Genomic DNA, 63,955 nt, shown 5'->3' with positions numbered 1-63,955 from the left:
CGATTAAAGAAAAACTGATTATACTGAAACTAATCCTAAACCACCTCGCAAGATACACATATAAGCTTAACCTTGATTGTGTGTGTGTGTGTTTGTGTGTGTGTGTGTGTGTGTGTGTGTGTGTGTGTGTGTGAGGTCGGTTATCCCTTTTTAGTGCATAACTGATGATCTTGGGTTATACATCCCGATTAGACCTCAGTGGCATTCTCGATTATCTTTGCTACTATATTGTTGGCCAATCTCAAAAGGACAGTGTCACAGTGCATGGTTCTAGCGGTCACACAACGTAACATGTTCAACACACAGGCCCATATTTTACTCCCTGTAGCTAACAGAGTCAACTTCTAACATGTAGCTTTCATAACAACATGCTATGATAGAGTTAAAGGGACAGTTCACCCCAACATTTTAAAATACAAATGTTTCCTCTTACCTATAGTGGCATTTATCAGTCTAGATTGTTTTGGTGTGAGTTGCCCAGTGTTGGAGATGTCTGCCTTCTCTCGATTATAATGGAACTAGATGGCACTTGGCTTGTGGTGCCCCAAAAAACACTTTGAAGTTGAAAACTCAACAGCAATGTCTCTTTCCAGAAATCATGACCCAGTCACTCAATATAAGACTGGCTAGTTTCATGTAGAATAAAATAGTTCCTACATGAAGCTGTTCACAACCAGGTCTGTGGATTAACTTGAGTAACCACGTCATGATTTCTGGACAGAGACATTGCTGTTAAATGTTTCAATTGTATTGTTTTGGTGCTTTGAGCACCACAAGCCATCTAGTTCCATTATATTTGAGAGAAGGCAGACATCTCTACGGCCAATATCTCTAAAACTGGAAAACTAGATTGATAAACAGCACTACAGGTACAGTAGGAGGAAAAATATGTGTATTTGAATTTGGTTTGAACTGTCCATTTGAGGTTGATTTTTCATGATATAATACCATTTCATGTATGTAGGAAGCAGATGGGGGGAAGGTGGGACTGTATATGGGAAGGGGGGAGTGGATCACTGGGAATGATTCAGTAAACATCCATAATCTATCTTCCTATGACAGAGCACACGGAGCACAAACCAATTAGCTGCGTGTCCCATCGGAAATGGAGAAGCAGATACGATAAAAGATGAGCCCACAGCAGCAAGCTACAGGGCAAGTTACAATTAACCTCCCCCTAACACACACACACACACACACACACACACACACACACACACACACACACACACACACACACATATGAGTGTATTCACATAACTATCCTACACACCTGCTGTGGTTTCAATGATAAACCTCTGGCAGGTTGTGGAAGACTGTAATAACCCAAAGCAACACTTGGGATGCCAGGTAGAGTTAGGTCATTGGCTATTACCATTATTTCACTCCAGTGTCTCTCTCTTTCTCTTGGTCTTTCTCCGTCTCTCATTTATCTTCCTCTGTGAGTGAAGTCTAAGCCCTATTAATTTTCTCCTATAAATCTCAATTCTTACCCTCTACTTTCTTTCTGTCTTGTCTGTTTTTTTCCATCCTCAGCTCCCTCCTCCCTACCTGGCTGCGTGGCGTAGGTGTGGCCAGCAACATTACAACAAGGACTGGAACAAGGTCACACAGAGATACACACTACACACACACCATGTATAATACATAAACACACACATATAGGACTGCAGGGGCAATGTCACAGTGCTGCAGGAGTCGAGCTGGAGAAGAGAGAAAGAGGAATTAAGGAGAGAATCGAGAAGACGGAGAGGTTTGATGATGGAAAATGATTTCCTTGCATCAAGTCAGATATAACGACCTGCTACACTATTCTCTCCCATCTCTCTCACTCTCTGATGCTATCTGCTCCTGCCGAGAGGGAGGGATGAAAAGAGAATGAGCAATAGATAGAGAGAGAAAAACAAAGTGTGTGTGTGTGTGTGTGCGTGTGTGTGTGTGTGTGTGTGCGCGTGTGTGTCTGTGTATGAATGAATAATGGATGTTAGGTGCAGATTTATACCCTGGTTTGAACTGTTAGTCACAAACTCAGTCATCGTTCTCGCAATACACCCCCATGAGCTAAAACTTTGAATATACTATGTGTCCCATTACATTCGCCCCCAATGTGTGTGACAGTGTGTATTCATAGTACTGTGTGTGTGTTTGTGTGAATGGGAGCACGCTAACTACCTGCCCATGCCACCACCCCGCCCCTCAGATTCCCCTCCCTCCTCCCAGACGTTGCCCCCGGTAACAGGAGGGAGAGGTGTGTGTGTGTGTGTGTGTGTGTGTGTGTGTGTGTGTGTGGGGGGTGGATAGTGACCATCTGTCAGTGGCCCGGAGATCAATGGAACTGGAGGGGAGGTGGGAGGGAGGGATTGAAGGGGGGTGAGGGAGTGGTGCAGGGCTAAATATGTGGCCCACTGTGACCGGAGCCTGACTCAATATGCAGCCGTTTTATTTACCGACTGAAAACACACACCCCACTAGTCCCACTCACACGGCCTTTATTAACGAATGGCTGATTTTGGCATGAGCCAGGAAATGCTGAGGCTGCGGTTCTCAACATTATAACATGCATACTGCTTTACATTTTAAAAATATGCTCCCCTGCCAAAAGGGTTGCAGAGACAGAACATGTGAGATAAAATATAATGAGAGAAGGAGTAGGGAGGCATTTGATAGGTTAATATATATCTAGCTCACTGTGGCAGTGGGTCAGATGAGACGAGGACAAAACACTTGAGTGCTAGCTAATGAATCAACAACAAAACAATGTCAGCCCTCTGGAACTGCTTACTTCAGCTGCTTCATGGGAGCACACAGAGCTAGTATACATCCATACACACATTCACACCGATACATACAACATAAATCAAATTTACACATAAAAACAAAGCATTTAGACTGCTGCCTACAGTGATGTAAACATGGGGATTTTCACCACCTACGTGTACAGAGCGAGGGCTCTCACCATTGTAAAGTGAAATCACTTAGAAAAACACACTGACATTATGCTCTGCTGCAATAGTCACTGAACTCATTTAAAATTCACTGTTGATGCTGGAGCTACAGTCAGAGCTGGAGGAAACAGTTTGGGTATAAAGAGGAGAGGAGAGGAGAGGAGAGGAGAGGAGAGGATAGTATTCGATGTCCACTGAATCAAATCAACTGTTAACTTGTTGATATAATTGTACCCTGTCCTAAGGGGTGTCATGGAAAATTGGGATAAAAAAGCAGACTCACCAAGCATTTGGCTGAAGAGCAGCTGCTCCAGGTCTCCCAGAACTGTCACCACTAACTCTGGGTCCACCTTCAGAAAGCTCTTATCATCTTCTCCCTCTATTCCCTTCCTCTCTCTCTTCTCCTCTGCTGCCAGAGCTGCAGATCTCCCCTTCTCGCCTGGTTTCTTGCCATTAGTCCCAGTATTCACAGCTCCATTGGAGTTAGCCTTGGTTGGGTGGTCTGCAGGGTCCGTGTCTACACTGTGGCCCACCTCGGAGGCCTTGCTGATGGGCTTGACCTCAGCATAAGGTCCCCGTGGTTTACCAGGAGCAGGGATTCGACTCGGCTTGCTCCCGTTAGAAGTCACAGGCGGGGAGCAGAAAGGTTTGGGCTTCCCCTGGAAAAGAGACTGTTCTGACTTTGAAAGGGTCCGAGAAAGTGGTTGTCTCCCGCCCCCAGCCTGACCTGTCTTAGTCAGGCCTGGCTTGTTGGTGCCAGTGCCAGGCCGACTCGTATCAGATTGGTACAGGTGCAGCTTCTTCTCAGCATCAGTGAGCACACACAAGTTGTTAAGTGATCGCTGCTTGCGGAGACCAGAAGGATTTGGGATTGGGATGGATCCAGAGGAGGGCCGGTAGACCTTGAGCTCTGACCCGGAGGGACGTGAAGGTCCCTGGGGCAGAGCAGAGGGCTTGGCTGGGGGCTTCCTAGAGGCCATGGCCTGGGCTGAAGTTTCCTGGCAGGAGACAGCAGCAGACCTCAAGTCCAGCTCTCTGGGCTTGGCAGTCATGCTAATGTTAGCCACATTAGCCTCCAGCATCCCTCCTGCAGAGAGCCAAGCAACAGCATCAGTGGCACACTCTGAGATACACGCATGCAGGCTGAAAGAAATGGAGGGAGAAAATGGCAGAAAGAAAGGGGTAAAAACTCCCAAGAGGTTTGTCTGGTTTGCCTTCCCTCTCTGTCTCCAGTGGGTCGAGACTCCCCGCCGTGTGAGACTGTGGGTTTACCCCTCTGTTGAAAATGACGAGTGGGTTAGTAGAGTGGCAGTAGCAGTCACCCTTACTCACTACTGGTAATCCATAGATCTGCAGACCTGTATCCAGTGCCTAAATCCACTTCCCTGTGACACAATAGCGCTGCTAGAATAAAACACAGCACTGACCAGCTTCTTTCTCTCTCTCTCTCTCTCTGCTTCTCTCGCTCTGTATTCTGTCCCGCTTGCCAGGCAAGCAGCAGCCGACTGACAGGAGAAACAGTCGCAGCAGCAGCAACATCCCCCCTCCTCTTTCTCTCCTCCCTCTACCTCTCCTTCGCTCGCTGGTTTGCTCACTCTACCCCCGCTGGCTCATTCACCCTCCCTCTCTTTCTCCTCTATTCTTCCCTCCTTCTTTCTTGTTGTCTCTCTCTCTCTCTCTCTCTCTCTCCTTCCACTGGCTAATTCACCCGCCAATCCTCTATCTCTCTCTCGCAAACACGCACCGCAGATGCTGTGTTATGCTTAACACCACTGAAGGAAGAAAGGAAGAAAGGAAGAAAGGAAGAAAGAAAGAAAGGAAGGAAGGAAGGAGAGAAGAAATGAAGGGAAGAAAGAAAGAAAATAAATAAATACAGAAAGGAGGAGGAAGGAAGGAAGAACAAAACATATTAATTATATTAGCTCAGTTGTGTGTGACTCAAATAATCCTAGATGCCAAATATTGCAGCCAGATTAAAGACCCCCTACACACACAGATGCACATTCAATCATTCATAATCACATTAGCTGCTGTATTCCTCCATTCATATTCAGATTTTCTTATGTGCTCTAATCACGAGAGGCCCACCCATGATTAAGCTGATACAAATTATCTGTAAAACAGCCATGACTGTAGGATCAGCTTAGAAGAGAACAGGAACCACAATTACCAGTCCATAATACACAACCAGATAGGTCAGTCATTAATTATGTTTCAATTAATAGCCAACAGACCTCAAATGATCATCACACCCCTCCCCACCTGCATCATATTACATCTCCCCTCATCTCCATTGCTTTTTTCTCATTTCCTCCCTTCCTTTCCTTCCTTCCTCCGGACCTACAGTATGTCGCCCATCCCCCCTTCCAGTTAATATAGAAGCACAGGCCATTAAGTTTTGCAGGGTAAAGATTCAGCACAACCATCACGATACCTCAGTTGTTTAAAACAAGCACACGTGTGGGTGTGTGAATGAGTGTTGGTGTCACTATATTTTTGTCTTTCCTCCCCTGCATGTGTCTGAGTATGTGTGTGTGCGTGGGTCTGTCTCTACGAGTGTGTCACATTGATGAGACAGGCTCAGAGAAGCCAAAGCTCCCGTCCAGGGACTCGGATAGCTCTGGCACGGTCACTACGTCATCTCATCGCTCTGGATATCCCATCTCAGTCAATACAGGACACACAAGTAACTCTTCTTCATCCTCTTTATCGTTCCCTTTTTTCACTCATCTCGGGTCCTTTGCTTCAAATACCTACAAGTTCTATTCCTGTAATTCCTTGTAACAAACAGAGCTGGGTGGAGATCCGATAAGAAAGGGACATTACAGTAACAGAGAAATATAATGATGTCATCATTTCTGATCTATCTTTATTTCCATTACAGGTAATCATGATGACAGCGCATGAAATGAACTTAAAGCCCATTGTTACTTTAATGCATCATGTCTGCATACAGGTCTTGTAGTTGGTTGAGTGTTTGTGCTCTATGTAATACCATTAGTGCACTTTCTTATGTACAGTATGCAAACAGCAATGCCTGCAGCTGTGATGTTATCAGGTCTCAAACTGTTAGGAGTAGCATTTAAACAAGCAGGCTGTTGAGCTATTGCCCATTTTCTGTTACATTTGCATAAATCAGTTGACACTAAACCAGAGCAAAAACAAGTGATGTTCTGTTTGCTCACATTCCACACTCAATACTAGATAGGTACTTTAAAAACAGCTCATTTTCATTTGAGCCCAAAAATGACAACGACCCACATTAATGTACGTTCACAACGACAACCTAACATCCATCTGGCATTGAATGAGTGTGTGTAATACAGGAGCTCAGTAGCAGACTTACATTGGCTGTTTTATTGTGTAAAGGCCAAAGCCATTAATTAGAAGCAGCTAGCTTTAATAAAGGGCCAATGTTGAGGTGGTTATGCCACATCGAGGCCAGAGCTGGGGTGGTGACAGTTATGGGGGCTCTGGGGGCTGGTAGCAGGCCAGTAGGGGGGTAAGGGATGTAATTTAAGGCTAATAGGTGCTGTACATTAGCTCCAATACCTCCCTGCTGAGGGATTAAGGTGACTCAAACGAGAGTAGCGGCATACAAGGCAGGTCTGTGTGGCGCACAAATGGACGTGGGGCAAAGACACGCGTCAGTGCTCCTGAAAGCACGTATACACACAGGTAAAGTGTGTCTTGGCAGCACACAGCTACTTGTTTGTTCCAGTACTCGTCTCTCTGGCTCCACAGTCTAATCACTTTAATATATGGCTGATGTAAACATATATTCTCTCACTCTCTTTCTGCTAAGTCTCTCTCTCTCTCTCTCTCTCTCTCCACAAACACAGAGTATGCTGTCTGTGGAGGGTGTCTGACTGACCTGAGCAATCTGGCCTGACATCAGAGAAGCTGGCAAAGTGTGATGAGTGCCAGTGCTCGATATTAGCCTACACATTCATCTCATAGCAAACTTACACATTCTGTAAGTAACAGTGTGTGTGTGTGTGTGTGTGTGTGTGTGTGTGTGTGTGTGTGTGTGTGTGTGTGTGTGTGTGTGTGTGTGTGTGTGTGACAAGCTTGTGGGCTGCCACAGTGGCCAGAGCCATGGGAAATTTGCTACGATGACGGGCAAACACGGTTTCATACACTTTTAGATAGACAGACAGACAGACAGAGGCAGTGTGTCTCTGTACTTTGCATGAGTAAATTTGCCTTAGCATCTCTAAACAGTTAAGAACAGATTCGGCACTATATTTCTACAGAGCAGTAATGCAAAGTAGCCAGTGGGACACACAAACACAGACACTGTGTGGCGCATTATATGCATGTTTACAAAGTTACAGAAGGTCTCCATCTTTGAAAGGAAAAGTACTGTGAGAGAAGAGGAAAGCACTGGTGCTTTGGATGTAACTAATTGTACCAGAGCAACTTAAACTTAAAGAGGAATGATTCCCATTCGACTAAGCAGATGGCATGTATTTTCACCCACTCCCTGTTTTCACCAACTCCCTCTCGGTTTGTCTTGTTTTGCCTTTTTGTGCCCAAGTACAAGGGAAAAAAGTTGTTCTAAAGATGAGACAAGCGTGAACGGGCCAAGAAGTGAGAAGAAAATAACAAGAGTGAGTGTGACTGAGAATAGAAGGGGAGTGCGTCAAAACAGGATAGAGCAGACACCATGAAAGAAGCCTACTGGATGCTACTTGTGAGGAAAAGGAGAAAAACATGTAAGAATGTGAAATTATAATGCAAAAAACAAAGCAATGAGGAAAGTGAGAGGAGGAGGAGAAAGAGGATGGGGTGAGGAAGGATCTCTGTATGTGTGCCAGAGGAGCAGAGGAAATTTGTAAGACAGAGAGGGGATATCCTGCCTCACCGCCTCGCCACTCCTGCTACGTTTGCTTATGTCCGCTAACATGCTAACGCATAGGGTCCACAGGACACACAGATGAATACCAGACCATGACACACAGGGGAAAGGCTCACAGTGACACTCACTCTGGTGCTGCACCAACACAATACCATGACTTTGAATGTCCTGTTTACACCCAAAATACTGACCGACAATCTGATACAAACAATGTGTGGCTTCCTAGTCTGTGTCAAAAATGTAAGTATGAATGAGAGAGGGAGTTATTTCACAATGACAGCTCTTTGGTGGTCTTACTCAGTGCTGATGATGCACAGCATGAGTCACTGGCTTAGGCATTTGGACAATTCAGCCACTTAAAGGCTATCAATGGTAATAGAGTGATTGTATCACTCATACATTTCCTGATTTCAGCGGCACACATCTTAATCCAACAAAAACACCATTCTCCCACAGAACAAATGTCACACACTCCTCATGAATCACACACAGCCGAGAGCTGAAAAACATCCACTGCAATCCGGGGAATGCTAGAGGAGAAGAAGAATGAATTTGTGTGTTTTAAAAGGTATCGTTCTATTGTAGACTCTCCCTCAATGTTGACATTCTCAGTACACTTCCCAGGGGTATCCTACAATGCTGTGCTGCAGAGGCCGGTTGCCTAATTACAGCGTTGTGTGCATACAGTAGCCATGGATATCATCAGCTTGTGTGAGTGTGTTGTTCACTTGTGTAAATGTGCTTCGGTCAGCAGAATAAAACTGCTGTTGCTAAAGTCGGATATACAGTAGTATGTGAATAAAAACGTAGAATATGTTATGAGGAAAACATGAGTGAATGATTCAATTAACATCAGGAATGTTGAGCCTAAAAGAAGTATGTGTATGAGTGTGTGCTTTATTCTCCATGGGTTATTAATTTGACAGATAGGTGTGTGTGTGTGTGTGTGTGTGTGTGTGTGTGTGTGGTCCCACAGAGAGGTTACACACACGACTGACTCCATAACTTGACTCCCTGGGATAGGAGTCACCACATAGGTCAAAAAGGATCTTGAGTGTGTGCACTCATTCACCCGTTTCTCAATTCACCCTTCTCCCTCCTTTCTCTCCTCCTTCATCTCTCGCTCTATCTAATGCAGACATACGAAGGAAGGAAATGTCCCTGGGGGGGGAGGAGCTTCTATGTGCGTCTCCGTGAAGTTTTACTCACTTTTCTTCACACATGTATATCCATGAGTGCATGTCTGCTCACGTATGGCTTATATGCATTCATGTACATGTACACATATATACTGTACATATACATGTACTCACTTTCCCACACTCGAGATGTCTTCCCCATCAAACTCACCACCTAACCCAAACATTAAAAAAACTGGGCCATCACTTCAGCTGTCCCCGCATTGGATTACAGAACTCCTGATGGTTCAAAGTTAGGGTCAAATATAGAGTAAAGCATGATATTAAACCCTAAATAGTGATTACTGCCTCACTCCTGGTGATGAGCGACGACATAATCCAGTCCATGCTTATGTCTGATCATCTTTCCAAAGCTACTAAACCACTCATCACTGTCCAACACCAACTTGGCATATGTCTCTCTGATTAGATTGGCCAAAGAGGATTACGCTCTGTCTAAGAGTAGATGCAGCCAGGGTTATCAAAATGTTATCCGCTACACTGTCCAGGGGCATTAAAGGCATGGTGACCATGAAATTTATAAACTTTAAGCGGATTTCAGGCCTTCATTACTAAAGATTTTCTGACTTCTACTATTCTGAAAGTAAATGGCACAAGGGGTTTTCAAAATGTACTACTCCACGTGAGGGCTCTGCAAAGTGGGGTCTGCATGACAACGTTGGCGTGCAAGATGAACATATACTGAATATCTACTTGTGCTATTTTACACTGTATAAGCTGTAGACTTATCTTTTAAGTCTATTCCGATAACCATAGACATGCTGAATCGTCAATCCCTAATAAAGAGTGTCAAATTCGTCATGTGTGCCACTTCGACTCGTGCTTATGATTGAAAGTCTTACAACCAAAACTACAAATCAAATGCATTACAATAAACTTACATGCAATTCAACAGCACCACTGCAGCCTCCAAAATGACCATAAAGTTGAATCAACACCTGTCTTAAACAGTTTCAACAGAAACTGAACATTATAACCTTCATGAAAAAAGGATTTACTGCTGGACTGTTTATTAGACTGCAGTCCAGTTTTAGCCAAGTGTACTTAATAAACTGGCAAGTGTATATTATATAAGGGGGCCATTATCCATTTCAGGATAACAGTGCATGTTGGCTCATGGCCACTGAATGTAATTTTTGGCTCGCCTTGAGAAACACATCATGAAATCTCTGTTTCAGATTGTGTGACTGTTTCAAAGGAGCACATGCCCATTTTCATTTTCATTTCAAAAATAATAACCTGGAAAGTACAGTTCTTATTGTTTTCTACCCGTAAATGTCAATGTCAGATGAAGAGTGGGTGTGGGATACCTTCAAGGAAAGTCTTAGTGAGCACATTCCCAATCTAAAGATAATAGAGACACACTCCCTAATTTGTCTAATGAAATTGGTGGCGTTGTGACATTTTCTACCTTTTATCGACACACTCCAGTGGATATCTAAAAATAGACTTCCTTGAGGTAAAGAGTCTTACTGCGAAGGTTAGTTTAACATCACAATGGTTTTCACTGTTCATCTAAATGTTTGTGTACAAACTAAATGACTGTAGATTTGTCTCTGTTGTTCCATTCTGCTGATCTCAGTCTCATACGGTCCCATTACTTCAACAGGAACTAAAATGCACTTGTACAGCGATCTCCTATGAACTAATCACTACTTTTCTATGCAACCAATGTAACGGTTATGACACTGTTTTACAGTATAAAGGATCTAATTTGATAATTATGAGAAAACCTTTTTAATGTCTTACCTTTGTATATTTGTGTAAAATGTTTGTGTTACCTGTCTGGATGAATACAGATTGAGATGTTCAGTGGGAAGCTGTGCAGTGTTTCACATTGATATCCAGATGCAACCATGACCTCCTATATGTTTTTAAGTGTCTGTACAGTGTGTGTGTGTGTGTGTGTGTGTGTGTGTGTGTGTGTGTGTGTGTGTGTGTGTGTGTGTGTGTGTGTGTGTGTGTGTGTGTGTGTGTGTGTGTGAGAGAGAGAGAGAGAGAGATAGGGAGAGAGAGACAGAGAGAGACAGAGAGGGACACAGCTGACGTACTTTGAGAGCGTCCGTAGGGATTCAGGCCATACCCTCACTGGGAGATGAAAAATGATACCTAGTCCACATGACATTTATTCTTCAACCACCATCTGTGTACTGTCACATCAGCACACATACACACCCATGCTGCAGACATGAACGCATGCTTAAATACACCTCTCCAGAGAGCCATAAGGTCAGGAGGTCTGGGGTCTAATTGAAAGACCACATGGTGCTTCAGTCACATTAAATGTTCAGGTCTTCATTAGGGGCTCAAATGGAAGATGTAAGAGCTGATTATGTTACAAACATCTGATTCAATCTAAGTGAATGTTAGCATATAAAAAAACACACTAAATTTGTGGAAAACTACTCTTTTACTGTAGTAACTAAAGACAACCATAACCAAATCACGCCATTATGTGGCCTTGTGTTGTGTGTTCTCAGAGCCCTCAGCTTTCAGATATTCAACCATCATTCAATCTATTCTTTTGTGTGCACACATTTGCTGTTTGGACTCTTTCCTTCTTACACAAAAGGAAATCCATCAAGCCACTGACCTTATCAAGTCTCCTCTTTTTATCTCTCACCCCTTTCACTTTCTCTTTTCCTTGCCTCCAATCTTTTCCTTCCTCCCTGTTCCTGTCCTTTCCTCTGCTCCCTAAATGACTGTCATTACGGTGTCAGCCCACCCTCCATGTAAATGCAGCTTCAGAGGAGTCTGTTGGGGATTAGGGTCTAAGACAATTTTAGTTCTGTTTCTAACGCCTTCTAGGGACCAATTACACGGCCACAACCATAGTCCCAAGACAGCCGGAGGCCTTTAAAGACAGGGGCTGGTCCACCATGCTTTTATTTGCAAACAGCTCTATTCTGGGGGCCACACTTACAGACAGGCATGATCAAAAGAATAGAGAACTTAAAAGGTAAGGTTTAAAACGGTTTGTGAGGTAATATAATATAATATGATGTCTGACTATGATATTTGCAGTAAAGTTGTGAAGTTTAAGAAGAGGGACACATTTTCCTTGTACTGGCCAGGGTAGAAGCCAGGGCAAATTTGATACCCGAGGTCCACTACCAGCCATGGAGGGTGTGGAGAGAAAGTGCCACAATTTTCTCCATTTCAAAGCAGTAGATTCCATCTTTTCCTAAATACACATTTTATCAGTCTGATTCTCTGTTTTCTTTCTTTCTAAAATTGGGGACCATGTATAAAAAGAGTTATGATTCCTACAGTGTTCACACAGTATGGATGGGGGTACCCTGGACAACTGGAAATCACCACTGTTAACCCATTGCCATTGTTTTATTTTAAATTCCATTGCTGACAAACAATAAAAAACATCCTGATACTTTCTGACTACACTGTACATATTCTGTTTGATGTATAAACTCAAGATTTTGGCCATTTAAAGTGTTCATATTATGCTTTTTGGCTTTTCCCCTTTCCTTTATTGTGTTATATATCTTTTTGTGCATGTTATAGGTTTACAAAGTGAAAAAGTCCAAAGTCCACCCCAATGGGACTTACCATCTCCAACAGAAAACACTGTTCACAAACTGCTCCAAACAGCTCTATTGTAGTCCAGCCTTTACTTCCGTGACGAAAATGTTTCACTTTGTAACGTGTAGCGTGGCACGCCCTCATACTATGCAACCGACTAGCTAGTAATACTTACTGAGCATGTGTGACTCCCAATAAAGATAGTACAGAAGTGTGATGCTTCACTCTGTAGCTAAAACAGAGAACTCAACACACAGGGTGAAAAGAGGAGCTGCAGCAATGTGCAGTACAACAAATATATGGTGTTTTCTGATAATTAAATCACATAAACCTATTCTGGTACAACCTCTAAATACAATTATGAACCTGAAAATGAGCATAATATGAGCACTTAAGAGTGTGTATTAACAAACTCTTGACTGCACATTTCAAAGCCAGGCAGTTGATCCCCTCCTATCCAACTGACACCACATTAAAAAGAATGATTCACTGAGCCACTGTTAAAGTCATATCTCTGAAGCACGTCCACATCCCTCGACTCACACTGACCACGACCAAGCATGACTATAGCTGTGGGTACAGAGCAAATCTTTACTCTAAAGGATGGGGAGGGGGTCATGCTGGGACTGTGGTTTTTTAGGTCAATGAAGCTGGAAAGGAGGAACGGCATGAGAGAGGGAAAGAGAGCAAGTGTAATGGGAGGAAGGGCTTCAAACTGGTCTTGGATGTAGCTGAAATGAATGTGCATTTAACAATACTTCCTGGCAGCGAGTTGAGAAGTGCCCCATTTCATGTCATTACTGACCCACATCAACCCTGTCATCTTCCTTCATCCTAACATCCTGAGCCCATCTTTCTTTTCCATCTCTTTCTCTAGGAACCACTGTAGTCAGCAGAGCCCCAGGCTGAGACACACAAAATTACACCACCTCTCTTCAGACATGGTTCCTGAGGCCTGAAGAGTAGGAGCCTGTTAGACATAGATTTAGACAGAGAATGGTTGTCCCTTAGTCTTCACTAAGTCTTTTCAGATTCCACAATGAGACCCAAAAGTCGGCCGCTGGCTTGTCCAGTCTGACGCCATTTATGACTGTTGGAGTAAATGTGTCTGGCTGCCAGAAAGTAGGCATCCATACCTGCCAAAAAGGGCCCTCGGCGCCCTGATGCTAACTGGGCAGACAGAACTAGACTGTAAATTTTGTTCAGCAAAAGGAAAAGTGATGTGTGTATCTTCTGAAAACAAATTGTGAATATAATCAATGTTTGATGGCATTTGATGTGTGTGTGTGTGTGTGTGTGTGTGTGTGTGTGTGTGTCGAACCTAGTGTTAGGTCATCACAGCAGACTTCTATGGATCCAGAAGAGCAGTCACTCAGTTCGTCCACTGAAAAATCGCTCTCCTGCACATGCAGCCTGTAAACACATCATTTATACAACCGTCACATGTTACTGCACGTAAATCACTTGTGTAAATATCACTCATTACAATCAAACACACAAGCTCCTGTGTATGACAGCAGAAGAACATTGATGACCTTCCCCCAGTGTGTCCACATTCATTTCCTTAAATGAAAATCATAGAAACAGATATTCACCAAGCACTGTGATTGATTCATCCTTATAAAAGTAAGAAAAAAGCTCAAGGATTTTTCTAGTCCTTAATCTTATGAAGTATTGTACATTCAGTGAATATACTTTTCTGCTTTGATTCATTCTTCGTGGATGTATTCATTTAAAGGAACACACCGACTTACTGGGTTATTTAGCTTATTCACCGTAACCCCCAGAGTAAGACAGGTCGATACATACCCTTCTCATCTCTGTGCGTGCTGTAATGCTGTCTGACGGCTCCAGCGGCATCAGGCCAGCACAGAACATGCAGGTGAATGGTTCCAGCAATCCTACTGCTCCGAATAAGTGACAAAATAACGCCAACATGTTCTTATTTACATGTTGTGATTTATAGAGTCACAGCGTGTACAAAAAAACAACGTAACATGAGACACAGCCGTCTTCTAACTGTAAACAAACCAGGAACTATATTCTCAGGTGGAAGAATATAGTACTTGGGCAGAGTGATATGCTCGCAGCAAGCCTGTCTGAGAATATAGTTCCCGGTTTGTTTACTGTTAGAAGATGGCTGTGTCTCATGTTACGTTGTTTTTTGTACACGCCAGACTATACAAATCACAACATGTAAATAGGAACATGTTGGCGTTATTTTGTCACTTTTGTCACAATTTGGAGCAGTAGGCTAGTTGGAACCAGTTACCTGCAGGATCTGTGCTAGGCTAAGCTAATGCTGGAACCGTCAGACAGCGTTACAGCACGCACGGAGATGAGAAGGGTATGTATCGACTTGTCTTACTCTGGGGGTTACGGTGAATAAGCTAAATTCCCAATAAGTCGGTGTGTTCCTTTAACTAAAACCCCACATACCCCTCAACAACATACATCAGACACTAACGTTACTTTTTTTTTACCTACCAACTTAGATTCACCCTTTTCTTGTTTCCATCCCATTTAGTGAGACACTATGTGTGTGTGAGTAAGAGAGAACAACAAATTGAGTCAGGCCAGAGGCTATCAAGAGGACACTTTAACAATCAGCTCTGCTCCAGAAAACACCAAGATTGTGTGTATCCTTGCACATACAGTACAGGCCAAAAGATTGGACACACCTTCTCATTCAATGCGTTTCCTTTTTATTTTCATGACTATTTACATTGTAGATTCTCACTGAAGGCATCAAAACTATGAATGAACACATATAGAATTATGTACTTAACAAGTACAGTGTTGTTAAGTGTGAAATAACTGAAAACATGTCTTATATTTTAGATTCTTCAAAGTAGCCACCCTTTGCTTTTTTATTAATAAGGGAACAAATTCCACTAATTAACCCTGACAAAGCACACCTGTGAAGTGAAAACCATTTCAGGTGACTACCTCATGAAGCTCATTGAGAGAACACCAAGGGTTTGCAGAGTTATCAAAAAAAGCAAATGGTGGCTACTTTGAGGAATCTAAAATATAAGACATGTTTTCAGTTATTTCACACTTTTTTGTTAATTGCATAATTCCATATGTGTTCATTCATAGTTTTGATGCCTTCAGTGAGAATCTACAATGTAAATAGTCATGAAAATAAAGAAAGACATTGAATGAGAAGGTGTGTCCAAACTTTTCGCCTGTACTGTACATGTACATTATAGCTGGAAAGGATACAAAGGAATTAGACTGAAATGGCCACAACAGTGCTCTAGGGCTGGTCTTTAGTATCCAGAGTGGGAGGCAAAGTGTGTATATCAGTAGAGAGGGATCATAAATTGCTACGAGAGAGAGTAATCATATGATAATGACAAGAGAATGGTTTTACAATGGGTGTCAGTAATTGGGGGCTCGTAATGGAAGTCTTCATAAACTGTTGTATCAGTTGTGTTTGTGTGTGAGTGTGCACCACTTACCTGTAGCTGAAGGGAGCCACAGTAGCCATGTTGACTCGAGGTGTGTGTCTCTCTGTGGATTCCTTATCTAGGCTTTGATCCAGCATATTGACAGCCACCTTGGACATAACTGGCATGGAGAATGGGATCGGTGGCAGCGGCAGGGGACAAGGAGAGCAGGCCGGACTGCTGTCGTCAGGAGTACCCATCTCCTCGTCTGATTGGCTGGTGGAGTCACTGCGGCCTCTGATGGCGTGCTCGTAGCTCGTTTGAGCAAAAGAGGGGCGGAGGTTGACGTTGTTCGACATGGTGGACTGGGCTGGGTGGTTTTCTGGAGGCTCCTCCTCTCGTTGTGGCATGACCTCACTCGTTGCCTGGGATACAGTGTTGGAGTGTTCTCCTTTTGAGAAGTGGAGCGGTGGACGCAGGTTGCTGGTTCCCCATGTTTGGTTCTTATTGGCGAGGGAGTTTCTGTTGCGATTGTCATCATGTGGAAACTGTGAGTGGATGTGAGGCGGTGCAGGTTTTCCCAGATCCAGTGTGTCTTTGGAGTGTGGTGTTGGTACCCTGCGCTGGGTTATTGGGCTGCTGTAGGCGGAGCGTGACACCTGGGGAGCAGGTAGAGCTCCAATCCGCTGGAAGAGCTGACTCTTCAGGCCGGCATCTCTCTTAGGTTCCCTGGAGGATGGCCCAGGGATGCTGGAAGTCCGTGGGCAAAGTAAAGGAGAGTGCCTGGGTGTGTGTGTGGGAGTGTGTGTGGGTGTGTGTTTAGGTGTCTGTATTGAGGGCTTGGGTAGATCACTAGCCCGGTGGCGGATGTCTGCTTTGGGGGAGGAGGGCAACAGGCTGTGTGGGAGGGGAATTCCGGATGATGGAGGAGCCCGGGGGGGCGACTTAACATTGACTCCCCCACTCATACTGACCTAAATGGAGAAACACAGGAACAGAGAGAGACACCTATAATGAGTAAAAGCATTGAACTCTGATGTTAGTACTCTACTTTTAAACTAAATCCACAGCAAAAGTTAGTTTTATTCATTCTGAGGTTACCTAAACTGTGTTAAAATTGAATCTAAAGTTTAATCCAATTAGGTAAACAGAGATAGGTCATCCATGGTATGTGGGCATGTGAATCAAGTACATATGACAAACTGAGTCATGGTAAACCACGAGTTGAGCTTATTTTCGGCAAGGCATGGCGCGTCTGCACAATCAAACATGCCTGCTGGGAGTTCAAAAAACAAAAACAGATTCACACACAGTCACATGCTCACAGCAACGTCTAGCTGCTTTTTAGAGCGTTATGTTCTCAAATAACTGATTTTCTCCACATAATGAATTCAAATACACACTTGCAAAGACTCCCACAGACATACATCATTGCCCAAACACACTGCTCTCTCACAATTACAGCTTCAGAGGAGGTATCAGATCGTTCTTACCTGATTTGCTTTGATTCCAGATATTCACTGTTTCTGTTACCCTTTCAGAAGCACATAGCCCTCCCAAGAACTCTTTGTGCCCTTCTGTTCTACGCAAACTGCAGTGAATGTTGGTCAAGTGAAACTTTTCATGTAATGTCATATTCTCTAACTACCTTGTGCTGCTCTGCTGGATGGAAAAGAGGACGGGAGGCTGTGAGGTAGGAAGAAAGGCAGGGAGGGAAAAGGGATGAAATAGCACGTGTGGAACGGGAAGGATCATAGCACAGCATAGCATCTGAGAGAAACGGATTTGACATGTCAGTTTTTGATAAAAATCTAATTTAGTCAATTCAACATGTAAACAATATCTCAATAGAACATAACTTCTTGCATTTTGAGTTCAAATGATGACCGGCAATGAATTAAATAGGAGTGAGGCCAAGTAGATTCACTTGGGAATAAAAATGTTTGTTTTCCACCTATTATTTTTACTTTATTTAGAACTTTATTTTTCCTCCTAAGCATTTTAGAAGATTAGTTGTTACTAAGTCTATTATTAAGTTTAGATTTTGAAGTCAATAACACATGAATAAGTGTAAAAAATGGTATGTATATGTAATGACAATATTTAATTATTGCCCAGCCTGTGAAAATGCCTGAATATATATTTACTTTTTTTTAAACATTTGCTCATCATAACAGCCTGAGATTGTAACTGTAAAAAAAAAATGCTTTAGCTGGACTTTTATGACTCACTAACATAGTAAACAAATAATGTTGCTGTTGCTGTCCAGATGTGCAGCAGCAGGTCAAGCTGCTCTCACATTCAACACAGATACAAACATATACTGTATACAGACACATGTATGTTATTTTTTACTTCCTGTACAGCACATTTGCTTTGGAACAGTGTACATTTTAGTACATTTTATTTTTATAATTATACAAACGCTCTCACAAATACACAGATTTAACGCTTAACCCTAGTTGCCCTTTCTTAAATAGCAGAAATTGTGTTGCCAGAAGACTTCTTGGGACGCTGTCTTTAGTAAATCAAAGATGTGTCAAATTAAGTCGTCAAAGTCACAAGGATAAAATGTTGGATTATTTGACAGTGCATCTAATCGCAGTATTGCTCATAGTGTATTGCGGCTAACGCAAACACAAACACAAACACACACACACACACACACACACACACACACACACACACACACACACACACACACACACACACACACACACACACACACTTTCCCAGCAGTCTGAGCAAAAGCTCTGTCATTTTAAGAATCCCTGCAGCAAAAAGAGATTGACTGCTTGAGTTTAAAAACTCAAAAGATACCCCAAAATAACATTTCACTTTCTAATAGAGGAAATGTTAGCTTATCTTTAGGACTCTTTCCTTTTATCCATTTATAATATCAGACATACTGATAAAGAAAATAGAGAATTTTACCAAGGACTTGTGCTCTCTCATAGTTGACTTAGTGCTAATGAAGACCTGCACAGCAGCATACAGAAGCAGTGATGCAGCAGAAGGTAAACAGAGACAGGTGTGATCATCCATCCTGCTTTCAGCTAATTTCTATCCCCTAAATTTCTCTTCACAATTCCTGCTAGGGTTTCCAGGAGCACAGGTGCGGTCTGGCTCTGGGTCTATCTGTATGGAAATTGGCTATTCTCTGGGGATACAGGCAGCGGGGTCATACCAGTACTACTGCAGCCCACGTAAGGACATACCGAGGCTCAGCTGGTGGTGAGGGTTTTCTGTGTTTATACATCCACAGAAAGAGACAATAAGACATTTCTACTGACTGAAAGCAGTAGCTGTAAGCGGGTTAAAAACTGGTGAATCAAGTTGGGCAATCAGGTTTGTAGGTCAAACTGATTGTGACTTTTCTGGCAAACAAAATTAGTTTAAGTATAGAAAGTGCATGTAAACTAATTCCTGTTTAAATACACTTTTCTAAAAATCTACAGGAAGAACAAACATGTAACAGATCAGACTTTTGGTTTGGTTTAGGCTGGTTTTGACTGAGGCTGAAACCAAAGATAAACAATGAGTCAATTATAGAAATTGTTGTCTGTTAATAAATTGACTAATCAATTTGCAGTTTTGATTAATACTATAAATGCGAGCCTCTAATTATATAATAGTTAGTGTTAGTGTTAGCGTTTCTGGGACATTCACAGATAGAGACAGTACTTCTAATATTTAAGTATTTAAGTAGAAAGAACTAAAAATGAAGTACACTTTTGGAGAACATCATGAATTTTGCATGGTGACATAAACATATGTATATATACATATAGATAATTTCAGTATTTTTGTCTCAAGTGAATGTAATGATCATTGGCTGAGCAAATATGTGGACGAATGCTGATATAAAACATTTGACTAGTTATCTCAGTTACACTGCAAGGATGGTACTGACATCTGCTGGATATTGTGTGCCACAGCAGCAGCAGGGACTCTAATTCCTTCACTAATCTATTCTGTCTGATTTCCATATTTTCTGTTCTATCTCCACATAGTCAGGAGGTGACCTACAGTGCATGAGGTAAAAACACTTTTCACCTGGGTCATAAAACACAGCAGGTCAGGCGTGCACTTTCTGTAAGCAGAAAAAAGGAACTTAAATGTTTGCTTCTAACTTCATAATCATATTACACAATTTAAGCTCCTGTGTCCCATGACATACTCAACCTGAATTGAGTTACTGTACCTCTGTCTAAAGGAACATTCTCTCTTTCTCTCTCTCTCTCTCTCTCTCTCTCTCTCTCTCTCTCTCTCTCTCTCTCGATGAATACCCTCTGACTCATCGCAACATCAATAAATGAGGTGGTAACACAGGCCTCTCTGTCTGTGAACTGAAGGACATTAGCAGTGTCTGTGTGTTTGTGTGTGTCACCCAGTCTGGAAAGTCTACAATAAATAATGTTATTACCTCTATAATGACAACAACCAAAACAACAGCGATAATGTGCTGTCATGAATCATCTTACAATATGCTAGTGACAAACAGTGGTGCAAAAGCGTCACAACAGAAGAAGAATAACATTTGAACTTCATAAACAGCTTATTATGAAATGTCATGTGCCAGATCTGCTGCTTCACGAGTGTCTTACCTCTGAATGGGGTACTGGGTCCTTCAGTGTGCCGTTAGAATGAGCAGCCAGAGCCGGCAGGAGGGTGGTCACACTTCTCCGACATCCCAGAAACAATGGGCTGTTTTTTCCTGGATCACTGTTGCATCCTCAGCACTGAACCTCCCATTGGTCCAGAGTGCCTCACCATTCACAGAGACAGGAAGCTGTGACAAACAAGAACAACACTGTCAGCCAATCAGGGGACCCCGTACCGAAGCGACTCATTTTCAAAGTCACTTTCTTTGATTAAATCAGTGTTCTCATCTTTTGGCAGGAAAACGACATCACACACACACACACACACACACACACACATGACTGTTCATGTTATCATGAGTCAGTAACAAAATGGAAATGTACTTGGCCTACAGTGACCTGCAATGACACATATTCTGTCATCCTTAGAAATGCCACAACATAGCATCTAAGTCATCTAAACACCTTGTATCTCCAGATAGTCAACTGCCCAGGAACATAGTACATTTGTTTTGGTGTTAACTTCATCACAATGCATCTTTGATTTCATACAAGGAGTTATGTAAGGGTTTCATTCACTGAGGATAACCACTTCACTGAAGTGAAAACTGGTGATACGAGGTATTCAATGGCAGCTTAGTAGAACCACATGGAGAAGTCATCGACTTAGGAGTTTCAAAAGATTTCGAAAGAGACTGTGAATCACTCACAACCTGGGGAAATGATGCATTTCGAGCACACACGTCCACCCCAGCTGCACTCATTATAGAAGCATAAACAGACAAACACAAGCACCCACATAAACTAAACAGGAGAGAGCCTAATCAGACTGCTAACCACATACTGTAAACATCACCATGTGCTTACCTCCATTCTGATTCACTACTACAACTCTTCACATCATCCAATACTCTCGACTGATCTTGGACACACGCTTTAGTATGTACAGTATGCTATCCATACTGCACTGAGTCATACAGCCCCTATAACGCTGACTCAGGCAGATTGCATCACGTCACCCCTGGTTACGGTATACCCCCTCCTCTATCATCCCCTCTCCCCCTCTTTGCATCCCACTTAAGCTCTGCCTTTCTTTCTGTTAACCTCTCTCTTTCACTCTGCAGCCATCTCTCTGTTACGCTGCTGACTGTGGTATCACAACATGGTCATCCTTTCAAACATGGGTCTTCATCTGGTCAGAGAAACACTTACAACAAATGAGAGAACACAGATTCACACAAACAAACAAGGAGAGGTACACAACAACAGTCAGCCACATTGACAGATGCATAACATTAACCGAGGCTACACTCACCCTCTGGAAGCATCAGGATAGAAAGCAGCAAGTGAGTTGGTCTCCAATCTGTCTGCTGCTGAGTGCGTACGGCTCAGGATCTGCCTTTGCTACTGTCTGCTTTTGCCTGGTGGGCCTCTGAGCTGCGAGCATGTGCATTTGTGTGTGTGTCTCTCTGTCTGTCATTCCACCCCTCTATCACGTCATGCCGCTCTGCTGCTGCCGCAGTACGCCTGCAGCCGTATCCCCGCCCCTCTCTTTCTTTTTTCATCCGCTCATCACAATCCCTATACCTCTCTCTCTCAGTAATAGACCTGTTGGCTGTGCTCCCTCCCTCTCTAAGGTGAAATATAAGACAGGCTGGTCCATTAGCTGAGTGTCATTTGTGTATGTATGTGTGTGTGTGTGTGTGTGTGTGTGTGTGTGTGTGTGTGTGTGTGTGTGTGTGTGTGTGAAATCACACTCTTACAAATTATGTCTATATCTGTGTGTGTACTCAGTGTGCATGCCTGCATGAACAAGCATCCTGAAATAGGAGCAGCCCATCCATCACTCCTCTAATTTGTCCCACACCTCTAATGAAAGATGAAGAGAAATCAACATGTACAGAGTAAACCCTCTACTGACATCTTTTCTCAGCTGACAAATAGAGAGTAATAAAATACATCCCAGATCTGACCTTGAATTCAGCTTCCCCGGTCTGTCTATCCATCCTCAAAGACCACATCTCATAAAATATCATCACATGTAGCTAGTCCACTCAAAACATCTGATCCAGTTTACAAACTGGAGGAAAATGTTTTTTAAATGTAACAGCTGTGACACACGCATCTGGGACACTTTATGTTGCGGTGTGCGAGACCAGGGTGTGTCAGAGATTGAGGTGTGAAACTGCATACAGTAGTAACCGCTTGAAAAGTTTCCCAGATGTTTTTTATTTGCTATTTTGACTACTGGACAACAGATGTTCCTGTGTTTACTCACAATGTGTTTGTTTATAGATTAATAGAAAAGAAACTGCCTACTTTATGATTTATTTGCTTTTCAGTCCCTATTCTCTCCCCAGGCACTTTCTGTCTTTCTCTCTATCTCAGTCTCTCTCTGCACTTCTCGGTCTTTTCTCTCTTCTCATATTTCTGCTGTGCTGGCTTACAGTTTGACACACTGACATAAGGGACTGTGCTGAATATTTAATGAAGATGTCTGTAATCCTCCCTTCTTTTTTTCACAGTGTACAAAGATTATTTAAAGGTTATTTCTGAAAACAAGTTTTTCTCTTACGGTGTGTGTGTGTGTGTGTGTGTGTGTGTGTGTGTGTGTGTGTGTGTGTGTGTCAATCAATCATGAGACTAAACGGTCCGTAAGGGTGTTTACAGTCTTGATCTTGCAGTAAAGTACAGCCTGAGAGCTCTCTGGCTGATCATATATTGATCATGCATTGACCGGCTGTGCTAACACTTGACTTGGTCTGCAACTCTCGGATGAAGAGATATATAAATAAAGGAAAATGTGTCCCGTTATACTGCAGTATGCAAATAAATACTGATCAACCAACCAAGACAAATGTATAAGTGATATTAGGACACAGTGCATAGCCAAGCAAGCACAGCACCTCCCCCACACATACAGAACACATGCACACTGTACACATAACTCCCCCTCCCTCTTTTTCCCCCACACACATAGTACAGTATGCCCTTCATGCTGTAGGCCACAATCACTTAAGTGCTCACCTCCCAATACTCACATAAATGTCAAGGCTGCTCTTCTGATGTTTCAGCTCCCGCCTGGGAAGTCAAAAGTGTAAAACTCACTCCAAAGTCAACCACAAGCACAAAACACACTCACATGATCTCTTGCTTTGTCTCAGTGCCTCATGAAACGGGAAGTGACTTGTAACAGAGGGATTATGGGTAGGAGCGTGCAAGCGTCTGTGAGGGGAGAGTGTGTGTGTGTGTGTGTGTGTGTGTGTGTGTGTGTGTGTGTGTGTTAGGGTTACTGATGTCCCCCAAGGCATGCCCTCCCCCCTGAGAGACGCTGTTGTGACAATGGGACACTTGTGTCACTGTCACCCCGAGGGGCATCTGGAGGGATGGAGGGGGGCTACTCTAACATGTTGACTGTCTGGAACATGAGGCCTCCTCAGCTGGGTAGTTTCAATGAGATAAGTACAATAAAGGGAAGCACACAAAAGCAATACTGATGAAGAACATACATTACAAAAAAAAACATACATAATACACAGAATAATGTAGCTTAGAGGAAGTTACCAGTTCCCTGTGGAATTTGTATCTTATTACCACCCTGTTTACCAACATCCTGACTTTGTCTCTTTGTATGACTGTACCTCATGTGAGTGCACAGTGAACACTAGACGGCGTCAGAGTGCCTCATCATATACTAGTGTCCCAGTTTGAGATGAGGCCAGTAAACGTAAGACTATACAGATTTTTCATTTTTTCATTTTCAGGCCAGAAAGGATGTTGCTGGTATTGAGCGGAACCAGCCCTGCAAATGTATCCATATTTTGAAAAGGTTCAGTGACAGAGCTGAATATATACATACAGCATAGGGTGTGTGTGTGTGTATATGTATGTATGTATGTATGTATGTATGTGTGTGTGTGTGTGTGTGTGTGTGTGTGTGTGTGTGTGTGTGTGTGTGTGTAATCTACATTTGAACATGTGAAAAATAACCAAGGACTGAAACACTTACAACCCAAGATGCTCGCAACTGCTGGAGTGAAAGTAAAGAAACAAACAAAGTCAGTCTTTGATTTGACTTAACCAAACTTTCAAAGTCAAAGCCAAACTTTTCATTCCTGCTCTTTCTTTCAGGGTCACAGAAGACTGGAGCCTGTACATTTAATTGGTTGAGAGACACCCTTAACAAGTCACCAGTCAAAATGACACATCACATTCATACTTATGGGCAATTAAGTCTCACCTGGCCTGCATGTCTCTGGATCACAGGTCAAAACTGCAAAAAGTACACAAGGGAAGAACAGGAGGGACGCTGCCAAGAGAGACACATCTACAACTCCTACTAGCAATAAGAATGACCATCTCGCCTGCCATCCTAGAGTACTTTATCGCCCATGGCTGTGCAGTTCAGAGGATGAGATTGGCGCGTGCAGCACGCATACTCAGATTTTGGAGGAGACAGTTGGCGTTGAGAATTCCCTTTGCAACTCTACTCACTGACTGCTACTCGCGTTAAATTGCAGTCCACTTTAGTGTTTTGGTACAGTTGGTTTTCACACCTGATGCGAACCATACCCGAGTACACATGAACCATACCTGACACCATCTTTTCAAGTGGACAGCGTGCCCTGGTAGAGTACACAGTGTTTACAGTGATCAAACAAACTGGACTTTGTGGTTAAGTGTACTCAGATCGGTGCCAGGGTCCTTGATGTGAATTGTATTTGGCAACAAGTTGGAAAGTATAAAGCATCTTGAATTCCAGAGCTATAAAGACAAAAATCCAAGTTGTTTAATAGACTCAGATCTGAGCTCCAGCAGCCACATCAAGGCAATAACTAAATCAACATGTTACCATTTCAAACAAATAGCGAGAATTATAAGTCTCATGTCTAGACAGGATTTAGAGGAACTTAATTATGCAAAAAACTCATTGATTCATTAAAAACTCTGCTGTGCCTTTGATTGATTGATTGATTTCCTTTTTTTGCATTTGGGGCAACTTACAACTTATTACCACACTGTAAATGTGCTGTAACTGTATTTCTGGTCTATTCCATTTGTATTTTATGTTATTGCTTGAAATATGCTATATAAAGCTGCCTAATTACTACAGAATATTACTATATTCATCTGTATTGTGTATTGTGCTGAAACACAAAAAATTGCACCTTTACTGTGGCTGATATTTGTGTAAAATTATAATATCTTAATATCTATCTGGAGGCATATTCTAACTCATATTGTAATATTGTTCCCAACCATTTGACCCAGTCCTAGTTGTGACCTGTATGGCAGCAGAATCTGTTGACGGTCACCTATATAATGTTGACCTTTAAAAAACGTAGCTGCCTTAGGCTAAGCTTGACTCATGCGTTTACAATGCCTATACGGACAAGTTAAACCAGCTTAGGCTACGGGCAGTTTCTACACAGACCCACTGCAGCACTGCAGTACACAAAAGAAACGGAGAGAGAGAGACTGTCACAGATCTTCACAGGTAAGCACAGCTGCAACCTTCTTCTGACCATTACTTGTTCTTTTTTTCCATTTTACTCTCCAGGTCCTGCATATATCTAATTGATTGATCTTGAAACACAAGAAACTGCATGAATCTGTCTTACTGAGTCATTTCTCTCTTCGTCTCACATAAGAGTCAAATGTGAAGCTACTGGCCCAGTGTAAATTGTCTTTTTATATGATGAATGACACCCCTTTAATCAGTCCCTGCTCATTCTTTCTTATGGGTTACAGAATATGCCTTGGAGTAAAAATAACCTCTTCTTGTTGGTATACTTTTTCCTATAATACACTGGAAATCAGAATCACATTTTTAACCCTGCTAAAAACTATATTATACTTGGTCCTAATCCTTTTATCTCAATGGATAATACATTACATAACTTAACACTACATTTTACTGAGAACAAATTCAATTGAAAGATTACATTTTTAAAAGTTTAGAATTGGAAGGAATATATATATATATATATTCCTTCCAATTCACACACACACATATAAAATTAACCCAAGGTTTAGTTAGTAGTAAATTCATCAAAAAAAAAAGTCAAAAGCAACATACTGTAGATAGAAAAGTAGGTTTGCTAGCTAATGGTCCGATCCAAATAGGTTAAAAGTTGAGAAGCAGTAAACATGACTCTCTTTTCCCTCCTGTCAGAGGGTCAATTGCAAGAAACGCTTCATAGCTCTAAAAAAGCAGCCCTGACATTTGACCTGTTTTTAGTAAAGACTTGTTTAAACACAGAGCTGTTATTTGCATTCTCTAGTACTGAGTTCACTGTGACATGCAGCGCTGTGGAGATAGTTCTCTGGTACAGTAATGCGAGACTACTGTGATACTGACCTGAAGCACGGTGGATCTGTTTACAGCATTTGCCATACACCCTATACTTTATACCTTACTATAAATCATTTTCTCTCAGATTGTTGGAACGGACTGTCCATTATGATCGGGTCAGTACCTACAGAAATTGAAGAAAAAGAAGAAATGATCACAAATACCACAGGTGGTACATGTTTCTTTCATCTTGACACCTTATATAAGTAATAGTTCATATTTAATTTTCTTGTTTTGCTCTTTTTGGTGTTGTCTCAGAATGGAAAACAGTGTCAGACCCAAAACAAGCTGGTTTGCTATTTTCACAAGACCTTCTTCACAACAACAGAGATTCAAAAAGCCTATTTCTGAGTGTGGACATCAGACAAGACAAGGAGGAGCAAGACCGAACTTTCGTCATATTCTACAAGAGAGACAACATTCGGTGGACGTCGCCACTTCAATGCAAACTTCAAGGTAGTCACTGGTAAATTAAACAGGACTCATTTAACTAGTTAAAAAAACATTGTTCAAAAAATTGTGTTTCTTCATAGGCGATGTTGCAACAGGAAGTGGGGTCAACCGTCACATGATGTCAACAGTGATTTTCAAGCTTATGAGTGGATTCCATATCAAATTAGGTTAGACCCATCACCCTACACACACACACACACACAACAATGCGGATGCTGATTCAGACTATATTCAGAAGTTACAAGCCTACAGACCATCTAATATAAGTAATACAAATGGAAATGTTTATGTCATTATAGAGATTACTTCTGCTAGCTACTGTTGCAACCATTTAGGTCGTAATGCAAAAGTAGTGAAACTGCATTCAAGCCAAATAATTACTACAGTAAATGCATAAGTTGTTCATAAGAAACAAGGTTATTTATCCAAGTATCACCTGTTCATTCAATTATTTAATTTAACCTGGAACATCTGGATAGTCTAATAAACAAGAAAACTGACAGACCATTTATGTGAAATATATGATAATAATTACTGCAACAATCACAGACAGTTTATTAGATACCAGGAAAGGTGAGCTATGTGTCTAATTCAACAAAAAAACTAAAAGTTCTAGTGTCAAAATATCAAAATCTACACTTACTTACTTACTATACACTGCTCAATGGTCATTCCCTTTTTAGTCATTAACCTTGTGCTCTAAATATTCTCTTAACCTTCAATATGTCACTGTTGCAGGAAATGCGGCCATCACCAAAATCTTTGAAGGTGAGCCTGATCACCTCATCCCCTCAGTTTTAGATGAACTGCTTGAAAATAACATGTTCACAGTCGCGGGCCGGATGATTGGCCATTCCTTCCTACATAACGGCCCAAGATTCCCGGGACTTAGCCCAGCTATTATTCACATTCTCCTTGGGGGTCCGTTGGAGACTACTCCTGTGACAATACGAGACTGCCCTGACCTCGACATCCGAGACACTGTGAACATGGTAAGCATTGACTTACCTAAGGTCAAGACAAAACATAAATGTGTTTTCTACAAATGGGCTCTTTCTATTCAACACTTAACACACTGAGCTCAGCATCAAGAAACTGCAATCAATGTAATTTATTATAATTTACATATGCTGCCTGAGTAAAACATCTTTTTCATTATGTTTTGTTCCAGCTTGATGGAGACGCCGAATTAAAAGAATTAGACGCCATCCATCAGCTCTGCCTGTCGTGGGAACTGCCAGCACCAAATGCCACCAATAGGAAATGGCTGTCTGAAAAGCTTCTCTTGCATGCTGTAATGTCAAAGTATTTCTATTTACTCTACTCTAGCTCCTCAACTCATTGTAATTTCACCAAGCTAGTGCTGAACACACTGAATCCCGTCATTAGATAAAATGGAGTATAATTTGGGGTCCCCTGCTTGAGCTGGTGCCCCCGCAACCCAACCCCGGATAAGCGGACAAAGATGGATGGAGTATAATTTCACTATGTCCTTGAATCTTAATCGTGTTATATATGTTTTAGCTGCCTGCCATTTCAGCAATGTATTGCAATTGTTTTGTCACTCAGATACAGAGTTGACATCGGCTTGTCAGCAAAAGAAAAAAGGGACATCAAAATCTTTTTACTTGTCAACTCAAGCCAAATTGGAGAAAAACATCTAATCAAAAAGCAGAACAGCTACAACAAAACAGGCAGTGGTTGTTTTCCAGTTTATCTTTCAAAACAATTTCCGCCCTCTGTTGCCACAACCATCAGAAGTCCCTGTGCATCCGCATCAGAATCCCAACAATAAATCTGCATCATTCAACTTCTAATTATCTGAAGCTGGAGGCCTGAGTGGCTTTTTGTTTTTAAACTATCCAAGTGACATCCCTCGGTTATGTCTCTAAATTTTTAAGAGCTATTTTTGGCGTCGTAAAATAAGGTACATATGAAGACATTTAATAATTGCTTGTGAAGATCTACAATTGTGGTGAGGTCAGAAAATACACTCAAAACATCTGGCCATGTTAATAAACTGTAACTACATGAATTTCCACTTTAAAGCATCAGAGACAAGATTACTGATGAAGGATTTTGTGTACAATATGCCATGTATTGCAGGTTATCAAGCGAACAAGGCGTCAAATCAATCAGTTCCGAAAAGGCTTAAAAGAGACAGGACTGTGGCACCTTCTCATTCACAGAAGAGATGTAATCCCAATCCTGTTTCCCAGGGAGTCTGAAGCAGAAGTCACACCTCAGGTACAGGCACATCTAACAGTAGTCTGATCAAACAACTGGCCTTTATACAGACAAGGTTTCGTTGACTTTAAAGTATATCATTTTTCTCATTTATTTTTCCCTCGAAAAATTAATTCAGTCCATTGGGACTGTAAATTGCATCAATGCCAAATACTAAGAGGATTTAAGTATATTTTGAATACAGCTTGAGTTGCATGTGATTTCAGATGATCCTGCATTGCATCATATGGCCATCGTTCATAACGGTCATCTTTGACAGCTACAATATTGAAGACAATGTTGAGTTCGATGTCATGGATGTATATCGAGTATCTGGCTACTTGAAAACCTTTATTGAAAATGGTATGTACGACTATTGTTACTGTGATATATCTTTTGAGCTACTCTAGCATAAAGCCTTTTCAGCAGATTCTGTGTTGTCTGATCATCTGCTTATTCACAACAGCATCACAGGCTGAGTTAAAGAGCCTCACAAAGTTCTGGATAGGATGGGAGGTGCCGGTCACAGAGATGAAGGTGGAAATAGTTGAGGCCACACTTCCGACAGCTTTAACATGTTTTGAGAAGCTGAGGCTGCCGAGGCATTACAATGCGTACGATGCATTTCATCAGGATTTGTGTGCATGCATATCTACCAGTTACAGCGGTTTTGGCTGTGCCTGAAGTGGAATAATGTTCACTTTAAATGTATGTAGATTGAATGTGTGAAACTTGCCAATGTTTATAATAACACCCATATTTGATTACTTGTCCTTAATATTTTGTTTCTAAAAAAAAAGGTTTTACATTTTACTGCCACTCTTGATTTTTATTTATCATTGTTGAATTTACAATGGTATTCCTGTTGGTGTCAATGATTAGACTGACTACATATTTTCCTTACTCTCTTACTTTTTACCAATACTCCCTTGTCTATAACAAAACATGCAGGCTGTGATCATCATCCCACACACACACACACACACACACACACACACACACACACACACACACACACACACACACACACACACACACACACACACACACACACACACACTTCAAAGAGATGAAATAAGTCTTTAATTGATAAGTTCATTAGCAATCATCTAACCTGACTCCGCCAGATGGATTGCTTCGCATAAAACTGGAGCTCGCGAGATCAGGACGGTCTCACAAGGATAGCAATCATCAGCATCATTTAATAATCATTCATTTAAAAAGGAGTACTCCCATCCATTTAGCTTGTGTTCCTATATTATCGTCAATTACGTTGGACAGGACAGTTAAAAAATATCTATATATATATATATATCTATATATATAGATATCCTTCTATATTTTAATCTTCGCATTATCTTCCTTTTCAAGACATGGCACCTACACTTCCCACAAAGCAAAATTATTGCTGACAGTTCAGTAAGAGATTTGAGCAGGTTAGGGACTGTTCGTTATTTATTTCAGGGTCCACCAGACGAGTTTTGGGACCTTTAGTCAAAATAGACACCAGTAATAATTTTTCTATGACCCTCCCCCCCAAAAAAAATAAAAAAATAAAAATCAGATGTATTACCTACCACCATTTAGTTGTTGTGTTATTTAGCTAAGATATTTATAAAATATCTTGTCATGCCAGACGTAGACAATTATTCCACTCATTTTTTAAACAATGGCAAGGCACTTTTATTTGTATAGCACAATTCAGCAGCAATTCGATTCAAAGTGCTTTACACAAGACATAAAGACACAGTTAAAAATATCATATAAATTGGTAACAGATGAAGAAACTGTTATAAAAAAAAAAAAATGTATGACTAAAAATAAAATAAAAACTTTAAATGCAATTATCTGTTTCAGCCACCAGAGGGGCATTGCTCCCCCTGCCCCACAGCCAAATCATGGGTCAGACCCATCTGGTAGCGAAGGAGGGCCGAGACTGTAAAATATGCACAAAACATGCCACTTTGAAATTTTGCTGTTTCTATGAAGACTAAAATGTTGGATGACCCTCCCCTCAACAAATAATAAAAAGACATGACCGTCCCCTATTTTCCTCCGGTGGTCCATTCCATAAATACCGAACGGTCCCTTATTCAAGTAGCTGCTAATCCAGCCTTTATCCGCTTGCCTCATGCAGAAACGAGGAGGTTCACTTCTTTCTAACGCCAAACACCCCCAGTTTCTTTTCATTTTCAAACTTGTAGACTCCAGCCCAACAAGTGACATCAATTGAGGCATTTTTTTCAGATTTCACACAGCTCCCTCTGGAGCCGAAAAGTCTTCATAAATTGTTCACACACATGTCCAGGTTTCCAGGGTGTAGAACAGGTCAGGTGAATTCCGGGAAGGAGAAGGGTCAGTCAGAGAGAGACAGTAGGCCGGCTAGCGGCGGGGTCCAGTGGTGGCTGGTTCCGGTCCGGTGTATGGCAGGAGTGGAGCGGTAGCAGGAGTCAGGTTCCAATGGCAGATGGAGGAACAACTAAAGGAATCACAACAGACAAACTTAAACAGAGGTAAAGGTTTGTCTGGCACAAGACTAACTGTGGCAGTATTGTCTATGATCTGACACAGAGTGAAGGAATGACCGGGTATATGAAGCACAGGTTGATTGTGGTAGATGATTGTGGCAGCTGGAACCCTGACTCCCGCACACCAGACTCCACTCCGGCAATTAGGACAGACAGACGGAGGGAGAGAGGAGACAACAGAGAAGCTACCTTGGGGCAGCGGGCCTAACATCAGGGAATGATTGTAAAGATTTAGAAAGAATATGTTTATGGTATTTACTATCTAACTGGGATGTTTTGCGACTAGAGAGGATTGCTTTAGACCAAGTACACACGGCGATACACTGGTAAGAGCAAATTACGTTTAACCACGTATCCAGCTAATGTAAATGTAAATAGCTCACGTTACTGTATTGTGTGAACAGTTAACTTTATTTAATATTGTATGTTAGCTGATTATCTAGATCAATATGGAGATGTCACTTTGGACTCTGGGAAACTGTGAATCTACCATGTTTAATATGTTGTCATTTTAAATGCAGAGTTCCCATACTTTCTTAAACATCAAATTCAAGGACTTTCCAGGCCCAATTCCCTCAAATGTAAGGAACTAACCGGGCATAGTTTGAGACAAGAGATCTAGGTAATTACTGTTACCACTGATTTTTATAATAAGAACTAGCAAGGCTCTACAGAAGCTCACAGACAACAATCAAAAAGAGAGAGAGGCTTAAATGTGTGAACAATTCTCAATTGTGCTGTGTTACAGTGATGACTATGTGGTCTCTGCCTTCTCTAGCACAGCAAAACAATATATAGCCTATTTAATAATGTCAGGTAAAGACATTTTTTAAAAGATCAATTGAGAAAATGATCTGCATATTAATGGCTAATTAAAACAACAGTTAGTTGCAATCCTACAGTCAAACAAACAGTAATTGATGCGTTGGTACTGTAAATGCACATACATAGTCACTTTTTTTTTGTAGGCCAACTTTCTTTTGTACTGGTGTGTTCTGTATCCAAAATGACCACATGATGGTAGCAGAGGTCAATTGTTGTAGAGCTGAATGCTCTTCAGCCACTCTACTTTGTCTGTCGGCATTAGCAAACACCTCCTTAATCCATTTTTCTTAATGCTTTCTCATCCATTAAGCATATCAGAGTGACCTTTACCAGCTAGTCCCTAAAGGTCATTTAAGGTTGTGGTGATAAAGTACAAAGGCTGGAATTACTTTCACCCAATCTTACTGCTGCTTAAAGAAATCTAAGGGGAGACCAGGGTTATATCTTTGTATCCTCCCTATATTTCTGTCAACAATCCTATTCTCAGGTTTGGATAGCTTAAAATAAAGCAGAAAAACTCACACTTGCCTGTCCATCAGGTGCGGGGCTGAGTACAGAGTGTGCATGCCAGTCTCTCATGGCTAAGAGTAGATAAGATGTTCCTATGCAACCTTATGATTTTTTTTGTTTTAGTCAACAGCCGATTTGTCTTACAGACAAATTATGTGAGAGACCAACACAGTTATAGTACACGGAAGGCAGCTAGGGGTTATCTAGTCAAGCAAAAAAAAACAGACTAATGCAGTATGCAGGTCTGTCATGTTAAGAGCCGTCACAATGTGGAATAGCTTGCCAACTACCACAGTGGAGGCACCAAGTAAGGTCTTATTAATTAATTAATTAATTAATTAATTAATTAATTAATTAATTAATTATTATAAATATTACTTAGAAAACACTTCAACAATAACTAAACATTATTTAATCTAAGTGTATAACTATGATGGACTGTAAATGCTTGTGGTGTTATTTTACCAGACACTAATTTAGGAAATATGTAGATACAAAGTGACATTCTTTTACTTGAACTATATGTGTTTGTTTTTTTTTAAATGTATGTAAAATGTGCATGTTTTGGAATTCTTTTGTATATGTTATGATTGTTGTATGTGGACCATAGAGAGTAGTGTGTGTATGTATATGTGTATATGTGTGTATATATATATATATATATATATATATATATATATATATATATATATATATATATATATATATATATATATATATATATATATATATATATATATATATAGCAAAGCAAACAATTCTCTTAAAATGCAAAAGAAGAACTACAAAAAGCAAAGACGGCTCATACCCAGAACAAAAAATATGCCCATGTTAATGTTTTAAAGAGCGGAAGTACAGTATTTATAGAACACAAGATTAAAAGTAGACTACTGTACAACTCTTTGCTACATTTATATTCTCACACAGATACCTTTTTTTTATTTCGATGTTTCAGTTCCCTCTAACGTCCATTTTTGGAGCATCAGAGAGAAGCGCAGGCATTTAACTAGCACCTAAGGCACCGAAATCCGCGTGCTATTCGGTCTGGTAGATAGCGGTTGTTAAGGCACCGGTGCCGTATTAGCACCGGGTCTGTGCAGGTGCACAAACCAATAGGGTGTCGGAATGGTATATGTTTATACTCCTCCAACCACAATCAAATTCACTCTATCCGGATGGCGCGATAGGTTGTTTTTGTGTGTTTTTTTTTTTTTTTTTTTTAACGATGACAAGCCGGAATGAAAACAAGCCAAAATGAAATAGGAGTAACGAGGCTATTTTTAAAATGTAAGGAGTAGAAAGTACAGATAATTGCGTGAAAATGTAAGGAGTAGAAGTAAAAAGTATACTGTCAAATAATTACTCCAGTAAAGTATAGATACCCAAAATTTCTACTTAAGTAAGGTAACAAAGTATTTGTACTTCATTACTTGACACCTCTGTTCTTATCTGAGGAGTGGGCCTTTTGAATGGTTTCATGTAAAGCTCAGCCTGAAACCAAAGTATGAAGACATTTATAAAATACCTAAGACATTTTTATACATGAACCTACTTTTAGCTTCTTGTCATTTGACACCAGCAATGAAATTACTACATGAGGCCTGCAGTAATCTGAAGACAAAAAGATAGGGAGGGGAGAAAATGCCTTTTTAAAATGTAGGAATTTGAGAAGTTGAAATGCACAGTAAATGCTCTTGCACCACTCTACCTTGAACTATTCTACTATTATTTTTCTGTGCTCATAAAGGGAACTATGTCTTTGCACTACTTCTGCATTTAGTTCATCTTTTTTTGTTCGCTGTGTTTCTGGCTCTAATTTAAAGTAGGTATAAACTATTTCAAGGCAATACACAGCTTTTCAATCCAAGTTTCCTCCCCATTCTCTCTCTCTCTCTCTCTCTCTCTCTCTCTCTCGCGCTCTCGCTCTCTCGCTCTCTCGCTCTCTCGCTCTCTCTCAGCTAGTCAGTCAGAAACTCTCCTGTTGCTCAACACGCCATAGTGTACAGACTGAAGCAGCAACAACAGAAGCGCCTCCCTAAAAGAGCACGGTCTGGAACAGCGGAAAAGTGGACAGGCACATACCATCAACGTGGTCTGAGTCTAGGATAAAGTCATAACATTTGGGTTAGTAAGATAAGCTACTTTTCTCCTACAGGCTAAAAGTACAACTCCTCCACCTAACGTTGGACCGCTGGTTTTCTGAACACACCCCAGTGGTGCATTTCTCTGATCAGGGAGAAAAACTTCAACCTGTACATCATCACTGACTGACAGCACCTACTAACTGCAGGTAAGTAATGTCAATATACTACATCCTGCTTAAGCTTCCTGCTTTCCTCTTACTGTATCTAATTTCCTACTCTTTGTGGCGATGCATGATAAGAAAAGAAACTACAATGTTAATGTATTTTCCATGCAAGTCAGGTCAGACTCCTTTGTTTCAACAGCTAGCATGTATTAGTTTGCAAAGCACACCATTAAACAGTAATACAATGTGTAACACTAATTGAAATGAAAACCCAATACAGCATGCAAAGATCTTAATGCTCTTTGGTTCAAAGTGTAGAAGTTGATATAGAACAGTAGGCAATCTCCACCTAAATCACACAGATGTCACATGCTGTCGCATTTACTTCATGAACGGACTTCCTGATTTGTTTTCACTTCTTACTTCTCATTCACTGTTCCATTTGAACATTCCTGTACAACTGTCAGTGTCCCCACATGTCTAAACTTGCAGAGCCACAAATATCAACATGTACCAGAAGTCCTCTTCAGGAATACTGCACAAATCATTTAGCCAAGACCTGGGTTATTCATGTACTAAATTAACACATTATTGGTAAAGGAGAAGCCTTGACGTTTAACTCTGAAATACCGGCGATCATAAACCTCGTCTTTCTCAAAACACTGCCCTAATTTTATAAAATAATGATGACTCTAATAACCTTTTAGCCTGTCAAGTGAGAATACTCTTTATTACTCCTCACCTTGTCTCACTTCTCTATGCATTCCCCTCAGTAATTGTAAATTTTTGTTGTGAAGTGTTCTGAGACCATGGTCCATGGTGATAATTCACTATAAATAAGCCATTATCTGTACAAATCTAAATAAATATTGACTAACTTTATTTTAATTCATCACCTGTTTTTTCTCACCTTCTGTTTACGACTTTTTTCCTGAAGCTGGCGTCCTCTTCACATCATGACACTCATCTCATGTCCAAGCCTCTACCTTCTTTTTCTGCTCCTCATTGATTGTTTTCACTCCAACATTGCTGTAAAATAACACAAAAGAGTTATTTGACATTCTGACTTGCCACTTCTAGTCATATTTTTCCTAGTTTGGCTTCTGGAAAGGTCTTAAAAAGGCTATTTTTCTACCAATGCCTGGTACAGAAATATTCCTGACATTGCTGCTTTTACTGGCAGTAAAAGCAAGCTCTTGTCTTGTTTCCAGGAATGCAGAATATAAAAACTGCAAACCTATGTATAAAGTAATTCTGAAAATACCAGTTGGTGTCAGTGTATCTGTCAATACGAATTCTCACTAGCAGAACACTCATAATCAAGGTCTTTCACTTTCCTCTGTTTCACATGCTTTACTTCTTCTGCTTCAGCACTGTTTCCCTGAATCTTACTCCGTTCAGGCTTATGTAGTTGTGCTAGTCAGTTTGTGACTTAAATACATTGTTATAATTTGAGGTTTTGTCACACCCTGAAAGCATATCCCACAGTCAGTTGACAACTGTTAGCACATCCAAAAATAAAGCTAGAGACCCAATGATCCAGCATAAACAACCGACTGATTTTACTTTTTTAATTGCCTTTATATGAACTAGCTTGCCTGGGGGGTAGAGCTGTAATATGGTTTGTGATCAACAATGTGCACAGTAGTTTTTTTGTATTGTATTAATGATTTATGGGTAAAACTAACTAACATTTATACTGAATGTACATTACCAGACATTATATTCGCCAACCACTGCAGTTAAGACCCAGAAAACTTATTCCTAATGCTTTATAAGATTTCACTGTCTGGCCTGTGAATAACCCCCAGAAACTAAAACAGTCTGTGCTTACAATGATGGAAAGTCACAGAGCAGCAGTGGCCAGACACAAACCGCTCCACCCATTACTTCACTCTGAGCTATGATTTAATATCATACAGTGAGATAGTAAGTTCCATTCTGGTGTCAGCATTAAAGTAGGTATGTTTAATTTTGGGGTGTTGTTATTTACTTTTAAAGAAAGGGAGAGAGATAATTTGGTGCAGCAAGGCACACACAGGAAGTGTGTCGAAATGGCCTCCTATCATACTTTGCGGAGAGCTCAGCTCCATCCTCTGCTCTGACGAATAGAAAAAGGAGCCCCAGGTAGAGTTGCAGCTGCTTCTTCATTTAACATATTTCCTGCCTAATAGAACAAACCTACAACTCACAGAATTGATGCAGAATGAGGCAGACATGCAGGGATTAGATGGTGTGAGTCAGGGGCAGGGAGGTGGGAGGGTTTACACAGTCAGGAATGTGGATGTGGATACACGAGATTGGACAGGGAGGGTCATGCTGGGAAACACACTGGGTAAAAACAGGCAGGATGCCAGGGTCTTTCACATTCCACCAACCTTAAGACTCCTGATGGTCACATTTTCACATTATTTCCACATTGGCTGTGAGCAACTTTCAACTCTAGCCAATTAACATAAAAAAAAATGAATTATTCTTGTATTTTCTGCTTCACCGCCAGCTTGCTGGTCCATTAAAGAAGCCACAGAGAACTGGCAGGAGTGAAATTACAGTCTTAGGGCCTGGCTTTACAAAGCCAAAATTACAGGCAACCAAATCTGGATGTTAAAATGGGTTTCTTACAACAGAAACTACAGATGGTTGTGTAAAGGAATTTATTAGTTCTCCAATTGTTTTTAAATTTTAGGCCTAGTTCCACATGCAAATTACAGGCTTTTAAACCAAGTCAAGAAATAACATTTTAATTGTATTCCCTGAAGGAATATACCTATACATTATTTTAGCCACAGTCACATTTTTACTCTTTTCTAGCATCTAATGGTTAGCTTTTTCTCTCTGAAACATAGATAATCACTTTTCTGGGTTTCTTCTTCTTTGTGAAGATGCTGGATCTTTGTTGAAATGTTTTTAAAAGCTGTTATTACAGTGTGTTTGTGTGTGTCTGTGTTCATGTTGCATGCATTACTAAAGGATGCCATTAGGAGGGGGAAACAAGTGTGGCCGCTGTCAGAAGACAGTTTACTTTGCAGAAGAGGTCCTTTGTGATGGGCGGAGCTTCCACAAGTCCTGCTTCCTGTGCAGTAAGTAAACTCTTTGCTGCTTCCTGTCATTGTCAACGAGGAAACTGCTGAACTTCGGACACTTGTCATTACAGTCACAAGTAATACTAACCTAATGTGAACTCTTGCTCATCTATTCTCAAAGGAAAATGTATATGCCTAGGTGGAATAGCATAATACAATTTTTTTGTAATAGGCACCATGCATAGTAGCTTAAAAAAATCCAAGATAGTGTTGTTGCATGCATGCTTTAATACTTAGAAGTATGAAAATGTGTATATTTCCCTATATGAAAGATATCCTCCAGTATGAAATTTGAACAGTGGTGTAAATTATTGAGTCTTATAAGAGAACCTTACTCTTTGTTTCTCAAGCTGAAATTTGACATTTACTTTTTTTTAAATCTAGAAAGCACCTTTATAGTTGATTATATAATATTAAATCATAGCTTCAATGTTTGGGCAATTATACATATGAATAAAGTACACCAGCAAAACAACATAATCTACCCACTTACAACAGTTAAGGGAATATTTTTTCTTTATCCTTAAATCACAAACATTGCAACAGTAAAACAACACCATTAAAAGAAATGTAATTAAATAAAAATGTCTTTTTCTGCCTCAACTTGAAAAATATGGATTTGTAAGTGGAGTTATTTGTGTTCTTGTTTTAAACAAACATTCCTGTGATGGAATTTAGATAAGAACATGCTTCTTCAATAGAACTGTTCCATAAAAGGAAACCGTTAGGAGCCTATCTAAATTCAGGAATGTGCCCAAAAACATGTGCACAACTATTCAAAACAATAACATACGTGTGTGTGTGTGTTTGTGCATGTGAATGTGTCTGTTTTTGCAGTGGTGTGTGGGAAGAACTTGGACAGCACAACTGTAGCTGTTCGTATGGATGAAATTTACTGCAAGGCATGCTACGGCAAGAAGCATGGGCCAAAAGGTTACGGTTATGGCCAGGGAGCAGGGACACTCAGCATGGACAAGGGAGAGTCTTTGGGCATTACACATGAAGAGTGAGTAACACAAACATACACACTTCTTGATCTCTTTTTTTTTTTTAGGCCCTTTATCTACATTTTGTCTCTCTCTCCATTAGACCTGCACCTCATCGTCCTACCAGCAACCCGAACCCATCCAAGCTGGCTCAGAAGTTTGGAGGGTCAGACAAGTGCCCTCGCTGTGGGAAGTCTGTCTACGCTGCTGAGAAAGTGATTGGAGCTGGGAGTGTAAGAAAAAACACACATGCACACACACATGTGCATGCTTGCAAAAAAAAATACCCCCTTTTTAAAAATGGATCTTCTTTTTATTCACAGTCATGGCATAAGACTGGATGTTTCACCTGTGCAACATGTGGGAAGAGCCTTGAGTCAACCACACTAGCTGATAAGGATGGAGAAATCTACTGCAAAGGTAAAACTTCCTATACGAAATATGAAAACCTATATGAAATCAAACAAAATAATAGCCTATTGTTATACAATGTACACAGGAAGCCTGTATTTGAAACTGCACAAGCATTCTTTAACACAATCTTCAAACAGATAACAAATAACAAATTCTTCTTTTAAGAAGAACTTGTTGAGGCTTAAGAACTAACCAAATTGTGTTCAAGTTCACTCTGAGATTTCATTCATGGTCAAGAGGCTAGACGTTACTGCCAATAAGATATCTATTATAAGTATATATAATGGTATTATATCATTGTATAGTAATATGTCCGACCTGTTTTCAATGCTGGTCCAGAGTGGTGAAGCCAGGCAGGTTGACCCGTGTTGATCCATGCAAGCTGCATTTGTCTGACAGAGATTATGATATTATGCACCATAATGTAACACAACATACACAGTGTGACTACTAAAAGCGCAAGATAGCACATCCTAAACTAGAGGAGGGGGGAAATGATTGGATGCAACAATCAAATTTAAATGCGAGAGAGAAAATAATCTGCTATGTTTTTTTTATTAGTGGCCTGTGAGTGGGTGACTGAGTTGTAATAAACACAAGAATACAGCAGAGGGCCCCCTACCTAAAGATGTCCTCAAGTACACAACAATAACATTTTCAGGAATAGGAAAAATAGAGCAAGTTTTTATATTGATTTGAAAGAACTGTTTCAGGATTCCACAAACCATAATTACAGTGCATTATTGATGTGCCCTTTTCTAACTCACAAAACATCCAGTTATGGCTGCATTCCATTTAGGGGAGACAAATAAAGTAATTTTTTTAGAGGCAGTAATTGCCCCATACTGAATTTGTCATCACGGCACACGGTACTCCTTGATTAATTAATTATAACATTAATGATGACTGTTCTCCACCCATTTCCAGGGTTTAGTGTGCATGAGGGATCACTAGAGAGGCTTCCTGCTTTGTAAATAAAAACTGTCGGCTGTGGAAAAGGTCTATTTCAAGAATCCTCAAAGACTCTCCTGTCCATGTGGATATTGAAATATGCACATTAACAAATGTGTTTAACCGGCTGCTTCCCAAGTTGCTCTTGAACGTTGGCCAGTAACCTAAGCTCAGAACTGCAGGATTATTATTTGTATAATCCAGCAGCAAGTTATATCTTCAACGTTTCTAGTTGTCCTATAGATAGCTTATTTCTAGTCTACCTAAAAAGAATGTTTACAAGGGACTACACCAACGCTCAAACACAATATCTCCAAGTTGAGTCCGTTTCCCCTCTGCTGATGCCCCAAATGGGGCTAACGTTAATGCTTTTGACGTTGCTAAGGTTAGCTAGCTTTGACTCGAATGCATGCGAGGCACCAACTGGGGTTAACTGAAGAATATGATGTTGATACCTTAGTGTAGTGTTTTTGACATTACCTTTCTTTTCAACAGGCTGTTATGGCAAACAATTTGGTCCCAAGGGATTTGGGTACGGACTGGGAGCCGGGGCGCTGTCGCATACCAAGTAACTTGGTAGAGACCACTGAGATCTCCGTTCGTTGACAGGTTTCCAGAAAGATCCACTGTCTTCTTCCTGCAGAGGGCAGACTGTTGCCAGCAACATGCACCTGACAGCCACATGCTTTATTTTAAAAAATAAAATAAAATAAGCTGCATTATAAGATTGTACAGTGAGAAATATAACACCATTTCAGCCTCATATTGGCCAAAGATCATAAGTAGTGCTGTTACAGTAAATCTTAATACATAATAGTGAAACATTAAGCCCTATTTATGTTTTTAACACTTTATTGACGAATTGCATTGCTCTTACTGTTTTCTGTTTTGTTTTTCCCTCTTATGAAATCTCAGTAGGCTATCATTAAACAGTATTCTGTATAATAGAGTAAATGCTGCTTTTCTTTATATGTTATGCGTTCCAAACAGGTTGTTAATAAATAAAGTTGAAAGATTTTGGTGCCAGATTTTCTTAATTGGTGCAGAAATTATATAATAACAGGTGAGTGAAACTCTAGGGAATAGTATTGAAAGGTGACGTTCTGTGTGTAAGTTTCAAGAAATGCCACAATGTTCATTGTATCCATTCTTTTCATAACATCGCAGTGACACATCACAGTGCTGAGACGATAAGTAGGCTGTCTTGTAAAGTTGGGGAAATCACAGCTTCACTCTCCTGCTGTCACATTAGAGCCATGTTACTGTCATGCATGTAAAGGATGACTAAAAGTAGCCTACCATTAAGCGTTCACTCAAATGAGAACAGTAAAGTCCTCAGAGTAATAAGCTAGGCTTGTTTGTTATGAACATCGTGACCAGTCTCCACTTTGTTTAACTTTAATCATTACATTCAGTCCTGCCATTGGTTTCAAACATGCCTATTATTGCCATACTATTTTTTCAGGATGTGTACATTTTATATGAACAGTATAACACGTGTAAGCTATAAAATAAATAAAACAATTAGAACTGGGATTGTTGTCGTTTCTCACACTGGCATATTAGCCTACACATCTGACTTCTTTATCCACCCTGAGCCTCCCGTTTAAGCTCTCAAAGAGCCACAAGATAAAGCAGCTTGTCATAAATCATTTTTAGAACTTGAAGGTGCAGCTAAATGTGAATTAACTAACTTATTTTAGTTAATCCACAAAATAAGTTTAATTGTATAGCCTAATGTGACCACAGTGGGAGGGCTGTAGCCTATTTCTGTTAACACACACACACACACACACACACACACACACACGGTGCTGTAAAATCAGACGGGGATTTCATAAACAGGCCGGATCTCCTCCTGCAGTCATCAGGAGGCGGGGAAGGGCCAGGGGAGCCGGGCATGTTCAAACATATCCAGGGAGACCAGCCTACTGTACCAACCTCAACGGAGTACAGTCATTGTGCATGCATTAGATTTATACGCAGACTATAGAGAATTGTTGTCTTGGCTATTATTAATGTCATATTCAAATTTATATGTTTTCCTGAGGGACACTTGGCTCCGACACAGTAACAAATGAGATCTGTATTTAATGGATTAATTTCGAGGCGTAGGCTATCACTGCTGAAGATGACTGTCTAAGTTTAGGTTCAATGTGGCCATGTCTTTCCCGGCTAAAGTGATCCGAGACGGGCTGCTGGAGAAGCGCAGCAGCGGGCTCCTCCAGCTGTGGAAGAAGAAGCGCTGCGTGCTCACAGAGGAAGGGCTGCGCCTGCACAACTGCAAAGGCGGCGGCTCCAAAGCGAAGGAGCTCCGCTTTGAGCGCATGGCCACGGTGGACTGTGTGGAGTACAAGCGAGGGCTGGTGTACTTCACCGTGGTCATGGCTACGGGAAAGGAGATTGACTTTAGGTGTCCGCAGGACGGCACGGCGTGGAACGCGGAGATTGCTCTGTCATTGGTGCGCCATAAGAACCTGCAGGCCGTACAAACAGGACGGAATAGACACCTGTCCACAGCACACCTGGGCAGCACTGGGGAGGATGAGGAGCTCTGACCTGGTAAAGGTATGCCTTCCTCGGGTGGTGGAGGTGAATTAGACTGGGGCCGATATCAAAATGCAAGTTTGACTATTTAGTGATTGGATGGGATGTAAACATCCAGACTTTTGGGAAATGAGGTGGCCCATTGCTGAGAAGCACTTAATCATCAAGCTGCAAGTATCACTTCAGTGTTTAGATGTCAGTTTACACTGTCCGTTTTTCCTTACTATGGTCATCGGCCTTTACTGCACCACCACAGTCGTCATAGGACACAAACTCACTCTCACTTGAGGACATAATTATAATGCAATGTAAGCCTCCAAAATAACATCTGCCTGCCTCTCCCTCATAGGCAGCTAAGTATTTTTAAACACACACACACAACCACCGACGCACGCACGCACACACACACACACACACACACACACACACACACACACACACACACACACACACACACACACACACACACACACACACACACACACACACACACACACACTTTTCTTATGTATTTAGCTAAATTGGACATTTGGAGTGACCAGAGCTAAGCACACCATACATCTTTTCTAGCTTTTCTAGACACAATCAGTGCCATCACATGACAACAGTGTTACTGAAACTAGTCACTGAAGTCTCAAATGTTCATGAACTGAGTGTGTAAGTTTGAACTATGAGCTCACAGTCCAGGAATCCACAGCGATGCTTCTTTAAGAGAGCTGCAGTAGTCAAGTGCCCAAATTAACTCAGTAGCCGTGGTAACAGTGTAATATAACTCACTACAAACATCATCAGCCACACCTGTGTTGAATATATAAATTAAGAATTTAATATTAAAAAGTGTTTTTTCTTTTCTCTTTTTCTCCAGCCTTTCAACTTCTTGGGAGTGAGCCAATCAGGGTGGAGAAGGGTAGAGGACACCACATCCTTCAGCTTGATTCTGTGGTGCACAGCATGATGGGTTGTACATCCATCAGTGAAAATGGATTAAAGGGGAGAGAAGAAGTGTCACAAACACTCATCTTGTCTTTCTACATGAGCTTATTCACGCTAGTCACACAAAGCCTAGGAATCTTATATACTGTAGGTCATCGTGGAGACTGCTGCTTAAAGGTCCCATGGCATGAACATTTCACTTTATGAGGTTTTTTAACATTAATATGCGTTCCCCCAGCCTGCATATTGTCCCCCAGTGGCTAGAAATGGCGAGAGGTGTAAACTGAACCCTGGGTATCCTGCTCTGCCTTTGAGAAAATGAAAGCTCAGATGGGCTGATCTGGAATCTTGCTCCTTATGGGGTCATAATGGCACATAGTAAGGAAAGGCTCATTGTGGGAATGGCTCTAGTGGCTGTAATTCTGCACCAAGGCTGAATTTCGGGAAAGAGACTTCAGATACAGTATTAGGGGACCACTAAGGTCTATATAAAAGCATCCATAAAGCACCATATCATGGGACCTTTAAGAAAAGATGGTGTTATTTAGACAGAAACTGTAAAGCTGGGACACTGTTTACCCCTTGTGCCTTGATATTTTTCTTACCTATTTCTAATGTTGCTGAAACAGGAGTCACTTTATTTCTTCAGTCTTGCTTTTGATGAAAACACATTGCTGTTTGACTGGCTTTGAAACCTTTTGTTGTATAGACTGAACAGATGCATGCTTTTTCTAAAGTTGAACATGAAGAAGAAACATTTTGCTCATATTCTTTGCACAATGTATTCTATATATTTGCTGAAACCCTGTACAGTATTACACTTTTAAAAAGATTAAATACATTTTCCTCTGTAATCGTAAAGTTTTTATTTTTATTTTATTATTATTGAACAATGCTGTAGTTCTCTGGAACATCTTAGATATAAGCTATAAATTCAGCTGCAATTCATTTTAGGGTCAGACCATTAATTACTAAGCTCATCTGTTTCCAGTTGTGGTGTAACCTTGCTGTTATAGCTTCTGGAAAATACACATCCCCAGACACATAGACACACACATTGTGGCAACACTCTCTTGCGTGTGTGCTAAAGTCAGGATCCTTTTGTTGTGTGGAGGACTAATGAGAAGCACAGTGAGCCTGAGGCATGTGCACACAAACATCCTCCCACATATACCAACCTACAGAAGCCTTTACGTGCACACCCAGCATGAAATTCAGCAAGGTCTCAGCATCAGCAGACTCTCATTAGCGAGGCCTAGCATTATATTGTTCATTCAAGGATGTTTCGTGTGTCAAGAATATAGCACTGGGTGTGTGAGCTGCGTTTGGCTGTTGGGCTCAGAGCAGGACAGGAACAAAGGGTTGATTGTGTAGCGACTTCTCCCATTACTGTGGAAAACCCCAAAGCTAGCCACACCGCATGAGTCAGCAAGCGACCAGGAGTACTGCAAGGAGAGGATACACCCAATGATGGATCATTGGTCGAAACAGTGTGTGTGTGTGTGTGTGTGTGTGTGTGTGTGTGTGTGTGTGTGTGTGTGTGAAGGAGATCTGTGGAGAGGAGCGTAACAGTATGTGCAATATGTCTGTTATGCCAGACCTTCCTCCACAGCGCTGAGGAGGAGGGTCTGGTGAGCCCACAAAAAGGAGAAAAACGTGTTCTGGTTTATTGGCATTTCTTTAAACCAATCACAATCGTCTTGGGCGGCGCTAAACACCGCACAGAGCAATGGCGCCTCTGCAAAATAGCCTCGGGAAGGAACTTGTTTGAGTGGAACGTGAACGTTCAAAGGTTGTTTTAGTCGTGCAACAGAAAACTCATATTCAACACATAGTTTAGCTAGCTGTCTGGATTTACTGTGCAGAGATCTTAGGAGCAGTTAACCATAGTACTCATAAATCCACCAGAGTTTAGAATTCCAACACAAAGAAAGCGGAAGGTAACGGACATCTGGCTGAAATAAAAGACATCATAGATATACAGTATACTAGGTGTTTGCCTACCGGTTAATGAGACATGAAGTAAAATTGCAGTCTTTTATCCGCTCTGCTCTGAAGCAGCAACGCAGCGGTACTTGTGCAAGTCTGCGTGTGGGCCAGAGCCCAGAGAGCAGGGGGAGTATGGAGTTATATTACTGTCATTAGTCAAGAGCGCATTATTTCAATTTGAGAGCATTTCTCACTGATATTACGTTCAGATTTCTTGTTCTCACACCCAAATAGTCACTGCTCGCACTCTAAACCTTGCTCTCACACTCAAATATTTACTGCTCGTGCTTGGATTTGCTCTGCTTGTGCTCAAACTTTCTGCTTGGACTCAGATATGTTGTTGTTTGGACAGATTTCCTGCTCTCAGCTTTGAACCTTCTCCTCGCACTCAGGCTGATTCTGCTCGCTTGAAAAGGTTCTGCTCTCGGATTTCTCCTGCGCGCTTGGATTTTTTTGTGTTATAACCCTGCCAAAAGTCAACAACCAATAGAATGCCAGCTGTAGTGTTGACCAATGAAATGATCCCTGCCCCGTTGAGGATGCGTTTGTTTTACTTTAGAACGTCTGTTGAGGGCGGCTGCTCTGTAACCAAGTTTATATATCCTCGCGCCGTTTACAGCTTTATTATAAGTATATGTCAACAATGTGCACAGAATGGTCGACGCACTTTCACCTGCACCCATCAGGAAACGGGAGAAAGCTTTGAAGAGGGACGTATGAAGTTATGTCCACAACTACGAAGGTGAGTAATAACATAACTTAAGCACCTAGCTAGCTAGCTAGCATATGGCGCTAGCATATAGCCTAGCTTGATGTCCATAAACAAATAGATGCTCTTTATTGTATAGCTAGATTGAACGTCATATGACGGAATGTATGCGTATACAGTATGTGATGACCCCACTTTGTATTTTTTCCTCGTTTGGTTAACCATGTTCCTGGGATTTGGCTAATTTCATGTTAGAGCCAGTAGTAAAACCTAAACTGTAATATAACTGAAAGAACACCAGAAACTGGATTGTTTGTGTCAGTTTTTGCATCACTGTTGTGTTGTTTATCAGAATTTAGTCTTTAGTTCCTTCATATAACATTAGTCTGAAAATGATGGATTCATATCAGTCTGTTTAAAAAGTTGTAACATTAAGTACAATTTTACCACTATAACAAAAACAGATCTAGATATTATATGGTTTCTTATTTGCTCCTTAAATAGCAGTTATTTGTTTAATTAATACAAAGCAAACTGAACTGAAAAGACAAGTATTTTGTTTTACTTTCTTTTCATCCAGGTGGGGCTGAGGGGCTCAACCCCTGTTGATCTGTGTGTGTCATATCACCAACCCATGATAGCTAGAATTCACCCTGCTACTCCAGATCTACCTACTGTATGACTGGCTACAGACTACAACCATCTGCTCCAGATCTACCTACTGTATGGCTGACTACAGACTACAACCATCTGGTCCAGATCTACCTACTGTAAGGCTGACTACAGACTACAACCATCTGCAAGTTTTGTTTGTAGTGAACATCATTAAACAGCTGCAATAAAAGTCTCTTGGGTTCATATGGGACTCGGTTGTTCTCCATACTGCATCATACACTATATTATTTTTTTGTTTTGTTATATTAGTACAGACAACAGTATCATTACGTAATCACAGTATATATTATTCTGGTGTACACTGTTGACTTGACTCCATGCTATTGACTATACGTCACTTTAGCTTGCCACTACCTCATAACTTTACCTAAATTGCTCTTGTGTAGTTAATTTATCTTCTACTAGTTGTATATACCTCCGATTTAATTGAATTATTCTTAATGTGTGTTGCAATACCTGAATCATCCCTCTTATGAACACTAGGCTTATCTTTATTCATAACCCTGCTCACAAACTCACCTGAACCTGGGTCATCTGTTTGCCAATATCAATGTTCCTGCTACAGTAAATCCTACAGGCAAAGTGTACTGCTTCACCATAGTATGAAACATTCACTTTTTAGGTTTTGTGTCAAATATTGTGCTATTTGTTATGAATTACTCACTGTTTTGACAAGGTAAATTAAAGCTATTTACCAAGTGTCAGCTCTGGTTAATTTAATTGTACTGTTTTTTTTTATTTAAATGTTATGGAAAATGAAAAAACAATTTGCCTTGATCAGGGTTTTAATTTGTTGCAAATATAAACATGGTTTTAATAATCTGTATCTTATTGCTCTGAAAAACTACAATGATTTAAGAAATATCAGTGATACTTATCAACATTTATTGAATTGATTGAATATATGGGCAGACATTACAGGCACCTATTCATGTCAACAGAGAAAACAATAGTTTGTTCTCTCTTTTATCACTTTGATTATGCAGGTGATGGTGCAGAAAAGGGTGAAGTCCTTGTAGATCTCTGGCAATTTGAGGACAGACCGATCCAGGAACTCTCCACTGTTGTCTTTGTATAGTGTGCTCCTATTAAAGACAAATTCATAGACATCAACACATAATATATTAGGTGTACATAGCTTTCTTTAACATCATTACTATCTTACCTTACCTTCTCTGATTTGGTTTTGTGGACATCAGTAATTTTCTCTCCCAGGCCTGGTTGTGCACCCTGTGAATTTATGCAAGAAACACAAATGATAAGTGTATGTAACATGGTGTTACTATTATATTATATTTTTTTTACAATTACATTATTATCAGACTTTCCAAGCTTCTTGGTTTGTGCCACTGCTGCCTGTCCTCTGCACACAGGTGAGTAATGTACTGACTGGAACAACACTGGTCCATGCACATAGTGCAGCTGTGATGCAGCTCAACAGGGGTACTTCAGTCACACCTGGAAGAAGAGAAACAAACAAACAAAATACTTTTTCTTTTCTGCTCAGTTTGCTTTGTATTAATTAAAAAAATAACATATTTAAGTTGCAAATAAAGCATATCATTTCTAGATCTGTTTTATTAGTGGTGAAATTGTACTTAACAGACTGGGTCCGTGTACTTTTTTGTTCATTCCATTTTCATTTCATAAACAGGTATTAAAAAACAAAACATTGTTATTTGATTTTCGTTTTAAAATACAAAATTTGAAATTGAAATACAAGGCGTTTTTTTCCTTTTCATGGTCAAAAGGGGATGGGAGAAATTTAAAATATGCTGTGATTTTCATTTTCTATTTCATAACAAAAAAAACCACTCGAAAATAGAAACGAAAAAAAGGCTTGGTTTTTTCATATTCAGAGACCGGATGTTGTCATTTCCAAGGCAACAGCGCCAGCGTAGCCTACCAGTGTTTGGAAACCTGTACTCTTGATAATGCTTGGATGGAATTTTATTTCATAATGTCACATTTATTTATTACCCTCTCTCCCTGCCTCCCTCTGACTCTCTGTCTCTACCCGCCGCAGACAACTTCGCCCCAAGAGAGTCGAACCAGCTGAGGAAAGGATTCATATTTTATTTTCTTTGCAGATAGTGATATGCTATGATGTAATGATGTCAGACAGGCTTGCTGCTGCTTTTAGTCTGAGTCTGTGAGATAACCAAACTTCCTTTGAATATAGGGATCAAGCTAGGCTATATGCTAGCGCCATTATGCTAGCTAGCTAGCTAGGTGCTTAAGTTATGTTATTACTCACCCTCGTAGTTGTGGACATAACTTCATACGTCCCTCTTCAAAGCTTTCTCCCGTTTCCTGATGGGTGCAGGTGAAAGTGCGTCGACCATTCTGTGCACATTGTTGACATATACTTATAATAAAGCTATAAACGGCGCGGGGATATATATAAACTTGGTTACAGAGCAGACGTTCTAAAGTAAAACAAACGCACCCTCAACGGGGCAGGGATCATTTCATTGGTCAACACTACAGCTGGCATTCTATTGGTTGTTGACTTTTGGCAGGGTTATAACACAAAAAAATCCAAGAGCGCAGGAGAAATCCGAGAGCAGAAACTTTGCAAGCGAGCAGAATCAGCCTGAGTGCGAGGAGAAGGTTCAAAGCTGAGAGCAGGAAATCTGTCCAAACAACAACATATCTGAGTCCAAGCAGAAATTTTGAGCACAAGCAGAGCACATCCAAGCACGAGCAGTGAATATTTGAGTGTGAGAGCAAGGTTTTGAGTGCGAGCAGTGACTATTTGGGTGTGAGAGCAAGAAATCTGAACGTAATATCAGTGAGAAATGCTCTCAAATTGAAATAATGCACTCTTGACTAATGACAGTAATATAACTCCATACGGGAGGGGATAGACGGAGCCCCGAGGAGATGCTACTTTCAAATCTTGCTAACTTTTCAACATTACCAACACTGCCTTTAAAGGTCCAGTCCTTTAGAGTGTGTGTGCTGACACTACTTAGTGGAATGCCCTGTCTAAACATCGTAACCTTTGTCCAGGGTGTCTGGTTTTCTCAGCAGATAAACAGACAGCAATTACTTTCTTTCAGCAGATAAAAAGACACAGACAGTGACCTGCAATTTCATAAACCAAATCCTAGAACAGGAATTTATCTAGAGTTTAATGAATATTAGTTTGAACAGGACAGTCAGTACTTGTAGAAAAAGAAAGAACGAGCGTGTGTGCATACTTCTTTGATAAGGACTCAAAATGACTCTTCAAAATGTTTCACAGGTCTTCTTCTAAGGCTTTACCAAATGGAGCTGCTGTCTAATAGTTTTAAACCACTAGAGGTCTGTCTCTCTTGTTGAGTAAAGAGAACTTCTCTATTCACTGTTGTTTGGTTTGGTGTTAAGTGTGTGTCTGTGAGGCTTCTCTGTGATTTGCACATCACGTTTTTTTGCCTGTATGTGCGTTATACTTTTGGTTTGTATTCTCTTCAATCCAGCGTCACATACTTTACAACATGCTGTACTGTTGAACCAGACATACCATATCACTGTGTGAAATGCGTCGTACTTTCCTTTTTCCATGTTCTTGGAATTTCTTGGACCCTGATCTGTGAGGAAGCCTCTTAATTTTGTATTTATTGGCACAACATGCCCTTGGCATCTTAAAAGCATTGCAATATAGCTTTGATCCAAAGAGGCTAAAGGTTAAAAAATTGGCATGGGATTTAGAGTAAAAAAGATATAGACATCTTGAGAAAGTGAACCCAGTTAAAGTAATATGAATTCAGGGAACACAAGAAAAAAATAATTATCTTGTCAACATGTATTAAATAGCATCGTAGTAATTTGGCCACTAGTTCAATGGTTCAATACCATTACCAATACCTGTGTACAACAGAAATATACACCCCATGGTAGTGCTACAGGAAAAAGTGATGGGATCATCAAAGACATTGGGAGTCACCCTCTGTGGATCACGAATGTCTATACAAAAATTCATGGGGTTCCATGTAATAGCTGTTAAGATATTTCAGTCTGGACTAAAGTGGTGAAACAACAGACCCAAGTTTCCATCCATTGAGCCGCTAGTGTGGCTAAAAATAACGACTTATATCATTACACGGCACAGGTGTTGTCACTCTCTCTTTCTTCCAGCAGTTCTAACAACTACTTTTAACTACTCCCATTTTTATATTGTGTCAATTCCATTTCCATACAATCTGTGACCAGTATAAAAATTCCATGACTGTGTTGTGCAAAGGTCAAATCTCCAGGCTCTAACTTCTGGCCCATGGATTATAATGAATCTGCGAGAGACAAATGGACAGAGCAAGATTAGGCAGTTAGAGAGATGGGGTTGACTAATTATAGCCTCCACTAACAAAAGAGAAAGAGAGAGCACGACAATGGGGAGGGGGTGCAGTTAAATAGAGGGACACCAAATCGTTGGCCTCATCTCTGATCTGGCCATCCTGCCTCTGCTGTTGTCGCATCTCTCTCTTTCCTGCTTCTGACGGTAAGGTCCCTTCATGGTGTGGTCTGTAAAGCTCTTCAGGTGTGGTGTTAGGCCTATTACTTCCTTCTTTGCATATATATATATATATATATATATATATATATATATATATATATATATATATATATGATACACAAACTGAATGGATGGCAGTTTGAACAGATATAAATCTGTCTGGTACAACCATTAATTTGTTGAAAATGTGTAGACCATATCCACATTTTCAAACAACTCTGAAATCTAATGGTTTATGCAATGGAAATGTAGTCTAGCAGGGGGATCAGTATATAATGTCAATCCAGTAAGTAGGGATATCAGAGATGTAGAGCGAGTGTTTTGATGTCATTTTGTCGTTAGCCTGGTTTCATCCTTAGGGCCGTGGATGCACCTAAACCATAAGTGCCAATTAGCCAGTACACTCTGCAGGATGATCAACTGAAATAATACAAACTAGTCGGATTAAATATGTAACCAAAACAGCTCTGTTCAAATCTGAAGCTGACGTGCAGCTTGGGCTTTTATTTTAATTTTTTTGCATTGCAATATTGGCTGTACCACAGAGGCTCATAAGCATCCATGAGTTACTGGCGGTAAATCCCTGATCCAGGCTGGGCACCCCAGAGCACAATCGCCCTCCACAGCTGTCTATCAGATGTCCCCCAGTCTATTTGGGGAGACAGGCCACTCTAAATTCCTCTCCCTGAGATAATCCTGAGGAGAAAGAAGGGGATGAGAGACGGGAGGGATGAATGAGGGATGGCAATCAGTCTGGAATTTTCCTAATCCGTTGGAACAGCTTGTAACCCCATCATGCTAGGAGGTCTTAGGTGCCATTTTCAACTGGAATCAACAAGTAAAATGGGAGAGCGAAAGGGTGAGAAGAGGTGAGATAGAGAAAGGTTGAGGGCTGTAAATCACTTGTTGATTAGATAAAGGCCAGAAGGCCATACGAATAAGGGAGAGGAAGGGTAAGCTAATGCGATGACAAACACTATAGAGATGAGCTGACAATACGACTTAAAGGTACAATATGTAACATTTCTGCTTTAAAATGTCTAAAAATGACCATACCTATGTTATATATTTTTATGAGTTGTGTTCTTACACTATCCCAAATGTTTCCACCAAATGTCAAACCCAGAGAAATCTGTTATTTTATTTTCAGACACGGCACGTTTCCTTTAGTCGCCCGTCAGTGGCGTCATATAACCTTTCACCCTCCAGTTACTCTAACTTCCATCAGAACACTGGCACCAAGATGATACGTTCAGGAGTAATTGTAAATCATACAATGTCACAGAAAAAAAAATACTTGTAACCGCAATACTACTTTTTTTTGCCATACAGCATAATTTTGTGATTAATTACATCCCACTTTTTATCACAGTAATACAACAGAGACCTTATCTATTTTGAAAGCTACCAGCTTGACGTTACTACAATGTGCTAGCTAACGTTGATGCTAAAGCTTTGTGGGTAACATTATGAGGTTACAACATCGTTCAACGCGCTAATAAAGTTATTTTTAGTATGACTGTTTTGACCACAGCTAACAGGACTGAGCTAACCCACGAATAACTTCACTAGTAACGTTAACGTTAGCTGTATAGATAGACGATTAATCTAATGCTAATTTAGCCAAAGTAGCACACCCGGTCTGTCTGCCTCACTCCCCCGGCGCAGAGAGACTCAGTCGGGATGACAGCTGACAACAGCCCCGGGACATATAGCTAGCTAGTTACCGTTAGCCCCCAGTCAGCTATCACCCAGCTACTTTCATTACAGCATCCCCCGGCCAGAACTTATCTCCAGTGCCTGGCGCTTACGATGCTAACGGCAGTTTAATTAAACGTCGGGAAACAGACTATATCAGACCCAGCACCGAGTCACAACAGCGGCCATCCATAGCGGTAGCTAGCTACCGGTGTGCCAAAAATCTCGTCCCTGCCGAATTTCTCCCCCCTTCGCGTTTAGCTGTCTTTACGCCGTTAGCTAAATTAACCCGACAAAAGGTGGGTTAAGCACCAAAACAAAAAGTTAAGATTACTGAAAAGTGAAGGGGAGATAATTCCAGTCAGCTGGGAGATGTTCTGCTGCTGCACAATAGGCATCGTCCTGGCTCGCTATCGCGGAGATTTCCCCGACAATCCCCACCCACATCTGTCTCTCAGCCTCGTTTAGTAGCTAGCTAGCGTTACAACAAACCCCGTCCGCCCCGGTGTTGAAACCATCCAAAAGGTGACATTGATATGTGAAATATTTTGTGCTTTAGGTGCTGGCTACTGTTAGCTTGCTGGCTCACTAGCTAACTGGTCAGCTACAAATAAAAATCTAATCAAGAAAAACGTAATTATGTTGGGGAAACTGCAGCTATTTTATTACAATAACATGAATAAACGTAACGTGAATACACTTGAATGGGTAAACTCGTCCGTGAACTGATGCATTCTAACCGGCAGCGAAGGTGTTTAACACTAAAAACTCCCATAATTCCACGCAACTTCCCAACGTCATCCGTCCATTGTTTTGGTTGAGAGACCCCTAGCGGTAGAAAGTTACATATTGTACGTTTAAAGGTCCCATATTATGCTAATTTTCAGGTTAATACTTGAATTTTGGGTTTCTACTGGAGCATGTTTACATGCTCTATTGTTCAAAAAATACTTTATTTTTCCTCATACCGTCTGTCTTAGTATACCTGTATTAACCCTCTGACGGAATGCTCTGTTAGTCCAATCTGCCCAATCTGCTCTGATTGGTCAGCTTTTCTAGGTCTTTCACATCTGCGCTCTTGGAGTCTGGACCATCACTGCAGCCGGGGAATGACTGTAACAGCATTTTCTTTTCTTTTTATCACAACCATACAGAAGTCTAGTCATTTAAAAGCACAGTTTCTAGCATTTTGATACTTTATATACAGCACCTAGACTTGCTTTATTATCAAAAAATGGAACATAAAAAACATGTAATTCTCACTTTTTACAATATGGGACCTTTAAAAACACAGTCTCACCTATGCCTCGCCTTACATTTGGGAGACAATATTTCACAAGCAAAACTGTGAATTATTTGGAAACCTGGGACATTGATTCCTGATTCCTGTTGAGTTTCTCTAATGTACATTTGTATCACCCACAAACAAGATGCCATTTATTGTATGGGGGTGGATACAAATATCAGCAGCAGAGATCTCAAAACATCAACATTAGACTTAAGGAGTTTTGTATGATTGGCCGGCTGACTGCTTGACAGATTCTGAAAGAGTGGTCATAGAGAAGCGTGGAAAGATGATCTGGCCCTCCAAAGGCTGATGAACGAACACTGACAACTGTTCAGTGTGTGTGTGTGTGTGTGTGTGTGTGTGTGTGTGTGTTTCTAATCTCTTCTGTCTCTCCTCCAGTGAAATCTCATCAGCAGGATGCCTGAGCATGTGTGAGTGATCAGGCTTTGTGGTCTTAATATAGACCATTTACTCATTAATTCACACACACATAACGCAAAACAAATATTTCTGAGCTTTTTTTTAGGAATAATCCTCTGTCTTTCCTTTCCTTTAAATATTGTCCTTTTTTTTTTACAGGCAAGAGGTAAGACCATTTTTTATCCCTGACTGCTAAATAATTTGGAAATGCTACAAATATGAAACAATTCAGATAATGATATTAAAAGCTGCAAGTGAAGTACTAACATTTTAATTGTGTTGTCCTGACTATGCTCGCCATCCAGAGGAAGCCAAAGATCTCAGCTTCGAGGAAGCTGATGCTCAAGGTAAGATATGTTTCCGCCAGATTATGATGTAATACATGTGTTTGACCACAGGAGAGCAGCAGAGGTCCTGTTCTTTGTAGCTGTACTGTATCCTCTGATATACAGTACAGATACATCTGAACATCCAGTCTGTACCGTGAGACCTGAATGTTTCTATAAAAAAAAACTTTTAAACTTGATGTACTTTACCAGAGCAATGTAAAAGCATCCTGTATTACATTGTACTATATGTCGATTCATATGTGTGCAGAGTCTGATGGTGGCAAAGGCCAAGGAGGAATTGGAACAGGAGGTTGTGGTTAAAGAGGAGGAGAAACAGAACTATCTGTCAGAGAGAGCTCCTCCTCTAAACACCAGCAGCCTGAGTCTTGCGCAACTACAGGTAAATTGTCCTCAAATTCCCCAAATTCTCCCACGTCCTTTTCATTTTTCACTTCCTCCACTGGCTCTTCAGTCATTTAAAACCTGTAAAAGCTGCAGCTCCCATTCTACTACAGGCAGTTGTTGTCGATCCAGGATGCAAACAACCTTTTTTCAATAATGTTTTCAAGAACTCTGCCAGATAACTGTCTTGCACTGCTGCTTCCTCTGCCTCCTCGTTAAAAACCAATACCCATCTAAATATGGATTTCTACTTCCAGCAAATTCTATTAAATTAAAGGAAGTCAGGGCATTAAAGCTCCATCATATAAAGGATATAAAGGATGATGCAACTGCAACTTTTTCAGATGCACAGATTTTAGGTTGCTGTGTGTGTGTGTATATGTGCAGGACCTCTGCAGAGAGCTTCATGCCAAGATAGATGTGGTGGATGAGGAGCGATACGACATTGAAGCCAAAGTCATGCTCAACACACGTGAGGTATACATCACTTCCTCAGCCCATTTCCATGTGCTATGGGCTGAACTCACATAAGCAGATACAGCAGAACTGTCACCTTGTGAAAATCTTGCAGTACTAATGGTCTTGGTCATTAATGACCAATGGTCAATTGTCTTTTGATTCTCTGCCCCTGGTCCAGATTAAAGACCTTAACATCAAGGTGTTGGACCTCAGAGGGAAATTTAAGAGACCTAGTCTTCGTCGTGTTCGTGTGTCTGCTGATGCCATCCTTCGCTCACTGCTGGGCTCAAAGCACAAAGTCTCCATGGACCTCAGGGCCAACCTCAAGTCTGTCAAGAAAGAGGATACTGAGAAGGTGTGTGCAGAAGGAAATAAAAGACGAAACACACATGCACGCACACACTGAACACAAGCAAACCAGTGCAAGCAAGATGTCTACCTTCCTTAGGGCAAGCATGCAAGGTAGCTTTCAAATGCATGACATCAGTGCTTAAAGTGCAATATGGAACACCTGAAAAGTGTGTGTGTGTGTGTGTGTGTGTGTGTGTGTGTGTGTGTGTGTGTGTGTGTGTGTGTGGGGTGTATTTGAGATACCAAGCAATAGGCCAGTGCAGGGCGGCGACCGCGTGTGTGTGTGTGTGTGCGTGTGTGTGTGTGTGTGTGTGTGTGTGTGTGTGTGTGTGTGTGTGTGAGGAGGTATGGTACATAAGACAATGATCCCATTGTACACAGAAGACTAACTTTTATGAGCGGTTCTGCTTGCTGGTCTGTGTGTGTGTGTTTGTGTGTGTGTGTGTGTGTGTGTGTGTGTGTGCGTGTGTGTGCAGATTAGCCAGTGTGCCATCCCTGCCGGGTGTGTATCCCTGAATGGATGTGTTTGTCTCTGAGTGCATTAGGGGCTGTAAACCAGTTATACTAGCAGTTATACACTATTCTCATAGGGGATTCCCAGGTGACAACATGGGCCTCAAAGGCTTAGGCACAACAATGATGATAATAAGTTATTCTGAACCTGCTCTACTTCACAGTCTCTTTAAAGGTCCTATGACATGGTGCTCTTTGAATGCTTTTATATAGACCTTAGTGGTCCCCTAATACTGTATCTGAAGTCTCTTTCCTGAAATTCAGCCTTCATGCAGAATTACAGCCACTAGAGCCAGTGCCACTATGAGCTTTCCTTAGAATGTGCCATTTCTGTGTCTGTAGCTATTGAAAGCCATGATATCTCTCTCTCATGGGTGGGCCAAATTCTCTGGGCGGGCAAAGCAGAGAAAGGGGAGGTAACCTTGCTCATTATGACCTCATAAGGAGAAGATTCCAGATCGGCCCATCTGAGCTTTCATTTTTTCAAAGGCAGAGCAGGATACCCAGGGCTCGGTTTACACCTATCGCCATTTCTAGCCACTGGGGGACCATAGGCAGGCTGGGGGAACGCATATGAATGTTAAAAAAACTCATAAATTGAAATTTTCATGCCATGGGACCTTTAAAAAAACAAAAAATAATGTTCTCATTCTTTTATACCATCTAACTCTCTACTGCATTTGTCTGCAGAAGAGGCCAGTAGAGGACAGTGACTGGAGGAAGAATGTGGAGGCCATGTCAGGGATGGAGGGAAGGAAGAAGATGTTTGATGCTGCTAAGGGTCCTGCCCAGTGAACCCAGAAGGTGATGGGCTAGGCTGGTGTCATGTGAGCGACATCACTCTTCCTGCATCTGAGTCAGTTTTGTTTTCTAACGGTCTATTGCAGCTTCTGGATTTCTGTCATTCTTGTGTATGCCCCTGCCATGTCCCTACACTCCTGAGGTTTTCTCCACTTTCCTTAAGAATCGATCGGTTTGCTGTTCATTGATATGGTGCTATTATTTGTATTGTTCACATATCGGATATTGCAACTAAACCCCAGAGATTTAGTCTTTGTAAAGCAAATTAAAATAGGCAGCTTGTGTTTCTAGAAGACAGTTGTGTCTAGTATTATAATCAGCAGGCCAAATGGTATTATAGCCAATAATAACATGGTCCGGCAAACTTAAACTGCATCTTTGATATTCTTGCTTGGCGATAAACTGTCCAAAAGCATGGCCTGTGGTTTTGTGAACTGTAAAAGTGATTTGCACTTTATCAGCTGGATTTATACATGCACAAACAACAACAACAACAACAACAACAATACTGTAAAACACAAAACATGCATCTTCATTTCATTGTGCTTTTTTCTGTATAAATGTGTGCTCAATGAACAATGGCTTTCTTTAAATAAAGAAATGGGGCAATCTTCATCCCTCTAAGATAATAGTCTTCTTGTTATCACTGTCTTTCCTTTGCAGTACTGCAAGCTTCAAATGTTAAGATACAGCAAAGATATCAATATCCCACTCAGGAGTAATTGTAATCACTTTAGTGATCCCCTGTCTTTATCAAGTCAACATTTCAATTTGTCCAACACTATGGTTTATGACCAAATGTCAAATACCTACAAAACTAATGCCATCCTCATCAGCCTCAGCTGTAATTTGTGTTTGGTGCTAATTTAAAAAAATGTAGCATGCTAACATGCTAAACTAAGATGGTGAACATGGTGAGCCCTATAAGTGCCAAACATCAGCATGATAGCAATCATTGTGAGCATTTTAGCATGCTGACGTGATTATTTAGCTCAAAGCACAGCCCTACAAGCTGCTAGCATTGCTGTACAGTTTTATATTAGAGGAATGTAAAAGGAACATATTGACGAACTGAAGAAATGCACCTCTGACACAGAGGCCCTTCTGCGAGACAGCAAATTTCTGCTGATATGCTTATGCGCCTGGCAGCTGTCCACAGCATCATCCTGTCCACAGCTTTAGCCCTGTCTGTTTTGCATGCTCATAAAGCACACCCTGAAAAGTGCTTCGGTAATGGTGCTTTAATCATCGCCTTATCCCTGTGGATGCAAAGAACCTGCAGCATATCATGTGTCACTGAATATATTTTTCCCTCCATGTTAACAGTAAAGCAACACAAAAACACACACACAATTCAGTCTTCAGTGTTTACAATGACAGCACTGATGCATGCTTTGCCTCTTTGGCCAGGAAGTGACATGCAAACCCATTCGATAGCATATTAATGGTATAAGCTGCCTAAAAGCCACCCTTCTACAAATATGAGTGAAGTTGGCTTTTAATGCTCACACACAAAAGGTAGGATCTGGATGAGTATCAACAGCTACACGTTACCTGTAATTGTGATAGTAGCTCATCCTGTTTATTGTGGCATCAGAATAAAGTACAGGTTTGATAATAAAGCCAGGTGAGGTGGAGGGTGTGTGTGTGTGTGTGTGTGTGTGTGTGTGTGTGTGTTGGACTGAGCCAGAGCCCGGGTCAGAGTCCGACATACTGGGCTGAGAGGACAGGTGTGGCCTTACACAGCAGAGCAAACAGTCTGACACACACTGTAAAGAGACTCACTGCAACAAAGCATCAAAACCCAGTTTGACATAGAATATAGTTTCATATAGTTTTCCTTTTACTATTAAACTCACCAATTCAGTTGACATTTCTTTAAAAAAAACTTATTTCCACTGATTTTGCTATTTAATTGATCTTTATTTATATTTTAATAGATTTTTATTCTCTTTCTGTTTTGTGTTTTATATTTTCTAGTTAATTGCTTTGCAGCTGTTTTTCCTAAAGTGCTATATTCGCAAAACCTTTTTTCTGCTTTCTTTTCTGCAGTATATCACTCTTTAATTGTGAGTATTTAGTAATTGCAGAGTAACTGCTGTTTTACACTCCCAAAACTACTTACTACATCAACTTTTATTGATTTTTTAAATCTTTATTCTTTTTAATCTCTATTATTCACCTATTACTGCGTATTGTGTTAGCTTTAATGGCAGCTTTAATTGTATAGCAGCAGTGTGGAATGGCCACAAAAAAAGTGACTGTCAGAGCTATCATAACTGCCATATTCCCACCATACAAGGAAAAGCTCTCTCCCTCTCTCCCTCCCTCCCTCTTTCTCTCTCTCCCTCCCTCTCTCTCTCTCAGGTGGGTAGCTCACCTTTGTGGTCATGTGATGCCTTAGTGAGCTGCACCGGGGTAAAGGTGGACTGCTTTGTGCCACTCTGTCTGTAATTTGACTGCCGCCCATTGAGTGCTAATCAGTCGACTCTTTTCTGTCTGTGAGCGAAGTGCACCTGGAAACTTTTATATATTTGCGTCCAATATGTCCATCAGTCGGAAGAACTGGTCGGCTCTGTCCAGGTAGGAGCTTTTTCTTTAAAGAGAATATGACACCTGTGTTTGAGAGCACCATCTACAGCTGCTGCTTTTTGACAGTAGATGTTATGGAATTTAACTTTAGTCACTGAACTAGCATAAACGTAGCTCACTGTTGCAGTCGAGCAGAGTTTATAATATTCATTTAGGGGCATTATAATATCTGTAGTCAGCAGCCTTGTAAGCCCACAGTAGCTTTATGAAACAGCTACTTTCTGTTTCCTTTTGTGTCATTATTATTAAATAATAGATAATAGACTAATACATGCTGTATTTTCTACACACATCCTGCATGATACTAGACTGAATATGTTATTTAAAGTTGTTCAGACAAGCAACCAACTGTAACTCTCCTCATAAACAGTTGATGAACAAGTATAGCAGGTTCTGTGAAACCGTTATTACAGCTGCAGTCTCTCCATTCCAGCAATCAAAACAAGCAGCTCATTGGATCAATTTCTGTAGATTTCATGAAAACTTTCATGTTGAGTTTTGGGTCTTCATTTTTGTCTCTGCCTCGGTTTTATTTTCTGTTTTACCTCCACGTTCTCTGATTGTTATGTGCGTGTCCTGTGTGCATTATGATTCTGTGATCAGACTGGCGCGCCAGTGGACGATGGAGGATGAGGAGGAGGTGGAAAGGGAGAGGAGGAGGAGGGTGAAGAGCTCGAGCAGCATCGCCGACCCCGATGCCAACTTCAGCCAAACAACCGGAAGCACGCCCACCAGTGACAGCGCCTTTGGGACAGACTCCACAAGTGAGATGTCCCAGGGCCTCAGCAGGTTATTTTCACAATATAATAAAGCACTTCATTCATTTGTACTTCTCAAAGCTTGATCTGTAGACTGTCTGAACATGATTCTGTTGCTGTATGTGCGTGCTCTGCTCTTCTTCTCTATGCATGGTTTATGTACTGCTACTATCTCTCTTTTCTTCTGGCTTTCATTCTCTCCATCTTTGCTGTATGTTAGAGGGCCATAGGCATGCTAGTATGTGAGAATCCATCTGCTTTTCTGCCACTGGGAGTGTGTCATCTGTATAGTTTTCAAACACATGATGAAACCTTGTACTGTACCAAACGTGGAAAGTAGGAAAAGCTATCAAAAAAACCACCAGCTGAGTTCCTGAAGCAGAAGCAGTCTTCAAAGAGAGAGAGAGGAACTGTAGAACCTTTCATTAGAGAAACACAATCAGACACAGGAATGACAGGTCCTTTCCCTCACTAGAGACAATCCATCATATATCCGTCATTCACGTGCGTGAATAAACTGGTTCTTTTCAGTGTGGAGCAGATGCAGCTGGACTTCGTGGAGATGCTGCGAGTCCGTGATGAAAAGCGGAGGATGAGGCATGTGGAGATGCTGAGACAACAGAAGGAGGTAGGGGAGGATGAAGCGGAGGCCTGCAGTGGAGGAGCCAGGGTGGAGCTACTGGGGGACATGGATGAGGAGCAGGGTAGTGTGTTGCCCTCTGTGAAAGCCACATCCAAACCACAACCACCTCCAAAAACAGCCTCTTACAGCCCCACTAGCAGCTCTAACATCACAAACACACAAGTAAGATTGAAATCATGTGGTGTTGTTGTTGTTGTTGCTGTAATATTTTGTTATCATAGTCAATAAATGACAACACAACTCAGAGTCTAAAGCAGCTCTGTGAGGCACACTTAGGCATTATCACAATGACAATGCTATGCTAACATGCTGATGTTCAGCAGGTGTAATGTTTTCCATATTCACCCCCTTAGTTTAGCATGTTAGCATGCTTACATTTTCTAATTATTACAAAACATTAAATACAGCTGAGGCTGAGGGGAGTGTCATTAGTTTTGCAACTGAGATTTTGACCTGATGATAGTGCTAGATGAAAAGTCACTGGATCCCCAAAGTGGTTAGGATACATTATCTCAGAACCATGAATGTCTGAACCAAACTTTATGTTACTCTATGCAGTAGATGTTTAGATATTTAAGGGGGAAAGTGAACACTTTGACGATGCTAAAGGAGAAGTTAGGGAAGCAACAAAGTCAGTAGGATTTAACCTCTGGGGAACATGAATGTCTGTACAAAATGTCATGGCAATCCATCCAACACCATAGTTGTTGAGGTAATTCAGTCTGCACCAAAGTGGTGGACTGACCGACCAGCGCTGCCATTCCTGGAGTCATTCTGTTAGCTTGGCTAAAAATGACAAAGTATGAACTGCCTTCACTGACAGACAAATCCTTTGACAAGACAGGTAGACAAGCACTCACAACCAAACTATTAATGCTTCACTTAGTCATAACAGTGCTACCAATAGGGCCACCCTGCAGTGTGGTTAATCACAGTTAACTGTTACCCCACACAGAGGCAGAGTCATGTTAATCATTTTCTATATTCTACAAAAACAACTTTTTTTTCTCCTCAGGGGAATATATTAATGTTGGACAACACATTGTATATTTTCTTTGAGTACACAAACATCAGAATAAATAAATGATTGATAGAATTTGAGTCCTGTCTTATTACCAGACTTTCTGCACTCTTTGCGTGAATTGAATGACCATGCAAATCATCTATAAAACTTTGATAAGGCTTGCTTAAGGTCATGACTTTAAGTTTATCTTCCATTACACTGGC

General features: G+C 40.9%; 4 protein-coding genes and 1 long non-coding RNA gene across 11 annotated transcripts in view; 3 read left to right on the top strand and 2 right to left on the bottom strand.

The window, feature by feature from the left end:
• LOC114558333 (neuron navigator 1) overlaps window positions 1-23,658 on the bottom strand; it is a 90,832-nt gene extending 67,174 nt beyond the window's left edge. For 3 of the 4 annotated variants that reach the window (XM_028582262.1, XM_028582265.1, XM_028582263.1), the window contains exons 1-5: window positions 23,586-23,658; window positions 20,548-20,732; window positions 16,013-16,914; window positions 13,867-13,958; window positions 3,229-4,032 (exon numbers count right to left, since the gene is read on the bottom strand). In XM_028582262.1, the coding sequence (XP_028438063.1) occupies window positions 3,229-4,032; window positions 13,867-13,958; window positions 16,013-16,908 (1,792 nt within the window). In that variant the 5' untranslated portion in view covers window positions 16,909-16,914; window positions 20,548-20,732; window positions 23,586-23,658. The remainder of the gene's footprint in view (window positions 1-3,228; window positions 4,033-13,866; window positions 13,959-16,012; window positions 16,915-20,547; window positions 20,733-23,585) is intronic. The other variant, XM_028582266.1, reaches the window with a different exon arrangement.
• A 7,941-nt stretch (window positions 23,659-31,599) lies between these two features.
• Window positions 31,600-40,566, bottom strand: LOC114558373 (uncharacterized). The gene is made up of 3 exons (XR_003692953.1): window positions 40,491-40,566; window positions 36,600-36,718; window positions 31,600-32,057 (listed from the first exon to the last, which is right to left on the bottom strand). It is a non-coding gene; the product is annotated as an uncharacterized LOC114558373 (long non-coding RNA).
• Window positions 32,185-42,144, top strand: csrp1a (cysteine and glycine-rich protein 1a). Of its 2 annotated transcripts, none has more exons than XM_028582316.1 (7): window positions 32,185-32,432; window positions 35,597-35,731; window positions 38,660-38,769; window positions 39,610-39,778; window positions 39,862-39,991; window positions 40,082-40,178; window positions 41,619-42,144. In XM_028582316.1, exons 3-7 carry the CDS (start codon window positions 38,661-38,663, stop codon window positions 41,693-41,695), a joined length of 582 nt encoding a protein of 193 aa, XP_028438117.1. In that variant the 5' UTR covers window positions 32,185-32,432; window positions 35,597-35,731; window position 38,660; the 3' UTR covers window positions 41,696-42,144. The 2 variants fall into 2 exon arrangements, with proteins under 2 accessions (XP_028438117.1, XP_028438116.1); XM_028582315.1 differs by having other exon boundaries at window positions 35,400-35,731.
• Window positions 42,145-42,965: 821 nt separating this feature from the next.
• Window positions 42,966-44,848, top strand: phlda3 (pleckstrin homology-like domain, family A, member 3). Of its 3 annotated transcripts, XM_028582326.1 has the most exons (3): window positions 42,966-43,073; window positions 43,305-43,691; window positions 44,536-44,848. In XM_028582326.1, coding segments are annotated over exons 1-2 (378 nt in total). In that variant the 5' UTR covers window positions 42,966-43,072; the 3' UTR covers window positions 43,682-43,691; window positions 44,536-44,848. The 3 variants fall into 3 exon arrangements, with proteins under 3 accessions (XP_028438127.1, XP_028438126.1, XP_028438125.1); XM_028582325.1 differs by having other exon boundaries at window positions 42,966-43,685; XM_028582324.1 differs by having other exon boundaries at window positions 42,966-43,691.
• Window positions 44,849-52,236: 7,388 nt separating this feature from the next.
• Window positions 52,237-59,368, top strand: tnni1a (troponin I type 1a (skeletal, slow)). Its single transcript, XM_028582321.1, has 8 exons — window positions 52,237-52,459; window positions 55,860-55,891; window positions 56,040-56,046; window positions 56,186-56,227; window positions 56,478-56,609; window positions 56,999-57,088; window positions 57,249-57,425; window positions 58,625-59,368. The coding sequence occupies exons 2-8, from the start codon at window positions 55,878-55,880 to the stop codon at window positions 58,727-58,729; spliced, it is 567 nt and encodes a 188-aa protein (XP_028438122.1). The 5' UTR covers window positions 52,237-52,459; window positions 55,860-55,877; the 3' UTR covers window positions 58,730-59,368.
• Window positions 59,369-63,955: the final 4,587 nt, after the last annotated feature.

This window comes from Perca flavescens, chromosome 7 (assembly GCF_004354835.1).
Source record: "Perca flavescens isolate YP-PL-M2 chromosome 7, PFLA_1.0, whole genome shotgun sequence".
NCBI classification, from domain to species: Eukaryota; Metazoa; Chordata; class Actinopteri; order Perciformes; family Percidae; genus Perca; species Perca flavescens.
The sequence above is the reverse complement of the archived record's forward strand: the minus strand, read 5'-3'. Positions and strand labels throughout refer to the sequence as shown.

Coding starts and splice junctions, on each gene's coding strand:
- csrp1a (XM_028582316.1), top strand. CDS start 38,661: ATGCCATTAGGAGGGGGAAACAAGTGTGGCCGCTGTCAGAAGACAGTT. Junction 38,770..39,609: donor CAAGTCCTGCTTCCTGTGCA/GTAAGTAAACTC, acceptor CTGTTTTTGCAG/TGGTGTGTGGGAAGAACTTG. Junction 39,779..39,861: donor TTGGGCATTACACATGAAGA/GTGAGTAACACA, acceptor TCTCTCCATTAG/ACCTGCACCTCATCGTCCTA.
- phlda3 (XM_028582325.1), top strand. CDS start 43,286: ATGTCTTTCCCGGCTAAAGTGATCCGAGACGGGCTGCTGGAGAAGCGC.
- tnni1a (XM_028582321.1), top strand. Junction 56,228..56,477: donor CGAGGAAGCTGATGCTCAAG/GTAAGATATGTT, acceptor ATATGTGTGCAG/AGTCTGATGGTGGCAAAGGC. Junction 57,089..57,248: donor TCATGCTCAACACACGTGAG/GTATACATCACT, acceptor CCCCTGGTCCAG/ATTAAAGACCTTAACATCAA.